Source organism: Leptidea sinapis, chromosome 22, assembly GCF_905404315.1.
Source record: "Leptidea sinapis chromosome 22, ilLepSina1.1, whole genome shotgun sequence".
NCBI lineage: Eukaryota > Metazoa > Arthropoda > Insecta > Lepidoptera > Pieridae > Leptidea > Leptidea sinapis.
In genome coordinates, this window is record NC_066286.1 from 3,874,507 (window position 1) to 3,935,454 (window position 60,948).

A 60,948-nucleotide genomic window follows, 5' to 3' on the forward strand; every position below is an offset into this window, starting at 1 on the left:
TTAAGAACTCAGTACAAACGGAATTAAAATGCGTGGTATAAGCAACACGGATGGTTTGTAACTGATACTCCCTCCTTATACTTATCTTTTCTATAAAAGTCAAAATTAGGAAACACATGATCGCGTTGCAAATGTGGTGGGTTTTTGTATCTCGCTTGAGTGTACAGAGTAAGGCTTCCAGGACTCCTTCTTGGGCATATTGTAAGACATGGCAGGGTATTACCCTCTTTGATTTTTATTATATTTATTACTAAACATGTTTGATGCTGTGATCCTATCTAGGCAGCATACAGACATCCAATATTTCACGCGTCCATATTTTGATAAAAGAGAACCCGAAAGAAAATTCATTTTTTTTGTTAAATTGAAAGTATTATGATGTAAGTAGTATTATTATGTAAAGTTATGCCAATAAAATACTCAAACGTCAAATATATCAAACCGCTAGTTGCAGAAAGCATCTTTAATGTTAATGTTTCATTAAGTATAACATCGTCACTGTTTTTTTCATTTTGACAGTCAAAGATAGCATGTGATGTAACGAAACATTACCCTTAAGGATGCTCTTTGCAACTAGCGGTTTGTTCCTTAATATTTATTACTCTCGACCTAGCTTCATTCTTCATACTGATAGTAAAACGTATATGATTGGACATTAGAAGAATTTTAATTAAATCCACTGTGATCAGTGGCGAGTTACCTACGACAATATGTTGCTATTATTATGATATTATGTTGTAATTATTACCTGATTAATAAGAGTGCAATGCCCCGCGAAAATTATGAATATATTTGAATAGGGCTACTGGCAACCCAAGCGCTGGCAGCTATTTCAATCACCAGATCACCAGCCAGCGTAGTGATAGTTTTATTAAATGTAATCATAGTATTGTAAATATTATTAGATTTGTTTTTTTGAATAAATTTATAAGTACATAATATATTTGTATTAAGCGTTGTAAAGTAAGCATTCACTCTATACATTCGTAAATTAAATCTTCTTTTACTGGCAACCCAAGCGCTGGCAGCTATTTCAATCACCAGATCACCAGCCAGCGTAGTGATAGTTTTATTAAATGTAATCATAGTATTGTAAATATTATTAGATTTGTTTTTTTGAATAAATTTATAAGTACATAATATATTTGTATTAACCGTGGTAAAGTAAGCATTCACTCTATACATTCGTAAATTAAATCTTCTTTCACCAATCTTTCCTCCGTGACAAAATCATCAATCAACATTAATGTTAATTAACATCATTTACTCAAAGAAAACAAATCTTATAACTATATTTACAATAAAATTACGTTAATAATAAGGCTACTGGAAACCCAAGCGCTGGCAGCTATTTCGGTCAACGGATCAGCCTTGCTATCCAACGCGGTAATGCTGCCAGTATTCTTGGTACGCTTCCACGTAATGATAGTTTTAATTTTATGTAGTCGTAGTATTGTAAATATAGTTATAAGATTTGTAAATATTAAAAAATAAATATATTACGTTAAATTAAAACTATCACAAAGGAGTCTTCCCCTGGGTATATTTTTACTAATAATATTGGCAGCATTTCTCCGTTGGATAGCTAGGCTGATCCGTTGACCGAAATAGCTGCCAGCGCTTTTGTTTCCAGTAGCCTATTGAGTTGTGCAGCTACTTTGTATATTCTCTGCATCTCCGGGCCCCACGGGCCAAGTGTCTTGATACTAAACGGCACAAAGATGTAAGACTTATTGAGACTAAAGTTCTTGCGACGTTTGCTGTCTTCAGCAGTCGAAGCAGCAGCCCCAATACCAACTGACGTAACTTAGACATGAGAAGGAGCCAGAGTGTCGACGTGAGTTGCGTCGCACACCAGCACCATTCCCCGTGCTCAACATATAATTTATGGATATTATTATGATTTCGTAAGTAAATCTTGCGGAAAATTATTTTAAAGACACTACATAATATTATAGCCTTGAACTTGTAGTCAAGGATATTTGCTACGAAAATGAAACCAATCCGTATTGCCACTAATAATCAATCCATTAATAATATATTTTACGCTGAACTGTGGTTAAGGCAATGACCATTTTTGTCTGCAAAACCACAAAATTATAAATAAAGCTCTTAAATATGTGCTGAACGAAGTCTTAGTGAATGCATTAGAGCATGCATTACTGCGCATTATAACTGGTTTTATGTGCACTGCAGGTTTTAATAGGTCACGACACTATATCGGGTTTCATTATAGATCTGGACAATAAACTCTAATGACATGGTTTAGTACTTACTTAAAATTATAAGAAACTTTATTAAAACCACCGAATTGAAACAGTTGTATATTTAAATCAGGTACCTTTCTGTGATTGTATGTGCAAACAGGTACTTATGAACATTGTTTTTGTTATTTGGTTGAGTTCTCGTGACAGGCTTCGTCATACTCACTTAAATGCCAATACTTGCGACAACGACGTGAGACGGGTCGTTCCCTCCCTAAAATATGGTTGAGGGAGGCGATGAGTAGTCCATGCGTTATGCTTGTGGCACTGCTTGTAGTGGCGGGATGATACTGGTACGAGAAACACTGCTTCATGTTTTTTTTTTAATTTTAGTTATTATATTTTTATAATCGTATATATTTTTAATACGCGTAAAAGACATTGAGTAGGTACTCTACGTTTGAGTATTTTTATGACAGCACATTATACATAAATTATAATTAGTTAATGTTCATTTAAAAGTGTGGCATTGAGTTTCTTGTCACTTCCTCTCGTTAAAACTCAACAAGTGGTGGTAAATGATAAAAAGTATTACTTTTAACATTCTTAAGTGTCATTTCCTTGATCTACATGAAAAGTAATTTTGATTTGATTTGATGTTTTCTTATGACGTTTTTATCAGATATTAATTTGATGTAGAAAGCATTTTTCCATCAGGTTTTTCTCTGGACTATATTTGTGCCACCTTCATAATATTCTTAAGCCAGTGGTCCGCACAAGCAAAATATAATTCTATCAATATTTGACATAACCTCGAGCTGAAAGGAGGAACAGAGGACAGAAAAGGAGACAGCTTGGATCCTAGCTAACTAAGTACTAACAGGCCTATAGCTTTTTATTACCTCCCTTCCAAAATCATGGAAGCCTTATGCGACCGATAGTTCGTCATGGTTAGTCGGCGGGCGATCTCCTGGTATATCTAATACGAAGATAGATGGTGGCTATCGAAAGGCAGGTAGAAGGTCTGGCAATTGGTCTGGATATACTCAAGGCCTTTGATTATGTAAGTCACAAGGAACTCCGCTTGAGACCTCCATTACTTGGGCTTACCGAGAGTTTATAAAAGTGGACCACCAGCTTCCGAGCTGGATTCAGAATACAGGTTGATTTTGACGGATATTGCTTGAACCCAAAGCCTGTGAACTCTAGTGTTCGCCAAGGACATGTGCAAGTGTACGCCAAGAGCACCTAGAGTATTTCTTCTGCATATCAGTGGTATGTCGGATGGACCCAATAATAATTATTCTGCTGACGATAGTACCTACTGGAGATACTCTTTACACTAGCCATGTAGAGACAGGAATATCAATTATTCCAAGTTCAATGAAGCCACCGGAAGACTAATGTTTACAAATACCCATTTTTTGTAAACTTACTCTTTGATGACATTCCCCTTATAGCTTTGCCTAAAACTTCTCAAAGGCAAAGCCAAATTGCCTTAGGGCAATCTGCTTGAAATGATACTTGCCGTCCAATTCTACCTTCGCACCACACGCCACACGCCAATAAATAATATCCCCACTATCTTAATGTATGGCGTTCTTCCAGAGTCCTCCTGGAAATTTCGCTTTCGCGTTCGGTTGCACATAGAAAAGCTTACTTCAGTCACAATATCTCAGACTTAGGATAGACATGGTCAACAATGCCGCAAAAGACTAATAATTAACGTCACCGTTAAATTAATCTCACATTCAAATTTGTTTCAAAAGTTGTAGATTGTAGTATTGTAGCCATTTGTAAAAAATTCTCACTTCTATCTTAGTTTCATGATAAGTCAAAAGATGTATATTAGTACTAAAGTTACAGAATACAAGTTCCATCAGTAAACGGTTTTCCAGCCTCGATACTTGAATTTCCGCTTGCAGTAGCCGTGGTTCTATGCAAATACTAATTTGTCTTAAGAAGGGCCGCTGAGTTTCTTGTGTAGTTTCAGTTTCTTTCTAAGGTCTGAGGCATATATTTTCGAAATGAGAGCAGATTTTGATTTAAGCGATACAATAACCTGGGGTTCGATAAAAAATGTAAGAATTTGAGATTGGTCGCGTGGACTGCGCGGATGGTCACCTATGCGATGGACCGACCAGATCAAGCCTGCTGTGGGCGACTACGTGCATGAGTGCACTCGAATGACTTCTAACTAACTAAGACTAAGAGATGGCACACAATTGTGAGGTGCATTACATTATTGAAACTTCTCGACATCCAAGACCGCTCTGCCAAGAGCGACCGAAAATAAATAAATTAGTAATTTATTATAGTTTTCCTGTTTCTAGTCAGTTGCGCAAATTTGCTTTCTTTTTTTAAATGTAAAAAAAAATATTCAACATTTGCCCAAACAGTTAAATAAAAGAATTCACTTAAAACTTTTATAAAACAAAACAAAACAATGGGATGTCGCCGACAGCTCAATTATAAACCCATCTAGTTTGTTACTTGAGACACTTGAATTCAGAAAGATAATAAAGTTGTGGGTAAAAATAAAAATACCGTGACACCCTTTAATGTATTTTTCTAGTCTTATCTATTATTAGACAAATGCTGAACTGGCTGAAGTTGTTTTGCCCAAAGAGAATGTAAATACTACGTAATAAGAGACGGGACTGCCTAATTATAAATTTAAATTTAGTTTAGTATGAAACGTGCAGCGATTTGGCATAAGTTTGAAATAGTAGTAATTACAGTATGGCGATTGTTTGAAAGCGAACAGTTGCTTATAACGTAGTGGATTTCGGCTATCTCCGTTCTTTACAAGATTATATCCGTCATCTGTCAATATATCCACGTTTCATACAATCGAGTGAATCACTTTTTTCTCAGTGTTTAGCTACGCTGGGTTTGCCATATAAATTAAGTACCCCGCGCCCGCTCATTGTATGAATTGTTATATGTAATGGCACGTCATTGACTGAATTATTCATATTGTGAATATTGGTATTTCTAAGCCAAGAAATATAGGCTTTTTTAGTTAAGACACATATCCATATTGCATAATTTTATAAAGTCACAATCACAATTACAATCAGTCAAAATTTCTTAAGAATTACAATTAACATATTAATGTGAATTTAAAAAAAAAACATTCGATAACTACTATTTGTGGTAGTTACTATGATGGACATTACCTAATATTTAAGAATAGTATTGTTCAAGTACTCACACAAAGTAGCAATAATTTTGTTGCTAAGAGGAGCGAATACGAGACCAAAAGGATGCTTCCAAAGCATCCGTAACCTAATATTTGCAAAGAAATCATTGATGCAGACGTCTGCAAACATGCTGGATGCACTACAGGACTACTAGGCTACTAGGCTACTAGGCAATCTCATTAGGGCACCCTAATGGTGCCATAAGCTTTTGGCGTGAAGTTTGACGATAGTTGACATGTGTAAAAATTTTGACAGTATGTTTTGATATATAGCTTGATAAGTAATCACCAATAAACATATTGTACTAAACTCTTCTTCGAAACTTACTGCAGCTTACGGTATAAGTATTATTCCGATCGGTTCTGTAATTTTCGCAGTATAACCTAAGGAAAGGCTGTAGCTTTACATATTTAATCTGTTGTGAAACCATAATTTATTTTAAAAATTTGTTTTTTTAAATTGATTTAGAGCTGATCAAACAGTGCACCCGACTCTCCTAGTATGCTTTGTTTGCGCTCTTTAATTAATATTAACTTACATTACATGAAAAATAGTTGATATATTGTGATTACTTTTTTATGAAAACAAGGGACGAGACGAGCAGGACGTTCAGCTGATGGTAATTGATACGCCCTACCCATTATCCCCGCCTGCTTAGGATTCTTGAAAAACTAAAAAAAATCTGAGTGGCACTACAATTGCGCTCGTCACCTTGAGACATAGGATGTTAAGTCTCATTTGCCCAGTAATTTTACTAGCTATTGCGCCCTTCCGACCGAAACACAGTAATGTTTACACATAACTGCTTCACTGTAGAAAAAGGCGCCACTGGTAAAAACTTTAAAACTAACCCAAATTTTGTGGGTTTTTTAGTGTAAGTTCCGCTTAGATTTGTCTTCAATCAACATGATTATTATAATTATGGATTTTCGCCATTTTTTTTAAACTAACCATCGAGCAACTAGTAATTCTTTACCTCCTTACTTACTCCGTCTTACCTTACCGTATTGCAATTATGAACAATACTACTGTGAGCAAAAAATGCAGTATGTCATGGATGTGAAAGCTTGTTTTAAAATAATTGAATTTGTATCTTTTATTTAATGAACAAAAACAGAAGGATTAAACGTTGTTCTTAAATATAACACTTATAGACATCAAAGTTATGTTTAATTTACGATCACTTCATAAAATTTGATCTTTCATTAGAATAAGTGGCAAGAAAGGTAATAATAATAATAATATAATACAAAACAATAATAGTACAATCTCTCCAATGTGATGCCAAAAAAATATCGAAAAAACGGAAACGTTTTAACTTATGCTAATAAGTTAACAATATCTACTAAATAGTTGCGTATTTGGAGCGTTATCTGCGACCGTTCTTCTCAAGTCTGAGGCATGAATTTTCGAATCCATCGTAGTTTTTGTCGTTCAATCAGTGATTTTAAATCCTATTTTGAATAAGAATATTAAAATTTAATTTTTTGGAGACTTAATATAGTCATTTGAAAATTAATTTACACTCGATTCTGACGTCAATTTCACCTTCGCACGACACGCCACAAGTTACGATATCATCCCCACCATCTGGATGTGTGGCGGTCCTCCACAGTGCGGTTTTCAAGGAGCTTTCTTCCTCGTACCACGAAGCTGTGGAATGAGCTTCCTTGTGCGGTGTTTCCGGTACGATACGACATGGGTACCTTCAAGAAAAGCGCGTACACCTTCCTTAAAGGCCGGCAACGCTCTTGTGATTCCTCTGGTGTTGCAGGAGAGTGTGGGCGGCGGTGATCACTTAACACCAGGTGACCCGTACGCTCGTCTGTACTCCTATTCCATAAAAAAAAAAAAAAAAAAGACGTGCTAGTGACATTTATGTACTTTTAATCATCGTATTATAACAGTAAATAATTAATAATTATTTGACGTTCAATAAGTAATTTTAAATCCTGTCTATCTATCTATTCATAAGTCTCTCTAAAATTCGAGAACGACTGGACCGATTTGGCTAATTTTGCTCTTATTTGTGGAAGTCCAGAGAAGGTTTAAAATGGTGAAAAAATATGAAAATACTCGAAATTAAATAAAAACAACGATTTCGATTTTTCTTTGATGTGTCCGCCGTCGTTCAGAAATCAAATTAAAATAATAGTTTAAAATAAATAACTTATTAAAAATAAACTTAATTTTAGGTAACTATAGTTACTTATTATTATCAGTTATGCCTTACAAAATAAACTAACAATTATCAACAGTCAATACAAAAGAAAACCTAATAAAAAATGGACCTGGGTGTCACCTAATGGAAATTATAAGAACGAAATTGATTTTATTATGACAAATAAAGCGAGATGTTTTTCTAATACACATGTTTTGAACAATTTTAATTTTAATACCGACCATAGAATGGTAAGAGCTTCACTAAAAAAAGTACCAGCCAAAAAGTCGAGAAGAAATTATAGAAACACCAAGCCAATACCTATAACAGAGGATTACAAAAAACTACAAAATAATCTGTCCATAGCTTTAAACCAGGAAGACAAAAACTATGAGGATATAGAATAACAATATAATTCATTAATAACTAACCTAATAAGGGAAACAGTAAAATGTAAACCAGAAGCAAAGACTCTATCAGATGAAAGTGAGAAATTGATAGAACAAAGAAAACAGTTGATTTCAAAAAAGGATAAGGCCACTAAAACTAAAATTGCAGAATTAAGTAAAAAAATAAGATCTCAAATACGCAAAGATATAACTCAGAAAAGAAATAAAACTATACAAGATCACATTACCAAAACTGGAGGAGTAAGAAAAGCACTAAAAAAACTGATGAACAAAAAGGATTGGATGATTAATCTCAAGAATAAAACAAATAGAATAACTAGGAATAGGGAAGAAATAATAAGAACTGCAGCCGAGTTCTATCGTGATCTGTACAAAAGTTCTAAAAATTATCGAAACTTACCGGAAAATGTAAAAGACAATGAATATGATGTTATTACAGACAAAGATCCTGTACCGGAGATCCTTCTTAGTGAAACTGTTTCAGCTATCAAATCACAGAAAAACGACAAAGCACCAGGACCTGACCAAATATCAAATGAGATGGTCAAAGCCACCTTACCTATAATAGCACCCAAGCTCACTGTACTATTTAATCAAATCCTGAAAACTGAAAGCATTCCGGCAGACTGGACTAAATCAACTATAGTATTAATTTATAAAAAAGGTGACAAAAACGATATTGGAAACTATAGACTAATAAGTTTGATGGCAAACATATATAAAATTTTCTCCAAGATATTACTATCAAGAATCTCTAAGGTATTAGACGAGAACCAACCCAAAGAGCAAGCAGGCTTCAGGACAAAATTCTCGACTGTAGACCATATACACACGGTAAAACAAATATTAGAAAAATTTAAAGAGTACAACTGTGTATATTATCTAGGTTTTGTCGACTACAACAAAGCTTTTGACTCGCTAGAACATGATGCAATTTGGAACTCTCTTAAAGTTCAAGGAGTTCATGGAAAAATAATAAATATTTTAAAGAATATATACTCCAAAAGCACAGCTCGAATAAAATTGGATAAGGCCAGCAGCGAGTTCCCAATAGAAAGAGGAGTCAGACAGGGAGATCCTATATCTCCCAAACTATTCTCAGCAGTATTAGAAATGATATTCAGAAATCTTGAATGGGAAAGTGAGGGACTTAATATAAATGGGGAAAAACTAAACCATCTACGATTTGCGGACGATATAGTACTATTTTCTGAGTCTTCAAAGAAACTAGAGCATATGCTACAACAATTGTCAGAGGAAAGTGTTAAAGTAGGCCTCACAATGAACGTAAACAAAACTAAAATAATGACAAACTCTAATAAAAAAGAAATTAAAGTAGATGGTAAAACAATTGAATATGTAGACGAATACGTTTACCTGGGGCATTTATTATCAATCAAAGACTGTATGACAAAAGAAATCGATAGAAGGGTCACGAACTCCTGGAAAAGATATTGGTCGCTCAGCGAAGTGATGAAGAAGAAGCATATTCTCATTAAGGACAAAAGAAAGGTTTTTAATGCTTGCATACTACCATGTTTAACTTATGGATCACAAACATGGGCCCTAACCGAGAAAAATCTCACAACTCTAAAAACTTGCCAAAATTCTATGGAAAGAAGCGTCCTAGGTGTTAGATTGAGAGACAGAATTAAGCTGCAGGACATAAAAGAAAAAATAAAATTTAAAAATGTAAGCAAAATTATTAAACAGCAAAAATGGCGATGGACAGGCCATATGATCAGAGACAATTCTGGAAAATGGACGAAAAAAGTGACGGAGTGGTACCCCAGAAACGGAAAAAGAAAAAGAGGCAGGCAATCCAAAAGATGGGAGGACGACATCCGAAACTTGGTCGGAAGCATGTGGACTCGTCTAGCCAGAGATAGAACGAATTGGAAAAATTTAGAGGAGGCCTATGTCGAGGGACACGCAGCAAGAAAAGTTTTTAATAATTAAGTTATGCAATATATTTAAATGTAATGTAGTTGCTGCAATAAAGGCTATTTTTATTTTTTTTTTATTTTTTTATTTTTTTTATTATAGTTACTTACCTACAGTTGTTAACTATGTATCAGATTATTTTATGTAAATTGATAAATCTTAAGTCTTCTCCCAAATTAAATTTCTGAACCTAACCGCACCATCAAAACAAAACAAAAAGTTTAACAGAAAGCCTTGAACTGATTAACAGACTGTATCATAACTGTGTGTGTCTATCAATATCAAATTGAAACCTTATAAATAGCCAGTATTTCAGGAAAACCCTGTTTTGTAAGTAAGAAACATCGTGTGTAATTAAAATAATAAAATTTCATTCGTACCGAGCATTTTATTTATTTGTTTTTATAAAAAGGATTCCTTTTGTTTGTGAAGTCTGCCGGGTCAGCTAGTTTTGAATAAAAATATTTGAATTTACACCCGAGACTTAATTTACACCCGATTCTGGCGTACTTGTGAGATTTAAGTACTTTTAATCATCGTAGGCATTATCACAGTATATAGCCATGCATAGACACATTATAATTGAAATTAGTATTTTAAATTACAACTCACGATTTCAATAGCAAGCATGGAGCAGTTAACGATCATTTTATATCTTGAAACGAAGGATATAATTTTCATTTCAATCTGCTGCTTTCCGCTTCCAGACGCTCAAGGTTTATAATTAATACGCGGTTTTACGACTATGCACTATTTAAACCATGAATAATTTGTTCATTAAAAGCTTTATTCTTTATTGACGGAGCACTGTATTAACTCTTTTTGAAGTGAAAACTTCTCTAGCGGCGGTGTGCTCTTTTCTTTGGATGGGTATAAAAAATTTAACTCGTGTCAGGACACGTGACCAGATCGAAAATTCGTAAGACAGTCGTTGGAATTATGGATGTAAGTTGATTTTTCTGAGAGATAAACTCTCTGAAGTGTTAATTTTTTTATGTAATATAAATTGTCATTTTTGATGTACGATAGCGGAATAAATGAATATTTAACCACATAAATGCTAGTACTTTTATATAAATAAAACAATTTGTGCGGAATCATTCTGTAACTATAGTATAATATTTAACCTTCACAACGTTAATATTCATGTGTTCACTGCTGCCGGCACTCCCGGAGTGCAATCCGTAATTAGTTACCACGATTAGTAATATAAGTGCATACTTTATTGGGTCTTTGAAAAAGGAAAAGAAATAATTAAACATCAAAGAAACCTAACGCGGGTTTTTCTTGTAGTCAAGTACCTACCTATATTGAAAAATAATTTGAATATTCTTCTTTTATTGTATTTTGATTTAAGCTGAAAAGTTGAAAAATTGTCCAGCTTATGCTGTAAATAACAGTTCAAAAACCTACCACCATGCCGCTGGTTTGGGCACAGAGTATGGTACGAAGTATGTTTAATGTAGCAACTGTATCCGAATTGAAGTATGCCGAGTTAAAAAATGTAATATTTTTGTGTATAGTAGTTACTTATTGAAAATCTCAACAACTTAGGTTGCACAAAATAATGTACTAAATATAACCTTAAAGAATTATTATAGAGAAACGATCACCTAGAATGATTAGTATATATAGTATATACCTAGTATAATAGTATAATTATGAGATTTACTTCATTTTGACGGACACCTTTTCATATACACAGATGATTCTCCTTACCTCTACTCTCCATATAAAAAAGACGACAACTAAATCTAGGTTGGATATGGTAAGCTCATATAACTATTAGGTAGTTTAGTTAGTTTTTTTTTATATGAGAGTTAAAACGCAATACTTACCATACACATAATATTTTAATGCTTAAATCATTAAACTAAACATTTTAATAACAATTTAAGAAAAGAATTTGTTAATATAATTTAACTTGATGCTCTTAGGTATATTGTGCACTTTTTAATTTCAAAATTAATAATTTCAAAATAATCATTACAAATGTAAACATTAACATTTGATTTTTCCCGCGTTGGCTGTATGGATATACTTTTGCCATTCCTTGAGGAAAAAATGAAACCATTCACCAGAGGTCAGTATATATACAATAAATTTCCCGCCCCTTTCAAGCGGAAACTCGAAAACTAGTGATATTTGTTTGTTTAATTTTTGTTGTATTTAAAATTATCTTGTTGTAAAAAAAATATTGTATGCGATACGTTGTATAAGTAGATCTAAGTTAAAATTAAATTATTACTATGGTAATCATAGAATACTAACGCTTCTAATGATATTATTGTGTAACCAAAAAAGGAAGTAACATTGATGTTATAATTACATTTAAGTTTAAGAAGTTAAATTTCTTTTAGCGCGTTAGGAAAAATTTATCAATGAGATTTTTTATGATGCGCGCGCACTCCGTCACGCAAATTCGACGCCCTAACGTTAGGTGGTCAAGTAGAACATTTGTATCATAATTCAGCTACTAAGCCTCTTGTAACTCTGCTAATATGTCTACACATTGAAAGTATGTATGCATGTAGGTAACGGAAATAACAATTATGAAAGTCAAATAAAACTTTTGTTATTGAATTTAGCGCTGTTGAGCGAATGAGAAGAAATAGCAAGAAACTCATTGCTACTCTTTTAAATCAACATTTTCATTATCATCGGTTTACAAATCATTTCAATTTAAATATAATATGTAAAGTGATGCAACAATAGGTTGCGGTGAACACATATAATCAGATGACCTGTATGTAAGCTCGTTTGTCTTCCTGTTCCATAAAAAATAGAAATATATTTAATAACCGTAGAGAGTGACAGTAACATAACATATTGCATAGCACTTGGTAAGTGTCATGAAGCTACCAAATTTACCAGTGGGAGGCTCCTTTGCACAGAAAGCCGGCTAGATTATGGGTACCACAACGGTGCCTATTTCTGCCGTGTAGCAGTAAAGTGTAAGCATTACTGTGTTTCGGTCTGAAGGGCGCCTTAGCTAGTGAAATTACTGGGCAAATGAGGCTTTACATCTTATGTCTCAAGGTGACGAGCGCAATTGTAGTGCCGCTCAGAATTTTTGGGTTTTTTGAGAATCCTGAGCGGCACTGCATTGTATTGGGCATGGCGTATCAATTACCATCAGCTGAACGTCCTGCTGGTCTTGTCCCTTATTATCATAAAAAGGCGATCTTTTAAATCCTATAACAACATAGCCTACTTAATATAATATTATACACTTTTAGGTGGCCTGTGCGGACCAGACAAGAACCATACATCATTATATTCTTTTCTATAATCTACTATGCAATACTTAGTTGTCAAAGAAGCTTTAATATATTTCTTGAATTTGTGCTCAGTTACTCCTAGTATACTGTCGGGTATATTACTGTTAAATTGAATATCAAGTCCTAAGAAGGAGCCCTTAACTCTAGCTAACCTATTAAATAGCACATACAGTTTATCCTTTCTTTTTGAATTAAATGTATCCAAGTAATAAGTTGTTGGATGCAATTACTATTTGTTACAGTAATCACGGCGTGAACATGATGGTTCACGAAGCATCCTTAGACGAACAATGAATTCAAGCTCTAAAGGTTGATGCATCCAATATGCGATAATTTATATTAATACGTTTAATTATATATTATTTTTCATGAAGTTATTTATATTATTAAAATGCGACTCCTATATTGGATGCAGCACCCTACAAACTAATTTGTTATGTATATTACAGCCATTGTAAAATACTCTAATATATTTGATTGAAAAGAGTGGCCGTTGAGTTTCTTGTGTGTTCTTCTCACGAGCTCTACTTTTTACGAACATATTATGGTAAATTCAGTAATTTAAGAGAAATATTTGTAGTGACGATTCAAAAGCTTTTAAATTAAGACTATTTGAATAAGGTTTATTTAAATTTAAATTTTTCTTGAATTCGCTAATATAAGTTGTTCTAAGTTTGAAAATATCTAACGCGGCAAGATAAACTAATTCTTAACGTAACTTCAAATACATTCTTGTAAGATTTTATATGATTACTAGCTGACCCTACAGACGTTGTTCTGTACATAATTAATAAAATACTGTTTTTTCGTAAAATATGAACCCTGTCGTTTTAAAATGAAATCGTTTCACAGCAGAACTGTCAAACAGTGCGTCAATAAATTCTCTCATAGGAAAAATGTCGATACAAAACAAATATTGAAAATAAAAATAATTATGGGTCCCAAATCAAAATATAAACTATCCTATCTCTCAAGTTGGACCAAACTGCACTCCATGAAGTAATCCCCATTATAATCTGTTCTTTAGTTTAGGAGTCCATCGCGGACAAACAACGTGTCACGTAATTTATATATATTAAGATTAAACTTTGAAATCAACTTAAAAATCAAACGTCACATTATAATTAAAATAATTACATTCCTTTGTTTCAGAAACATCGACCATGAACTTCATGCAAGACCTAACCTAGTTTAAAATACAATGTTCTCAGCATACAAAGTTCAGCACTGAAACGATGAAATAAATCTACTGATATGAATTATATCTCATCGGCACCGTTCCAAGATGTCAAATGTAGCATCGTCAACGGAAACAGCTGTTCAAACGAAATAATATCGGGATTTGAATGCTCAAGAAATGCAAGCATCCTTTACACTTGTAACCTCAACTTGGATATCCAAAATGAAACATCATACACTTGTTCTAAATGTCTTAATTATACCCTGGATTATAATGGCAACTATACTTCGTGTGATTTTAGCTTCAAACTGAATTTAGTGCATGCGGTGTTTGAAAATGCGCTGAAAAGTATTTGGTTAAAACTGCCAGAGGATAGCGTTTGTGAATGGGACTTGTACTGTTTTCAAGATTTCCCGAGGACGTTTCTGGTTGACGTTTTTAATGAAACAGGCGGTGTTAGTGTTAATGATAGTTTTCAATGTAAATGGAATAGTGGCTATGGGACAAGTAATATAACTGGTGCTAGGAACAACTATGATTGGAGTTTCTTGTTTGTGATATTGTTTATAGTAGCGGGCGGAGTGGGAAATATTTTAGTGTGCTTGGCAGTGTGTTTGGACAAGAGACTACAGAATGTCACTAATTACTTTCTGTTGTCTCTGGCGATCGCGGATCTGTTGGTAAGCTTGTTCGTGATGCCGATGGGGGCTATCCCTGGATTTTTAGGTAAGATTTTTTACTATATACATGCCTTTTAATTTAATAAAAATTATAGGTGTTTCAGTTAAAAAAAAATGCTTTCACTAAATGCATATGCAGGGTATTTATTCGGTTTTTTTATTATTTTAATCTGTCATTTTTATCTAACTAATCTACAGATAAATTTACAATTGATAACCTATAAGTGAAGCCACAACCTGAGAGTTGAACAAAGCAAACAGAATTTTATAACGGGGCGGTACTCGAACGGTAAGCTCAGTTGGTTAGTCGGCACGGAACGCCGGAGGTCGTGGGTTCGAATCCCGCATCGTTCATAAAATTTTATTTGTGTATTAATCCTAGAAGTGAGGGTTTTATCACTTTAAAAACATAACATATTGTCTAACTAATCTCTTATATTATAATATTTTGAATTATCTTGGTCAACAAAACGTACAAAGTTAATTTTAAGAAATTTAATTTTACAAGTATGTTGCATGTATATTTATATGTAGGATATACTCAATGACGTTATATATACATATAGAAGGACATATCGTTCGTAGTCTGATACGAGAAGGGCAAAAGTGCTTAAAGACAATGTAAGCACACTTTTCTTCTTAATCGTGTCTGTCACTGTCACTGTCCAAATCGAGCTCTAAATTCAACATACTTAACCTGAACTGATTAAATGTTTTATCTACACCCATGCTTTAAATCCTCTATTAAAGATTCTGAAACAGTTAGCTTATTACCAACATTAAAACACCCAATGTCGTAATAACCATTACATCATCCAAACGAGTGTTGTAATGTTGTACTGAATTTCATAACAACACTCCTTGGTTTTTTTCGATCCCTTCATGCACAAAGAGTTTCAACAAACAGCCACATTATTATGGCTCGATGCGTGGTATCTGTATGAATTTCAAAAAAAGAACATTTTCGTTTACGCGCGTTCCAGACTACCGGAACATGGCGCGTCGTAAAAAAAACGTAGGTTATTCGAAACCCCGCCATTTTTCTTGAAAAAATGAGCGATTCAAGTTTTGATAGCACACGGCCGGGTATTTTAAACGCTGCAAAATAACGATAATCAAGTGAATTTTAATAATTGCACTATACAAAATGTAAATTACTACTAAAGTTAATAATTCTTTCATTAATACTTAGTTTATCGTATATAATCAGTAAGGGATGATATTAGGTTACTACTAGAGCTGGCTGTTTTAATGTTAGCAGTAAGGTAACTGTTTCAGAATTTTTAAGAGGATTCATATTCTGGGTGTAGATAAAGTCTTGTATGCAACTGTTGATAATTAGGTATTAAAACACTCATGTGATACTATTATCACTTATTACACAACAGTTGCATAAATAACTGTTACATTGCTGCTTAGTAACCAATAATATTTTAAACAGCTGGAATAAATGCAGCAATGTATGTATGTAGCCGTCGAATCTTATTATGGCGTAATCTGTGGCATGTTCCATATTTCGGCTTTGGTTTTATGCAACGTAATTTTTCTTTAAGTATAGAACGTCATTGGATATATCGAATAGTTCTTTTAGAACTGATGAATAATGTGTTATCGTAGGGTACTGGCCTCTGGGTGTAATGTGGTGCAATGTGTATGTTACGTGCGATGTACTCGCATGCTCAGCGAGCATCATGCATATGTGTTTCATCAGTATCGGCAGGTGAGCACACTTCAACTGAATACCTTTTATTCATAACTGCGAAAGATAAATTAACATTACTTAGGCATAAGCAAGCACAAGTGAACACGGCAAGCGGTTCCATGGTCCTATGCTGCTGTGGACACGGCAAGACAGTCGTCAAAAACTGCCAATATCTACATATCCCTAAACAAAAACACCAAAGAGAATTTTTACAGGGTGTATTATTAATTGCTCTTGATTCTAAGAGCCATAAAACAAAGCGCAATGTTTTTGAAAACAAAATATTTTAGTATTTATTTGGCTTTTGCTGGCGGCGGCCATTTTTGTTTAGCATACAACGGGGATATTAATTTGTGAATTGTAGAAAAATTCACAAAATAATCATCAAAATATTTTTTAAAGGAATCATAACATTATATTATAACGTGTCCACTATAGTAAAAGTAATACAAAGAATTTTGCAATATTTTAAATTTGCCGCGTTTAGCAAAATGGTCAATTTCTCGTACTGTAACTTTGAAAGAGCGGCTTCATTCCCAGCACGAATCTATCATAAATAACGTTTTTTATTTACAATAACCAAGCTTGTTTATCTAGCAACACAGAGAGACAAAGACTATTTTCAGCTGCCTAAATATCGGTGCCTAAGAAAGGCCAAGGTCACCGACATAGCCCAAATGATTGCGAAACTGAAGTGACAGATGGCCGGTGAGAAACGTCCTTGAATGGCAACCACGTACCAGAAGACGCAGTGTTGGTGGGACCCAACAGGATGGACCGACGATTTGGTCAAGATTGCCGGAATACAATGGACGAGGGCAGCGCAAGATCAATCGCCGCCGTGTAGATCTTAGGTGGAGGCCTTTGTCCAGCAGTGGACATCTTCCGGCCGATGATAATGATAATGAAGAAAGGCACTGTATAAACACTTTCCACGCCATTTATTCGCAGCACGGCACGGAATACGACATGTACCTGTTTATTGGTGCCTTCTCCCTCCACCTACGTCCCTTACAGCCGCCGTACCTATTTTTCAGACTCTTTTCAACATGTCCCCGCTAGTCGCCTGTACGCCTCCGTGCCGTAATGTAAAGTAAGATGATGTACCTTCTTTGGGTAAAATGAGTCTTAAACTTAGTTAAAACGTAATATCAAAGGTTCTACAACTAAAGATTCAACATAAACTAAGTGCTTTCGAATCATCACTAAAATATTTAAGTTATTTTAACTACTGGATGTACGATAATACATTAGGTAAAAGCTCGTGAGAAGAACATACAAGAAACTCAACTGTAACTCTTTTCAATCAAATAAAGTATTTTACAAAGGCTGTAACATACATAAAAAGTTTATAAGGCAATTAAAGTAATAAATAACAAACTGTATATATATATATATATATATATATATATATAAATTATCGTTAATTGGATGCATCATCCTTTAGAGCTTGAATTAATTGTCTGTGTAAGGATCGTGAACATGATGGTCGATATTACAGTCATTTTTAGTAATCGCATCCAACAAATACAATGATTTGTTTACCATAACAGGTCGACCTGGCACCACAAGCAGCACTCTTGAGTTGACGCATGAACCAACCATCGTTCCCTTCGTACATATTTAAGTGAAGAAGTGATTCGACACACGACGCAAGAATCAGGCATCTTCAGGGCCAATTGTCCTGAGTACATGAAATTAATCAGGTCTAGAGCAACAAGGAATGGCGCTGGCATCGTAGGTTGTTGAGATGAATAGACTAATGTGTAAAAGACTAGTGTGGGTTTGTTGATTACTGTTTGATAACGAGATTTATCTAAAGCTACTTTTACTATCTAACAGATACCACATAATGAGAAATAAACGGCTTTTTTACTAATATTATTACCTAAATTTATTTTGCAGTCATTTATACAGAAAATCACACTTCGAATATTTTTTAACCGACTTCAAAAAAGGAAGAGGTTTTCAATTCGTCGGTATGTTTTTTTTTATGTTTGTTACCTCAAAACTTTCGACTGGGTGAACCGATTTTGATAATTCCTTTTTTTATTTGAAAGCTGGTGCTTCCCGTGTGGTCCCATTGTAATTTGGTCCAGATCTGACAATATCATTCATGAGAAAACCATGAAAGTTTTAAATTTGCTATACATACGTTTAGCAAAATGGATGATGAAATTTACGAATTACTCAATATCAGGCCAACCGATTTCGATGATTCTTTTTTTAATGGAAAGGATATACTTCAAAGATAGTTTGGTGAGAGTTTGGCTAACCTGAAGAACCTAAGTTCTGATTACGGAATCCATGATAAAGTAACGGAACTCTTCAATTATCAGTCAACTCTCAATCTACACATTTTTATATAAATTGTTAGTGTACTTCAAATTCACTAAAAATCAAAAATATAAAAATATTTTAACAAAAAAACAACCGACTTCAAAAACACTATTCCAAATATAATATGTACTAAAAAGTATAAAAATAATTGCGTATTTTTATACAATCTAATTAATTAATCTAATTCTAGTTACGATTATTGTAATTTTTGGAGTCGGTGTCATCCAATATATCTTGGACACATCTCACCTATAACTATGTAGTTATATGTGAGATGTGCTTGAGTCGTGAGGAGGCGAGAGGCGAGAAGCGGCGGAAGGACACTGATTCCAAAAATAACAATAATCGTTACTAGAATTAGATTGTATAAAAATACGCAATTATTTTTATACTTTTTAGTGCATATTATATCTATTGTTTTTTGAATAGTGTTCTTGAAGTCGGTTGTTTTTTTGTTAATATATTTTTTTTATAAAGGAATTTGTTATTTTTAGGTTCGTTAATTAAATTTTAGACATTATTGGAGCGTTTTGCATTAGTGTAGTGTTATATTACTTATTATACTTAAGTTAGTTCACTTATAGAATTACTGACTAAATCAGGGATCTCTTTAAAGTTAAGCGGTAAAATACGGCCGTACCATCCCTTCTCGAAGCAATTTAGGCCATTTTCGACCCCTTATAACTTCGTTGTGGATAAAATAAGAAGCCTGATTGAAAATAGATAATGTTATAATAATAATATAATATAATAGCTCATAACCCTTTTAATAAGTATTGAATCGTAATTAAAACAAATCTTACAACTATATTTACAATACTATGACAACATAAAAACTATAATTACGTGGAAGCGTACCAAGAATATGGCAGTATTTCCGCGTTGGATAGCTAGGCTGGTCCGTTGACCGAAATAGCTGTCAGCGCTTGGGTTTCCAGTAGCCTTGTTGAGGCGCGAAGATATTATTTTGAACATTCTCCGCGCCTCTGGGCCCCACGGTCCAATAATATGATAATTGTGAGATACATAATGATTAAAAAAATTAAAAACATACACTTTTTTTTTTTATAGAATAGGAGGACAAACGAGCGTACGGGTCACCTGGTGTTAAGTGATCACCGCCGCCCACATTCTCTTGCAACACCAGAGGAATCACAAGAGCGTTGCCGGCCTTTAAGGAAGGTGTACGCGCCTTTTTTGAAGGTATCCATGTCGTATCGTACCGGAAACACCGCACAAGGAAGCTCATTCCACAGCTTTGTAGTACTAGGGAGAAAGCTTCTTGAAAACCGCACTGTGGAGGACCGCCACACATCCAGATGGTGGGGATGATATCCTAACTTGTGGCGTGTCGTGCGAAGGTGTAATTCGGCGGCAGGAATCTCTTCGGAACACTCCCCGTGATAAATGCGGTAGAAGACACACAATGAAGCGACGTCTCTACGCAACGCCAAGTGATCCAGCCGTTCACAGAGCACTGAGTCCCCGACAATTCGAGCTGCTCTACGCTGCACGCGGTCAAATGGATCGAGCAGATACTGGGGTGCACCAGACCAGAGATGACAGCAATACTCCATGTGTGGCCGGACCTGCGCTTTGTAGAGCGCTAGAATGTGGGCCGGCTTGAAGTATTTCCGTGCTCTATTGATGACGCCCAGCTTCTTCGAAGCCAATTTGGCTTTGCCCTCCAGGTGGCCACGGAATTGGCAATCGCTCGAGATTTTGAGACCCAGTATTCCGATACTAGGCGCGGCTTTAAGAGAAGTGTTCTCGAAGAGCGGTGATACGACAAATGGTGTTTTTTTAGTGGTAAACGCGCAAACTTGAGTCTTCTGGGGGTTAAATTGGACAAGGTTCAATTTACCCCATTCCGCGACCTTCTCGAGAGAGGACTCGATAGAAGACACAAGTTTCTCCCGGCACTGGTCGACGATTTCCCGAGAGAGACCTGCATGGCCCGTGTATACGGCATCACCAGTGCTGTCATCTGCATAGCAATGCATGTTGGAGGTGTCCAACATATCATTGATATGCAGAAGAAACAGCGTAGAAGATAGCACACAGCCTTGGGGCACTCCAGCATTCACGGGCTTTGGGTTCGAGCAATATCCGTCGACAACGAGCTGTATGCTACGCCCAGTGAGGAAGCTGGAGGTCCACTTGCACAAGCTCTCGGGAAGCCCAAATGATGGAAGTTTTGAGAGGAGCGCCTTGTGCCATACACGATCAAAGGCCTTCGCTATATCCAGGCTAACTGCCAGGCCTTCCCCCTTGCTTTCAATAGCCGCCGCCCATCTCCCCTCTCCTCATGTGTTAGGTATACCAGAAGATCACCTGCCGACCGTCCATGGCGAAAGCCGTACTGTCGGTCGTTGATCAACTGGTGATCAAGTTATACTAAAAGCTGGCGGCTAATTATACTCTCCATGATTTTGAAGAGCAGGGAGGTGATAGCAATAGGCCTGTAGTTCGCCGGATCCGAACTGTCTCCTTTTTTTGGATCGGATGGACAAGGGCTGAATTCCATGAGTCAGCGACTACGCCTTTGGAATAAGAGTGCCGAAATAAACGCGTAAGCACCGGCGTCAACTCAGGGGCACACGTTCTAAGCACGATTGGAGAAATGCCATCCGGCCCGCTCGACTTCCTGACGTCCAACGAAAACAGAGCTCGCCTAACAGTTTTCTGTCTGAATTGTACTTCAGGCATAGAGCTTTGACACCGCGGGATGGTTGGCGGTGTTTTTCCGTTGTCGTCAAGAGTCGAGTTGGAGGCGAAAAGAGCGCACAGGAGCTCGGCTTTCTCTTTTGCCGTATGGGCCAGGGTGTCATTCCTCATGTGCAACGGCGGCATGGACGGCTGGTTGAAGTTACCAAGAGCAGCTTTCGACAACGACCAGAACTTGCGTGTTCCGGTCGGGTAACTGGAAAGCTGCTCGCCGATTTTGACGACGTGCTTAGACTTCGTACGGGCGATTTGCCGCTTAAAAAATCTGGAGGTACGGTTATATTTCCTCTAAGGATAAGAACTTTGCAGTTCGGATCCTTTGTGCCCAGCGCCGCAACCCAAGTTCGATACGCCTGTTTTTTGCAGTCAGATGCTGCTTTAACTGACGCATCGAACCAGGGCTGTGATCTGCCACCGATCGGTACTACAGAGCTTGGTATAAAAATATCCATGCCCTGCAGTATCACATCGGCTACTGCAAATGTTCAGGCACTAGGATCATCCGAAGGGAAACAAACCTTGCCCCAAGGGTAGGATGCAAAAAAGGAACGCATCCTATCCCAATCTGCTGACTTGTAGTGCCAAACGCGGCGGGTCGCTGGTGGTCTGCGACGTTGGCGTCGGATAGGCACTACACTCCTGACCAGGCAATGGTCGGACGTTCCGGGAGGGGCGTCGACAAAGACCTGGTAACCATCGGGATGTGTAGTCAGCAGAAGATCTAATAAGGATGGCATGTGGCTATCCACATCCGGGAGCCGCGTTGGCGACTCAACCAATTGGGACAGACCATACGCCAATGCAAAATTATGCACAGATCGCCCTGCGTAGTCTGTGGTATGTGATCCAAGCCATTCGGCATTGTGCCCGTTGAAATCACCCAAGACTACGATTTCAGCGGAGGGGATCTGTGCAAGCACGACGTCAATTGCCGTTTGAACGCAGCCCATGAGATGATCGGTTTCTGCGTTACCACTATGGGACCTGTAGACACACGCATAGATACGGACGCGGTCGTCTAAATCTACGCGGAGCCAGAGAGTAGACAGGTCCCTACCCTCAAAATTGCCGAGACGGCGACAGCAGATATCCTCACTAACGTACACACATACCCCGGCATGAGGCAAAAAGTTGTGCTCAATTTTGTACCCGGGGTACGTTAAATATGACGTATCGCTAGGTCGAGATATCTGCGTCTCCGTAAGGAAACACAAGGCTGGCTGCGCCTTCTCAAGGTGGTGATGGACGGCGTTTAAATTGGAGTGAATTCCCCTGATATTGCAAAAGTCCACGTTGAGCGTGGAGCGGGGTGCCGTGGTGTTACTGCCTCGTTTGTCCTCGGTTATGCGCGGTTCTGTGCCCACCCCAGAATACGAAGGGCGGCCCGAGCGAGAGTGCTCGGGGAGGGATTCTCCGGCTCTGGTAGAGCCGGTACCCTCCTGGGGTAATATCTTTTTACGGACCGCTCTCATATTTTGTGGAGGGGGGGGGATGGCCTCCGGTCCTCGACACTAACCTATGCGAAACATAGCGGCACTAGGCCGCTACTTCACGCCGGTATTCTGTGCGAGTGTGGTAATTAGCCCGGACAAGTCTGGCCCGATTGTGCTGACGTCATAAGACGGCAGCGTGACTCTCCCACTTCTAAAAAGCCCTTAGTCGCCTCTTACGACACCCATGGGCCTGGGACTCCCCTATTCTTTTTACGCCCCGGGGAAAGTACAGGGCGATGGCCAAGTTGATCTATTTATTTATAACATAAAATATTTTCAACATTGATATTGTTACTACAAGATGTTGTTAGTTTAGCTAATTATGTAATAACTTTAGACAGAAGGACCCTTAATTTGGGACTAAATAAATTGATAGATTCGGTATTACATGGATCTCACCACTTTTTATGGTAGAAGAACTGAGTTGCACGACTTGTTTTTTTTTACAAGTTATGTTTTTGATGGCATTCCTTATACACTGTAGTCTTATATATATATCATAATCAAATTCAAATATTTTTATTCAAAATAGGATTCAAAATCACTTATTGAACGTCAAAAACTACCACCCATTCAAAATACCTCCCTCAGACCTGAGAACAATGGGCGCAAGAAACTCAGCGGGCCTTTTTTTATAAAAATATTTATAATCTTTTCAGAAAGCTTGTGGAAAGCATCAAAGCCAATTGAATTTATTTTTACCGGCATTTTTTCACGCAAACCGAAAATTTATCTAAAAGTAAAATCAGCCTTATTCATGTAATGCTAGAGAAAATAGAAAATATATATTTTCATAACAGAGAAGATTGGGTCTTTATCTTTACGATGGTGCCAATCCGCATGTCCCGATCACGAGCGAGTATAATAAAGATGTTTTTATAGTTATTGCATGCCCGAGTGTATTAACATAGATATTATTATTTAAAAAAATCCTTACTTTACGTTTGCAACTTAAAAATATACTTTATATATACTAGCATAGAGACAAACAAAGCGTGAAAGGGATAAAAACATCTCTAACGGCGTAAATCTCTTGTTATTTATATTAAGTTATTATATCACTACATATTATAAAACAAAGTCCACTGCCGCGTCTGTCTATCTGTCCGCAATCAACTAAAAAACTACTGCACTGATTTTCATGCTGTTTTCGTCGATAGATAGTGTGGTTCACAAAGAAGGTTTTAGTTTAAAATTTGTTAAAATTATAATATATATTGTTTTGTTTATATTAACGATATTTGAGGTGTCGGAAAAAAATAAACTATCTGGGAGCTTTAAACGAAAACGCTGTCTAAGGCCTTTGAGACATAACAAAATAATGTATGGAGGAATTGTATATCTTAAATAGGACTACAGAAAAGTCTGTAAAAGCGTATGTCTATCTGTTAAGGATAAGATATTACTATATCTATTTTAATATTTAATAAAAATAGCAATTATAAAGTTGTAATGTAAAAGCTGTTTACACAAATACGATATTTATCTTTATTAGTTTATTACTACATATTAAAAAAACATTCATAAATACATTTTTGTTTCATTTTTAACTTATTAACTTTTATTACACATTTCCGATACGAAGTGTCCGAAGAACTTAAGAATGCGACTCTGTACTAACACCAAAAGGCTTTGTTTTATGCCAAGTTCTTGGAGACGTTGGTGCGAACCTCGGTCCATAATACTCAAGCTCTACATCTCCAGAGCATCAATTTTCTTTTTCTCGACTTGTTGCAATGTCCACGTCTCTGCAGAATACAAAAAATATGGGAAGAACAAGTATTTGGACCCGGATTTTCGAAGCTATTTAAATTTTTTTAAATTTTTCCATTGCAGTTCTTGCTATCGCTATACGGCGCTTTACTTCATCTACGCGTCCTCCATTGTTTGAGATCAAAGCATCAAGATATACATAAGATTGCACGATCCAATCTACGTGAGGTCGGACGAGTTATTGTTGGTCTGATCAAAAATCATCGTCTTGTTATTACTGCGGTTAATCTTTAATCCAAACTCAAGACTCACGCGCTCCATTTTGAGAAGTAGCTCATCCATATGATTAGCACTGGTCGCAAATAATATAGTATCACCGACGTAGCTTGGGTTGGAAGTTTTTTGACAGAACATCATCCGTCCGCACCGATGCAGTTCCATCTTCATTAAGGGTTGACTCGGACAGTGCTAATTGACAAACAACTAAGGAGAAAAGTGTGCTTACATAGTCTTTAAGCACACTTTTGCCTTTCTGCCAGACTGCGAATGATATGCCCTTATATGTGTACAGAATGTTATTGGACATAACCTTTCCTTTTACGATAATTACTTTCATGAACATCGTCGTAACAAACGTAACACTTAATCCAGCAAGTTAGGGTTCGTAGTAATAATGATATAATCTTTTTAACTGCTACGGCGACAGTATATTCAGGAAACTGAAGCTATAATGGCTATTACTGAGCTCTGTTAGCTTTAATCGCTGTTTCATAATACATCGTGGAGGTAGAATGGCAACATTAAATGAACGCACGGGTAGTTACTTAAACATAAAAATAATATAATACAATAATATTGACAAACTTATACACTTGCCCCAGACTAGGCATAGACATCGGTGTATTTAATACAATATACTTACTTAAACATACATAAATACATATAAACATCCATGACTCGGAAACAAACATCCATATTCATCATATAAATGATTGCACCTACCGGGTTTCGAATCCGGGACCTCTAGCTAGCAATAGTCAGGGTCACTAACCATTCGGCTATATAGGTCGTCGTATACATATACATGAATTAATATATAATTCTACCTGTTAGTAATCTAGGTATTGCGTGCTAGCGTAGTACTGACACCTACTTGCTCTACGCTGCGGCAGGCCTGGTTGACTCCCCGTGTAGGTATCAGCAACGTTTGGCTATACAGTAGGAACTCACGAGAGCTCACGAATGAGCAGTGTGGTAGGCGTGAATTTTGTTAGTCACCTATATCAACGATATTTTTAAAATGGAGAAACATAAAAAACTAAATTAGGTAATTCCGATCCAAATTAAAAAAAGTTAAGCTTCCTAAACACGCTAAAAGGTAATCTTTTAAAATGGTTATTATTATTGTGAAATTACCATTCATGATAGTTACTGTATGAGCGCAGGCGTAGGAAAACATATGATATTAAAAATGAAAATATGTTATGGCGAAACAATAGACAGACATACCTGAGGTTCGAGGAATAGATGGTCTTCAGATGGGGGCCTCCGCTAAACCCCTAGGAACTCCTGGTGCTAAAGTGGGTGTTACTGTCCTCTCGGCGCTTGTAGAATGAAAATGTGATTAGCATACCGAGTAATTTGATGCGATTTAATTAGGTCGTTGACCACAGACAAAAGTTAAGTATTATTTTAATATAATGCGTATTGCGTGCGAACTGTTCGGTGCTAGGTGACAATTCCAATACAGACGTGTGGTTGTATTAAAATAGAAAATGTACAAGAATACTCGTACCTTGGGCTTGTGATTGATAATAGACTCAATTGGGGACATCATAAAAACCATGTTTGTGCTAAATTGAGATCGGTGCTTTGTAAACTTGCATATTTAAAATATAAGTTACCTTATAGTGCCCTAAGATTATTATATATGGCTCTGGCGGATTCCGTTATAAACTACGGACAAAGCAGTTACGGAAGGACGTACAAGTCATATTTAGAGGATATATACAAATTACAAAAAAGAATTCTTAAAACTATCGTTCCAAATTATTTTTATAAACACAAAGAAAATACGGATCTTGCACTAAACTTAAACATTGCAAGGTTATAAATGTCTTTGATAAAGTGAAATTACGTATATTGTCAGATATAAATGAATCTAAATTCCTTCGAGAAATTCAAAGACTGCCTCATCTAAGACAATTTACAGTAACAAACATGTCATTTAAATTACCTAAATCTACAAATATATATGGCACCAGAGCAAACAACTACGTCATTCCTCTATACTTAAACGAGACTCCCTTAGAGATACAAAAATTATATATAAATAAAAATAAATATAAGTCATCGTTAAAAAAGTACTTTTTACAAAATCCTTCATTAATATAATTGTATCTGCGGTAAGCTAAGTAGACAACTAATTTGTAATTACTAACATTTAGTTGATAATTATTTTTTGTTTTGCATTTTATTGATTTCTATACTACTTTGTTTAAAATTGTAATCTAACATCTTGTAATAACTGTATTAATTGAAAGTAATTGTTGTTTTCTTTTTAAATATTATGTAATATAATTCTAAGCGGCTTCACACACAGATAAGCTTCCTAAAGTTTAAGTGTGTATTATTATATTGCAAGCTATAACTATATTGTATTTTAAATAAATATTCTAAAAAAAAAAAATATTTTGTGACGGGGCTAGAGCCCATTATCCAATCAGATACTAATGCGTCTGTTGTTCATGATAGTTATCTCTCTATTATCTCTACGAGAACTATCTGCACCATAGTTTGCCATAACAAAAAAATACATCAAAGAGAATAAACAATTCCGGCGCAACCAGGTACCTACCTACCTAATATGATAAGTAGATTTAATGGTTTTGTTTCGTTTTGTTGCGCTTAGATCAAGATCCGATCGCAGTAAAGTTGTTAGTTATTGTTATTATAATGCCTCAGAGGACGTGTGCAAGTCTTGCTTTCAAATAGTTCCTACTTTTTATGGATAAAGTGAACTTTTTTACCTATGTCGTGGGCTTCAACGCATATATTATCATAAACTGCAATTTCTGCCATGAAGTAGTAATGTTTATTATTGTGTTTCGGTCTGAAAGGCGCCGTAGCTAGTGAAATTACTGGGCAAATGAGACTTAACATCTTATTGTTCAAGGTGACGAGCGCAATTGTAGTGCTGCTCAGAATTTTTGGGTTTTTCAAGAATCCTGAGCGGAACTGCATTGTAATGGGTAGGGTGTACCAATTACCATCAGCTGAACGTCCTGCTCGTCTCGTCCCATATTTCATAAAAAAAAAAATGACGTGCGTACAAAGTACACATTGACATGTGAAACTTCTTTGGAAAATTAATTTTTAAATCTCGTTTGTATCAATGACCCTAATCTCTTCCCTAAACCAAATGTTTTTTGTCAATATTAGAAATTATTATTCTACTTACTCGCGGTCACGCGCTAAAACTGCACGATACATCGCTAGTAGGGATCATGTTCATCTTGTTCGCATCCGCGCGCTAAACCTGCACGATATAAAGCTAGTGGGGAAGATGTTCTACGTTTTCGCGGCCGTGCGCTGAACCTGTACAATATAACTCTAGTAGGGAGGTTGTTCTACTTACTAGCGGTGCCATGTGCTTCATCCTACGTTCACCCTTTCACACTCTATCTCAATCGGTCTCAATCTCCCTCTCCCTCTCCCTCTTCTTGGATAAAAACGTCCCACATTTTCGTGACACTTCATTGACACATATAGATACTAAATATCAAAAATGATCTCAAAATCGGTCTCTACACCCACGAGAACCTCGGATACGATATCCATATTGTTGAAATCATAATTTTGTGTGGCGGCCATCTTGGATTTCAAAAACGATCCCAAATTCGTTCTCTGCACCCTCAAGAACCTCGGATTCGATATCCATATTGTTGAAATCATAATTTTGCGTGGCGGCCATCTTGGACCTATTTTTTCGTTTCATCGAGTTTGAAATCACAACGATTCTAAGGAAGTTTCACTTCAAAATGTAAGTTTGGCAGCGAAATATATTAATTTAAAATTACAATAATATATATTACTTATTTATATTGTAGACCAACAATTAAGCTATTTTTATAAGATGAGATACTAGCTGGTTAATTACAGTTTCTTTCCTTTTACTTCTCAGTTCACTAGGTACCTATGTCAAAGTGGATTTATATTTACGTCTACTACGGGTAGGTATGTATTATTTTGTCATTATAAATATCTGTTTAGGTACCAACAATACAAATTTCATGTTAATGTAGACACTAGGATTTGCTAGGCCAGGTTTTACTTTGGTATGTTGGTAATTAATGTGTGAGTATTAAATAAATAATAACCCTAACGTCGTCAGTAGGGGGAAAAGTCACGCGATGAAGATAGAGACAGAGGCAACTTGTAGGTTTATATTTTTATTTACTTAAGTACACCACATCATATACAATACAATTTTCTAAGTCTTATGTTACAATTTACATGTTCTAAAGTATAGAACAATTATGGTGATCAATGAAATTACAAAAAATACTCTCTTATTAATTTAAAAAAATAACATATAATATTGCTACACTAAGTATACAAAATGAGACATAAAAGTACAAATAATAAACTTAACCTATTAATTGAAATAAACTAGAAAAAAAAAGGAAAACTATTTATTTGACTATGTAGATTGAGTACCAGATCAGTGCTTAACAATACTTTCTTTAAATCTGACCAGCCCACTACCGAATATATCGAGCTCTGAATTGGTGTCGTAACTTATTGTAATTGTGTTTATTAAATGTAGGTTATTAGCGCTGCCCGATCTGAATTGCACCTTATTGTATCGCTTCAAGTGTCCCTATTCCTTTAATTGATTTTGCGGTGTAAGCCTTCTGTACTTGTACTATTATATTTTTTTTGTCTGCGGCATAGCCATTCAGAACTCGTAGCTGCGTTTCCCCTACGTTATACCCGCTACATTCGTAGCGATATATCGTAGTGATCTCACACCACCGAATGTGCGTCACTCGTCAGTTCTCCGCAGAAGATTTTTTTTTAGTGGAAAAGGGGATCACCACCGCCCGCATTCTCTTGCAACACCAGAGGAATCATAGGAGCTTTGCCGGCCTTTAAGGAAGGTGTAAGCGCTTTTTTTGAAGGTGTCGTATCATCCTAAAACTCTGCACAAGGAAGCTCATTTCAAATGAGCTTCTACGTACTAACGTGGAAGAAAGCTCCCCGAAAACCGCACTGTGGAGGAGCACCGCTCCAGATGGTGTGGATGATATCCTTACTTGTGGCGTGTCGTGCTTAAGTGGAATTCGGCGGCAGGAATTAGGAAGAAGATTACGCCAGAAACTTGTCATTTACGGTGTAAGACGATAACGATCCAAGTGGGCCTCGCCACAAACTGATGAGCATCAACACGTGACGATAAAACTGTGCAATCGACAACGATTTATCTAATGGAAATTGCAACTGCCTGCACGAACATTAGATCTGCAACAATTTATCATACGCACGATAGATCTGTGTAAATGAGTTGGAATAGATTGATTGCTACAATACATCGCTTGGCTTCGCCGTAGATAGAAGATGGACCCTAGATTTGCTGTCAGCGTATGTAAATGAGATAGCAACTCTGTGGCATGTGCAACATTTTCATGTTTTCGTTCTGAACGATTTGTACAACGTAATAGAAAATAACGTCCCATGTCTTGATAATAACTTAACGTACACTAAATCACTTAATTATGTATTAACAATCAAAATTTATTCAATTACAATTTATATTCAATAGTATTCCTCAACGGCAGCCGTTGTTTGTTGGGTGCCGATGAACTTGATCCGAACAAAAATTCGCATACGCGAAACGCTTACTCTATGTAATTTATGTGTCTCTGTCACATTATTATTGTTATTTTAGGGACGCATCTATTGTTCCTCTTCTATCTACGGGATTCACTATGATGACTCACTGCCAAGCTGCCAAATGAATAAAATTTTTAAACTGTAGATAATTGGGCTTACAACTCATTTTTTTTAAATATAATTTATAATTCTATTACTGTACTTTTGAATATCATTTACCAGATAATTATAAAAAGCGATATATCTATCTACAAATAAATTACTTGTTTCTTTCAATCTTCTCAGTTCTCGGTACTTCGACAAACTGTTAACCTCTATTTTCAGCAAGCACACAAACTAAAACAAAGTGACATACGTATCGCGAGTGTTAGACGTAGCTTGAAATTCACACTAAAGTAATAAGCCTGGCCTGTTTTCATGCGTTGCCTAGAAGCAAGAGGCTCTATCTACACGCATAAATTACCTAAGGCTTAGTCTATATACAGCTAATAGTTTTAAATTTGAAACCTTATATATTAAATATATTTCTGAAAACAATTTTTGCTCCTTTTTAGCGTCCAAGCGGATGATGTCGCGGGCATCACCTTGTTCATAAATATAATATCTTAATTTGTATCAATTTAAAAATTGTATGAAGCAGTGTGTTAATTATTTTCAGATATTTGGGTATTAGAAACCCTTTAAAAAGCCGCCATCATTCCACAAAGAGAGTAGTTGTGATCAAGATCGCTCTGGTGTGGCTTCTCAGTATGGTAGTCTCTAGTTCTATTACTGTATTGGGTAAGAATTATAAATTATTTGTTACTTTTAGAATGCTTTGATTATTTCATTGATTACATAAATAAAAATTGAAAATTTGAGAGTTTAACAAAGCAAACAAAGTTTAACAACGATACGTCATTCGAACGGTTGGCTGAGTTGGAAGAGCGCTCGCAGGGAACGCGAGAGGTCGCGGGTTCGAATCCCGACCCGTTAAAAAAATTGTTTTCAAATTTTTTTTGTGCAATTAATTCCTGAAGTGAGGGTTATCACTTTAAAAAACATAACAAATTACTTCATCAACGGTCTCCTATGGAAATTAATATTTTTTAAGCATGAAACGGAGTAATTTCCAATTCAATACTATATACTATATACAATGTAATTGTTATTAGCTTTCTAGTTTTATTTAAATAATAAATTATAATATAATAAATCTGATAAAAACTTCAATACAACTGTTGTTGCGTTAAATGTTCCGCACAAAAGCCTTTATAGCTGCATAAAACGTTACAGCATCGTAAGGATTTCCTGCATCTCAAATATATGTTATAATTCCAACACGCAACATAGTTACTGTGGTTACCCTAGGGTAACCACAGTAATAATTTCAGCGATTAAGGATGTTTTATTAACTAGTTTGGTTCTACGTTAAGGAGTTTTGCTTGATACTGTAGAGCAAAGCATTTATTGCCTTTTTCTTCCGTGAAGCAAGCGTGATCCCGTAGCTAGTTAAATGACAAGGCTAATAGGGCCGCTGGCAATGCGATGATGCTGAGAATTTTGAGTTCAATCAATAATTCGAGTGGCACTGCATTGTAATTAGAGATAGATATATTATTATATAGAATTTCTATCACTGTTCGAAATGTTTTCAAATCACCATCTGAGATAACAATTCTGTGTATTTCACTCGGAAATGTATGAGTATCTTTTGATTATAGTCTTGGTCATCGACGATGCTTACCATTAAAGACTTACCTTCAACTCATTCTTAGCTTTCAACTGATAATGGAACTGTTTTATTTATTAATAATTGATGTAATCAGCAGATCAATAATAAATTAAAAATATTTGTATTATAGCTTTGTCAAACTAAAAACCACCAGTTTTACCAGCGGCAGGCTCCTTTGCACCGGATGCCGGCTAGATCATGGGCACCATAACGGCGCCTATAACTGCCGTGTTTCGGTATGAAGTGCGCCGTTGCTAGTGAAATTACTGGGCAAATGGGACTTGACATCTTATGTCTCAAGGTGAGGAGCACAGTTGTAGTACCACTCAGTATATTTGGGTTTTTCAATAATCCTGAGCGGCACTGCATTGAAATGGGCAGGCCGTATCAATTACCATCAGCTGAACGTCCTGCTCCTCCGTCCCTTATTTTCATAAAAAAGATAAAGGTATAGAATGTGAAGTCATTGACCCAATTAATCCTTTGACATAATAAATGCAACCGTGTGTTGTTGTTGTAATTGTTTAGAAACTTAATACTCGTAATGAGTAACATAAGAAAAATCACTTAAAAGAATATTCTTTTAATTAGATGAGGTCTAAGAGACGACATAGAGCCTTTGCTTCGTGTATTCTTAATTTTTATTTGTTTGTTTAGTCTCCGGGTAAACTCTAGGGAAATAGTTTTATTAGGATTTTGCGATAAAAGCTACATTCTGTAAAAGATCAAAAATCAAGATTGATCCAATTCAAACATGACGTAGACAGTGATGGTCCTCGTACTGCCTCGTCACTCGTCGGATTCGGCCCGAAGGACCATGTGCAACATAAGACTGTATTTTTGTGGTTTTGAAGAGTCGCCGTCCGGATGTTCACATGATACCAAATTTTCTTAGTAGAGTATTCAAGCATTCTCAAGAATGAACTGGATAAAGTAATAATTTCAAGGAAATGTTGTCAATATCAAGTTCAACATAGAATAATAATGTTTTTTCCATCTGAAAGTATTTACAATAATACTATTGGAGGAAGAGGACAATTAATGAGTTCAACCTACTAGCGTACAGATGAAGCAAAGCCTACAAGACGTTGGCATGAAAGTTGGAATGAAAAATGAAGAAGCATGTTGGGTCCTCACGGACACAACCGAATTGGGCCGGCACGCCCGGAGAAATATCACTCCCCAACTCGAAACCGGCGTGAAATAGCGGCTATGCTGCTGTGTTTCGTCCGGTGACCGGTGTCCGGTCCATCATCTGGCTGCGTGTAGACTGCGATGACCATCCGCGAATCTACGCATGCCTGTATAGGTCCCATAGCGGTAACTCAGAGACTGACCGGCTCCTCGAACACATCCAAATGGCTACAGATTCCGTGTTGGAGCAGATCCCCACTGCAGATCTGAATCTTGGCGATTTTAACGCCCACCACGCCGAATGGCTAGGCTCACGCATCACCGATCATGCAGGGAGATCTGTTCACGACTTCACCTTAGCATACGGTCTGACGCAACTGGTTATTGCGCCAACGCGAATCCAAGATGTGCAAGATCATACACCTTCACTGTTGGACCTTCTGTTGACCTCACATCCGGATGGCCTAGTTTCCGTTGACCCTCCTCTGGGATCGTTGGACCACTGCCTGATCCGGAGCACCGTGCCGATCACGCGCCTAACACGGTCCCGCTTCTTAGGCTGCCGCCGCGTGTGGCACTATAGGTCACCAGAGTGGGACGAGATGCGGTGCTTATTTGCATCCTATCCTGTGGAGGCAGATCTGTTTTTCGCTGGGAGATCCAGATGCCGCTGCTGACGCTGTTGCTGATGTGGTACTGCAAGGTATGGAACTCTTCATTCCATCCTCCTCCGTGCCTATCGGTGGCAGGTTCCAACCATGCTTTGACCGCTCCTGCAAAATGGCCTCTCGCCGAAAGTAGGAGTGCTATGTGAATTCCAGCGAACTTAAAAAACACTTCAATCATGCCTCCAGGTCCTTCAAAAGAGTTATTGCTGACGCGAAGTTGAAGCACATTGGTAGAATTGGCGAGAGACTTGCACGCCTTCCCTCGGGAACTCGTGCGTTCTGGTCGCTCGCCAAGGCTGTCCAAGGAAACTTCTGCCAGCCAGCCATTCCGCCACTGCACAGGGATGATGACTCGCTGGCCTATGACGCGAAAGAGAAAGATGATCTCCTGGGCTCCCTCTTCGCGTCCAACTCGACTCTGGATGACCAAGGTGCACCACCACCGCATATTCCGCGGTGCGATTCATATATGCCGGAGGTAACAATCCGGCATGGTGCCGTGCTTAAGGCGCTTCTTACCTTGGACATTCACAAATCGAGCGGGCCCGATAGCATTCCCCCGATAGTGCTGCGGACATGTGCTCTGTGGAACTGGACTCTCTCATGTGGGAACTGTCGCCGGTCCTTACCCGTCTTTTCCGGCTCTCCTACTCATCAGGCGTAGTCCCGATATTATGGAAGGCGGCTTTAGTGCACCCGATCCCTAAGAAAGGTGTACGCTCAGATCCGTCCAACTAGCGCCCCATTGCCATTACCTCCATTTTCTCCAAAGTAATGGAGTCGATCATCAACCGCCAGCTCTTGGGATACCTAGAGGGGCACCAGCTGATCAGCGACTGCCAGTACGGTTTCCGTCAGGGTCGCTGAGCTGGTGATCTTCTTGCGTACCTCACCCATAAATGGGCGCAAGCGGTTGAGTCGGAGGGAGAGGCGTTGGCGGTGAGTTTGGACATAGCGAAGGCATTTGATCGGGTGTGGCATAAAGCGCTTATAGCGAAACTGCCATCCTATGGGCTTCCCGAGAAGTTGTGCAAATGAGTCACTATCTTTTTGGCTGATCGGAGCATCAAGGTTGATATCAACGGTGCATGATCCGTCTTAAAACCCATAAACGCTGGTGTCCCGCAAGGCTGTGTGCTATCCCCTAATGTTTCTTCTGCATATCAATGATATGCTGCAAATCAGCAATATTCATTGCTATGTGGACGACAGCACAGGGTATGCTTCCTACACCGGCCGTGCCAACATGTCCCGGGATAGCGTCGACGAGAACCGGAACAAACTTTTATCTGAAATCCAGACTATGCTTTGCAAAATCTCGGAATGGGGCCGACAAAATTTAGTCCAATTCAACCCCAAGAAGACACAAGTTTGTGCGTTCACCACTCAAAAGTCTCCCTTTGTCGTATCCCCTCGATTCGAGATCACTCCTCTAAGTGCCACAGCCTGTATTGGAATACTTGGCGTCGATATATCGAGCGACGTTCAGTTCCGTGGTCACTTGGAAGAGAAGGCCAAACTGGCCTCTAAAAAGCTTGATGTACTAAGTAAGGCGAGACAGTACTTCACTAAAAGCCACCGCCTGCAACTTTATAAGGCGCAAATTCGGCCTCACATGGAGTACTGTTCTCACCTCTGGGCGGGTGCTCCCCAGTACCAGCTTCTTCCATTTGACCGCATACAACGAAGAGCGGCTCGAATCATCGACGATCAAGTCATCTCCGATCGGCTTGATTCTCTAGCATTGCGTAGAGATGTGGGTTCTCTCTGCATCTTCTACTGCATTTATCACGGGTAGTGCTCAGAGGAGCTGTTCGGGTTGATTCCAGCGGCCGAATTCTACCATCGGACATTACGTGCAAAGTACCATCCGCATCACGTAGACGTCTGGCATTCCACAACCGCGCGTTTTGTTCGAAATTTCTTGCCTCGCACAGCTACTTTGTGGAATCAACTACCGGCAACGGTCTTCCCGAACAGATACGACTTAGGGACCTTCAAGAAAAAAGCATACTCCCACCTTAAAGGCCGGCAACGCATTTCTTGACACACCTGTTGTTCCGGATGTCCATGGGCGATTGCCTCACCTCTCCCCATCCCGTGAGCCTCTTGCCCGTTTGCCCCCTCTCATATAAAAAAAGAAAGAGTAGAACATTTGTACCGGAGATACAGCAAAATAGAAAAGGTATGGCTGTTCTTGCTGTAACCGATTTTGTTTGATAAGTTGTAAACAGTCAGCTACGCTTGGCATTAGCTCATTAGTATTTTGAATACCAAAACACAAGTTAACGCACACACTGACGAATCAAAATGACAGCTCGTCGATACGTTAATTCTAACCGCCTTATTCACAATAAAATGCTTATCGAAGGTATAAACCTATATTAGTAGGAACGTGTTTTAAGCCTATCGAACGTTCAATAAAATTCCTTAATCATAATTTATTTATTGAAAAGTAATCGTTTGATAAACCTCAGATAACTAATACGTCTCTATAGTACGCAATGTTGCCATTTCATACAAAAATACATGCTTTTAACTGATTTCATGAGGAATTGTCTATAGAAACAAATATATTTTCAATGTCAATAGATTGTCAGTTGTCAAAAGGCGATGTAGAAATATGTTCAAACTTCAAAAATCAAAGTTTTAAGCAATGAGGCTAGTCTGTTTTGATGTGTCTACTGCAAGTCTACTGTGTCTGTAGGTTGGTATGTAATCTAGTAACAGCTATGAACTGACTGACATCGAAAAAGAAACGTAAAATACAAAACAGCTCATCGATGTCGGCCATGTTTTCTGCTATAGAGGTCTTAAAGTAGGGTTATAGAATGGTCCTAGCTACTATAAATCACGTCAGCTTTATCGAAGAGATAATGAACGTTTTAGCTCTAATATGATTTTGAATACCATTTTTAACAAGCGTCTATTAGCGATGTTCAAAACCTCCGATAAGTCATTATGAATAATGTAGTTTTAGTTATTAGCATTAGCATTTTGTAATTTTCTCAGGTCTCATAAACAAAGGGAACATCATGCCAACCCCCGAGCTGTGTGTTATAAACAACAGATTGTTTTGGATATTCGGCTCTTTGGTGGCCTTTTATATTCCGATGTTAACGATGGTGGTGTCATTCGCTTTAACTGTTCAACTGCTGAAGCGACAAGCTATATTGGCTGCAACGCCTGTACCGGGAGGTACTCAGAGAAGGTAAGGATATCTATACTACTTTTATAGAATATAAGTTTGGAGGTTTTTCACTTAATCAAAGACATAGACATGTTTTTATTTCACACAAGAAATAACAAAATATTGCATTACATTTGCATACTAAAACTTCTAAAAATTTTTGGAAAATAAATAGAGGCATTATATTCGTGTTAAACATGTAAATGTGCCTCTATATTTTATAATACTTTTCAGACAAAATATCAATATAATTCCATGGAAACAAACATTAGAATCTGGTAATAAAAATCGGTCATAAAATCGAGGGTTAAATCATAATATCACATGGTTCATAAAATCACTTATATAATTTTTGTTTTCTCTTTGTACTATAAAAGCTTATAGCGAAACTAATAGATTTATGGTAAATAATGGCGTCAAATTTACTATCGCATTCAAATACGCGAAAACAATAAAGTTTGAATATGATGAAGACAAATTTGCAATTTTGCAAAAACAGGACTTCAAATAGGATAGAAACAGCAAACTGATGATATTGAGGTATGATGATGTCCTCCCAGACGTATCCGTCGACGGCGACACCCTTAGCTCGTCTTCGCCTGGGCTCTTGCATGAGTGCGAGCATGACTCTAGTGCGGAAATGTATGCTGAGAATACTGTGGACAGCAAGGCGCTCCAATCAGTCAATACTTTTGGAGCTTGTTTTATTTTGAATTAGGACACGACTGGCCACAATTTGCGGTCAATATTTCTTAAGCTATTTCCGTTATATAATGAGGAAGAACACAAAATTTTGGAAACGTTAATCGTTCTTGGATATACTGAAGGTAATAAAACTCGTGGCCGAAGCCCCACGTTGACTTTCCTAAAGGCGAAGAACCTCCCGAAATTTTTATAACATGGTGAGAAATGCCCATCGAATTTCTTCTATAGGAATCGATGGCGGGTGTGCATTCATGCCTTGGATACACCAATCATGATTATCAGTCATGATAGATAAGATGAGGAAGTTGAAGAATTTGTTGTTTTTTATAAATAAGTCTGATTTAAGTTGATTTGATTGTTTTTTAAAATGACACATTTAAATACAATACTTTTTTTAACGTAATTAAAAGGCATGAATTTGTTGCTTAATTTTGTGTTTATGATTAAACACAAAATTTAGCAACAATTTACACCACAAATTACCAACATTAATGAGATAAATTAACGTGTAATAAAAGCTTCACGTAAGCAACTATTGCATCGTTGCAGAATGTTGTTATCAATTGACGCAACAAAAAACACTCATACACATACCATCAAGATTGAATGAATGGTTTCAAAACACATAAAAATATCTACTTTATGATTTTTTTCATTTCTATTATAAAAATAATCCAAATGTAAGTCGCATAAATCAGCAACATTGACTAAATATTGATAAAGATCAACTTTGATACTTGGATCTTCAATAAACTTCATTGTTATTGATTTTGTAATACTCAAGAATCAAGGAGTCTAAACAAATCAATCCTTAACACCTCATATTTGCAAGAATAATGTAAACTTTGGAGCATCACTCTGGGCTTAACCCATTCCAAAATCAAATCCTAATCTAAGCCTTCAATAAAAAAGCTGCGCATGAAGCAGTAGCGTTACATAGGGAAAATTTACGGATACTAACCTGGATTTTAAAAGGCACTGCAGAGTAAATAAACACCTCTCAATCCCACATACACTTCCTCTCTGAATGTGGTACTCCAACTTCCTGTTTGCTCACGTTGCCATATGGCAACGGCATGAGGCCACCTTGTAGTACGCTGTAATGAAGTTAGCGCACAAGACATTTAGTACCCAAACTTATCATCTTTTTGGAAGACCAGTGCCTCAACCACTTGGGATATACGTTGGTTCGATACAAAACAGTGAGCTATAAGACACTATTTAAGTGATTATCACAATGGATCGCATTGGTTGTAGTGAAACAAAGCCAGTCTGAAATTAAAATGTATTAAAGCCGCTTTACCTACCATAACCCTAATATTGATTTCGAAAAAGCGTTTAAACAAAAGAAAAATTTCATCAATTCAGAACAATACATTCCAAGTCATTATCTTGAACTTGAAACCCAGCAATTTTATTAATGATCTAACCTTCATTAATTTATACTCATAATCTATATCAATCAATCAATCGAAATCACTTTATTCATGTAGGTCACAGAAATGACACTTATGAATGAAAAAAAATCTTATTGAATCTACAGCTACTTCGTATAGGGTTGAGCTAATGAGGAGAAGTAGCAAGAAACTCAAGCCACTCTTTTAAATCAAGACTTACATTTTCATCGTTTTACAAATCATTTCTATTACAATATAATATATAAAGTGATGCAACAAAACATACTCAAACGTCAAATAGTATCTGTCAATGCCTTACACGAACGAGTAAGTCAAAAAAATAATGATTAATCTATATATATAGAATTTAATAACGAAGATTCACGCAATTACAATATGTATTAAAATAATTGTGTCCGTATCGGTCGGTCCATTGGCAATTTGGCAATGAACCTAATCTTCTCGTGATATAACTGTTATTGAAACCATAATGAATCTTCCATTTAGGGGTTCATTCAAAACTCAACTGTTTATTGTAGATTTAATTAACTTAGCCGTATTCTTTTTTTCAGTTCGTATTTTTTCCAAATAAATAAACTATCAGATTTCAATTGTTATAGTAAAGTCATATAAACTCGCCCGTATAATTACTGATTGAATAAGATGGATGCGGTAAATAGGAGTCGAATAGCGAATGGTTATGAGAGAGATAGAGTAAATTGGGTGATAAGTCCGTGGCTTTTAAGAATTATCCTCTTCTAAAAAGGCAATGAAGCCAACATACATTATATCATATCTCTAGTTTCGATTAAGCATTAATATGTAATATAATCTGATATATTATTTCTAACAATGATTGTTCTCAACCCAAAAAAAAAGCGGAGGTAATATGGGTATATTCTTTACGTTTTTATCTCATAACTTAGTGATTTTAGTTTGGCACCAACTCACGATAAATTAATTTACTCAATCAAGATCTAATGGGCCTGGTTTATCAAAGTGTTTAAGGTAAGGTCCTCGTCTTTACGTGTACAGTTCATGTATGTTTGCGACAGCTTGACGTTTGGCTAGCTTTAAACATTATGATGTGAAACACGTGTCCGTTAGAGATTTGGGAACACGAAAGATGGTAATTTATAATATGTTAGAATATTCAACGGTCAATACAAGATTTTGCATATTAATTCATAAAACTCTTAATTCTTTTTACTTTTCTGCTTTACAATAGGACTAATAATTTCGTAGATTAATAATATTTTCGCTAAAGGAAATGCGGCGCATTCGACAATAGTTCAACATCGACAGTACGACGTCTGAATACCAGAAGCTCACCAGACCTCTCACCGGGGTCGACCAGACATATGACATGGCGTGTAACATCAGTCACCAGGTAATGAGACTTTATCTCATTAGGGGCTATATTTCACCGGGACACTGCGTGACTGGTTGAGCCGCCATGGCGTCCGTAAGCTACCGAACTGGACACCAGAGTCATGACGCGTTCGGGCTGGTCGCGCCACTTAATTTGTTGCGCAACCAAACGGACACCAGATGAGTAAATGCGTATAGAGCTGTATATATTAGGTTGGTAGCGGCGGCTGGTTGGGTCACCGTGGTGTCCCAGTAAATAATAGCCCTAAACTTTTTGAAGACATTCATATATTATGTCATTTTGACGTGAATAACTGATTTTTCTTTCTTTCTTTCATTAGTATTTATCACGTATTTAATAAAGGTCACAACACAACAAGATCGGCATGAGCGTGTCCCACCCACAACTAAGCTACATGAATGGATGTGGCAACGGCATGAATTCTGGTTCTATGAAGAGCCACGACGTCGGAACTCAGACACCAGACAACATATCTGCAGAGACAAGAAGAGCCAAGATGAACCCTCTAAAGATTAGTCTTGCAGCGCCAAATGCATTAACTTTGAGGTGAGTGTTCGAGATAGATTGCGCAGAACCAATATCCGCATTATATATATTTACATTTATAAACGATAGCTTATAACTTTTATAAAAAACATTTTTACGACCACTTGAATAGAATATATATTCAATTATTTCACTATAATCACGACTATATACAAGTAATACTAAATGATTTATAACAATAGGGTAGTCGGCTGACCAGCAGCCAGCACGTCCGATACTTTGGACTGCCCCAAACAAGAACTGGCCAATAGCTGAGGCTTGACAACAATTCGTAGCTGTTACCCTACTACCAATCGTAATAATACGAAACTACCAACTTCTAATAAAGTGACATCACTAAGATTTTGCATGTGTTTATATAATATTACAATTACTAAAAATATACTTATTAATAACTAAAACAATATAATATTAACAGGTAACAAATTATTCTATTAATATTAATTATCATAATTGAATGTTTGTACTAATTGGAATGTCCATATAACTATAAACCATAACACTTATGATTTATTATAAAGTGTTAGCGTGAAGTTTCATTTAATAATAGTTAACGTAACGTGATTCTCATAAAAGCTATCGTTTAACAGTGAGTCACTTGTTCTCTTAGAACTGAGATTAATTTTAAGCTTACGACTACTGCAAATTTCACAGTCGGCCACTCCTGATATCTTTTTTATTATTATGTTTCAAGATCCGATGGCAATCCAATATTTTTACGTTGAACAGAATGATGTAAAAATAATGACATAAACAATATAAGAACACGAGCTCAACAATAAGTAGAATTGATGTTTAATAAAAAATAAATAAAATTAATTTAAGTTTAAGTAAAACTAAAAAACATGTTTTAAAAGCAGCGAGTTTTTTTATTAAATATGGAGGTTCTTTAGCGAAGCAAATACGTTGGTTTAATATAATTAAACAAAAATCTCTCGGTTTTTTAGCTTTTAGTTATTTATACATACTATTTGTTTTATAGTTTCGTAGTTTCCGACTTGCCTATCACCGCCTTTTTCAAAAATCACCCTGTAAACCAATGACAAAGGCTCATGATGCCAATTAGATTTTTCATCATGTTTTCGTGGGACGGTCGCGCACTAAATTGTCGGACTATTTTTTTTTGTCGAAAAGTGCCGAGCGCAATTACGAACCCACTCAAAATTTCGATTCTGGAATACCAGAATCCACAACGGGTTGTAATGAGCAAGGCGTATCATTCACCACAACTTAAAACAGTTCCCATTCAGAGAGTCTCCAGGGATTTTTTAAGGTTTTCATTTTAGAAAATAAAAGTTTGTAAATTTAAAAAACGATTTACATTTCAGAGTTGTGTAAATTGCCAAGTTTATATTTTTAAGTTACACATAGTATTTTCTTTGATAAAAGCAAGTCTTTTATATTTTAATTGTAGATACTTTATGTATACGTATATATATAGAGCCTTGCTGCTAGACAACGGATAAAAACAGGCCAGGCTTTAAATTTTAAAAAGTTAAACTTTAATATTTTCAAGTTATTACATTTTTTTTAAATTAAACAGGTTTCTAAAGAATCGCAAGAAAGGAAGATCTTTATCTGCAAACGCGGTTGCTAACGAACAGAAAGCCACCAAGGTTCTAGGACTTGTCTTCTTCACCTTCGTGCTGTGCTGGGCGCCATTTTTTCTACTCAATATATTGTTTGCTTCATGCCCGGCCTGTATTGTACCAGGTATACATTACTTATTATTAAATAAAAAAATAAGAACAGTCTTAGGGCCGATTTCACCAACGCTATATAAATCTTATTCCTGAAATAAGTTGGTAGTAACTCGCGAGTAAAAGCATTTAACGTTTCATCAATATTTAATCTAGGTATAAAACCTCTATACTAGAATAACTGTATCTGTGACGAACGTTGTACGCACAGAGTACATCATAATGTACAGAGGCACGGGATCACTGTTAACTCAAATGTCAAGTTAACGTATTATCCGAACAATTAAAAGAAAGTAGAACGTGGCACTGTACGACAAACTTCCTTATTTTACTTGGGTGCATTACGCATTTATTCAATCCATTCCTTCAACGTCATAGAGTAGCTATGCGAGTGTAAGATATCTATTTCTATAAATTATTCTATATTATCTATTAATTGAAGTTAACCATCCAGAAAATCGACAGTGTAAAGGTTTAAGGGGATAGCTAGTATGGTGTAAATTCAGAGTTGGTGAAATTGAGCCTTAGAGAAATTTCCTTTTGTAGTTGTACTGGATCTGTCATCGTAACTATTATTTCAGATCTTATCCTATCATCAAAACTATTAACTCAGATCTTATCCTCAACATAACTTTTAACTCAGATCTTATCCTCATCGTAACTTTAAACTAAGATCATATCCTCATCTTAAATTTTAACTCATATCTTATCCTAATCTTAACTTTATACTCAGATCTTGTCCTCAACATAACTATTAACTCAGATCTTATCCTCATCGTAACTATTAACTCAGATCTTATCCTCATCGTAACTATTAACTCAGATCTTATCCTCATCGTAACTATTAACTCAGATATTACCCTCATCGTAACTATTAACTCAGATCTTATCCTCATCGTAACTATTAACTCAGATCTTATCCTCATCGTAACTATTAACTCAGATCTTATCCTCATCGTAACTATTAACTCAGATCTTATCCTCATCGTAACTATTAACTCAGATCTTATCCTCATCGTAACTATTAACTCAGATCTTATCCTCATTGTAACTATTATTTCAGATCTTATCCTCATTGTAACTATTATTTCAGATCTTATCCTCATCGTAACTATTAACTCAGATCTTATCCTCATCGTAACCATTAACTCAGATCTTATCCTCATCGTAACTATTAACTCAGATCTTATCCTCATCGTAACTATTATTTCAGATCTTATCCTCATCGTAACCATTCACTCAGATCTTATCCTCATCGTAACTATTAACTCAGATCTTATCCTCATCGTAACTATTAACTCAGATCTTATCCTCATCGTAACTATTAACTCAGATCTTATCCTCATCGTAACTATTATTTCAGATCTTATCCTCATCGTAACTATTAACTCAGATCTTATCCTCATCGTAACTATTAACTCAGATCTTATCCTCATCGTAACTATTAACTCAGATCTTATCCTCATCGTAACTATTAACTCAGATCTTATCCTCATCGTAACTATTAACTCAGATCTTATCCTCATCGTAACCATTAACTCAGATCTTATCCTCATCGTAACCATTAACTCAGGTCTTATCCTCAACGTAACTTTTAACTCAGACCTCATACTCATCTTAAATTTTAACTCTGATCTTATCCTCATCGTAACTATTAACTCAGATCTTATCCTCATCGTAACTATTAACTCAGATCTTATCCTCATTGTAACTATTATTTCAGATCTTATCCTCATTGTAACTATTATTTCAGATCTTATCCTCATCGTAACTATTAACTCAGATCTTATCCTCATCGTAACCATTAACTCAGATCTTATCCTCATCGTAACTATTAACTCAGATCTTATCCTCATCGTAACTATTATTTCAGATCTTATCCTCATCGTAACCATTAACTCAGATCTTATCCTCATCGTAACTATTAACTCAGATCTTATCCTCATCGTAACTGTTAACTCAGATCTTATCCTCATCGTAACTATTAACTCAGATCTTATCCTCATCGTAACCATTAACTCAGATCTTATCCTCATCGTAACTATTAACTCAGATCTTATCCTCATTGTAACTATTATTTCAGATCTTATCCTCATCGTAACCATTAACTCAGATCTTATCCTCATCGTAACTATTAACTCAGATCTTATCCTCATCGTAACTATTAACTCAGATCTTATCCTCATCGTAACCATTAACTCAGATCTTATCCTCATCGTAACCATTAACTCAGATCTTATCCTCATCGTAACCATTAACTCAGATCTTATCCTCATCGTAACCATTAACTCAGGTCTTATCCTCAACGTAACTTTTAACTCAGACCTCATACTCATCTTAAATTTTAACTCTGATCTTATCCTCATCTTAACTTTTAACTCAGATCTTATCATCATCGCACCTATTAATTCAGATCTTATCCTCATCGTAACTATTAACTCAAATCTTATCCTCATTGACGCCATTAACTCTGATCTTATCCTCAACGTACCTTTTAACTCTGATCTTATCCTCATCGTAACTATTAACTCAGATCTTATCCTCATCAAAACTATTATTTTTGATCTTATCCTCATCGTAGCCATTAACTCTGATCTTATCCTCAACGTAACTTTTAACTCAGACCTCATCCTCATCTTAAATTTTAACTCAGATCTTATCCTCATCTTAACTTTTAACTCAGATCTTATCCTCATCTAAACTTTTCACTTTGATCCTATTCTTATATTATCTTTTAATTGTATATTGTTTTAGAGCACGTAGTCGACGTTTGTTTGTGGCTGGGATATATGTCATCCACCATCAACCCAATCATTTATACTATCTTCAATAGAACATTTCGGACGGCTTTCTTACGTCTGCTGAGATGTCGTTGTAGCCGGTGAGTTTATCAACAAATTTATCAATTATATCTATTCTAAATTAAAGTCACTAACAATTTGTTATATTTTAAAGTGATAAACGTCACTTCTGGGATTAATTACATAAACGAAATTTGAAAACAAAATTTATGAACGATGCGGGACTCGAACCCGCGACATTCACTATATATATATTTATATTCCAATATAAATTTTGTTTTAAAAAACTTCTAGTGTATTTTAATTCAGTTGACTTTGCTTGTCATATACATGCTTATAAATAATTTAATCTTAACCAGTTTTACTTTTAAACAACAAATGAAGCAAAATCTATTAAGCTATGTGGTAGCTGCTGAAAAGTTAGGCAGGCTAGCTAGTATATACCTATACTAATATTATAAATTTGTATATAACCCGTTTCAAAAAAAATTTTTCACCAGGGTAAAAGTATACACTTTTCTAATGCCACTGTTGAGGCATTATCTATAAATAAATTTAAATGTTTTATTAAAAAATGGCTCCGTCGTAAATCCTACTATTTCATCGCTGTATATCTAAGTGATCGGACAGCTTAACAATCCAATAATAATGACAGTAGAATATTGTATATTTTAATCAAAACAGCGCAAAAAAATAATGCTGGGAGAGTTTCCTGCGCCGCTTCTTCTCACACATAGTGCCATTTGTTTTTGAAGCGGCAGTAGTATTAGAATTAATGTCATCAAAAAGAATTCTAAAGGAATCAATTATGAGAAAATAAATGCCTTTTATGGCTTTTTAAATGAACCTAAATTAAAATTATGTAAATTAGGTAAATGATTGTAGTTAATATTGGTTAGTTACATTTCAATGTTGATGAAGCAAGGAATTATATATTTAACCTCATACATTATTTATACTAAATTTAGCGCGGAAATTTGCGACAAGTATCATATAGCATAATCATTATCATAAAGTTTTGTTTACTGATCACAATACATTTTCAAAATTGACCAATATCTATTAATTAGTTGACCGATAGAATTAGTGAAATGTTGGAGTAGTATTACTTTTATGTTTAATTCAATTAGGTACTATACTTAGATTAAGGGTTGGATCCGCTGCGCTCCAGCTAGATACCGCTCTACTCAGAACAATAGCTTTTTTATTACGGCAACTAATAGATGCTTGTGTGCGTGGCATCTTGACACGCAATGGGATCTTTCAAATTGCGTAACATACGCTTCGTGTTATTTTACATTGAAATTAATGAAATACAAAATATTTACTGATGATATGTGATCCCAGTGTCTTTCTTATTTCTTGTAGTATTCTTTTTACAAAGGTTTACTACGCAACCCAGTATTTTAGTTTCAATTATTAGCAAAGTTTAACAGAACATCTGGCAAGTCAACGTCACACATTGTTCGAGACTGAGAGACTATGAGTACTCCCAGTTGGGCGTAGTATTAGTTGCCGCACTTTGCGACTACGCCTGCGGAATCTAGTTGGTGCGCAGCAGAGAACAAACCATAATCTAAGGAACTATTATAATTATGAGCTTACGTAATTTTTGTTGAATTTTAGTGCTATCAAATTTGTTTAATATATGTTATGTTGAAATATATTTAAGGTTATTGATTTTTTATATATTATAAAGGTACATATAAAATATATTAACACTCTCTCCCTTCCCACTCTCACAGCAACCTTTTTTTAAGCGCTCACTTTTACAGATAAGCTATCCAATTTAGGTTGATAAGTTAAATTACCTCATGGTACTATAACTATACAATTTTAGACTTGATTTGACTTCAACTTAAACTCGATAGCATAAATTACACCCTGGTATGAAATAGCAAAACAGTTCATTTTAGGTCGTCAATTGAATCGTAATAACAGTTCATAGTAGGCCCTCTGCAGTTAAAGTTGCTCCGAACAAATATAATTTAAATTTGAGTGACTTGTCTGTTAAAAGTAGAGATAACTTTTGAGATGTCACTTTGGTTGGCAGTTGCCTTAAGTAATTTAACTTTACAATATAAATGGTTTAAGGTAGTCTTGAGAACTAGAGCCGAGTTAAAAAAGTGAGTTTCGTGGTAAGCCACGAATGTAGAAATATTTTATAGGAATTTCAGTAGATCTATAAATTTTATACTCTTTATTATACTTACGTTAGAATAGGTATCAGCATTCTGGTACATTTATCTTGAGCGGTTTGCGATACTAATACGCAGGATTATAAGCGCGATGGTTGATAATGTGTCAATTTCCTGGCATATCCTGACAATCGTCAGGATATGCCAGGAAATCAAATCTTTTCATCAAGAATGGCACTCGTAAGACTTTCATCCTATGCGCTTTCCAAGAACCCTTATAAATCTTTTATTTGTGTGTACAAGCGTACGGTTCACCTGATGCTAAGTGATCATCGCCGCCCACATTCTTTTGCAACACAAGAGGAGTGTTGCCGGCCTTTAAGGAAGGTATACGCATTTTTTTGAAGGTGCCCTTGTCGTATCGTCCCGGAAACACCGCACATGGAAGCTCATTCCACATTAATGATAAATTAAAAATAAAGGACCTTAAAATATTTTATTTAAAAGACCTTCAACGCTAACAATTTGAAACAGAGAACTTGATCCGTCTATCAACCATCACACATCGATACATTCACGAACTTTTCGCAAGGGGCTTTAGATCGATTGCACAGAATCCATTAATGCCACGCGATTTGTCCATTAACTTAAGCAAGCGAGCTTGTTGAAATTCAAATTCAAATATTTTACCCATAAGAAAAGATACTCGTATGCCTCGAATTTGAGAAGAACAAGTAATAAACTCAGCGGGCTTCTTTCATTTAATAAAATTATTGGATTATAATCAAATTCTTTGATTAACGCGAGTGTTACAAATTTAAATAAAACGGATTAAAACGCGTGTAATTGTAACTGTGTTTTTACATTAGATTTTTCTCTCTCTCTTGGGATGACTGGGGGACTGTCCCTCTGAAAACGAGATCTGGAAAGGTCTTAAAACGTTGGTTTAACTTAAATAATAATAATATATACTGACTTCAGTAAGGCTTTTGATCGAGTGTGTCATAGTGTCTTGATCGCCAAATTATCAGCTTATGGTATATCCAACATATTTTTGGAATGGTTAAGATCATATTTGTCTAGTCACTACTTTTTTGTAGTGGTGAATGGCTTCAATTCCTCTCCTCAATTTATTACATCTGGTGTACCGCAGGGCTCTCATTTAGAGCCCCTACTTTTCAATTTTTTTATTAACGATATCGTCAATTCCATAAAATCATCAAAACCTTATCTCTATGCCGATGACTTGAAAATATTAAAAGAAATTAATTCAATTGAAGACTGTACCAGACAATCAGATCTCGAGAGAATTACTTTATGGTGCCATTATAATGGTATGGTATTAACCTCAGGTAAGTGCCACTTTATTACTTTTTCACGGAAAATTATAGCATTAATGGGACTTCTATTCATAAGTTAAATCAAGTTAAAGATCTGGGCATTGTTTTTGATGCTAAGTTAACTTTCGTTCCTCATATAGAGTATGTTACCTCTCGGGCATCTAAAATATTAGGATTTTAATTAGAAACATACAAGTATTTCGTAACAACTCCTTAAATATTTCAATTTACATTTCAATTTACTCATTGGTACGGAGCATATTGGAATATGGAGACCTCACTATGCGACACACATGTTAAGAATAGAGCGAATTCAAAAAAGATTTATTTGGCATTTAATTTATTCGAACGGACTTTCAAGAAAAAGTCTGTCTACCTATGCTAATAGACTAGTTTTTTTCAAAATGGCTTCCTTAGAAGACAGGCGAACTCTAATCGATCTTATCTTTGTATTAAAACTTTTAAATGGCAAGATTGACTGTCCTTAGCTTCTGAATAAAATTAATTTGTCGTGTCCCTAGTAGATATCCCCGGAAGCAAGTTATTCCGCTAGTTCCACCGGTTCGAAGATGTATGTTTGGAGCGAACTCTCCTATTCCTAGGCTGTGCAAGATGGTAAACATATATAGCGATTACATCGATATTAATTTCACGACTTCTGTCCATACAGTTCGTAAATTATTTGTATGTAAGTTTAGTGAATATAATGTAGTCATTATAATTATGTTTCTTAGTTTTATAACATATATAATAATCTTAAATAATAATATTTTAAAACCAAATCATTTAACCATTATTACTTGTTAGCACATATTTTTTTTCCTCTTGAACTAATATTTACTTCGTGAAAATTATTATAGCATGTGGTAGATACCTGTAATTGTTTGTTACATTAAATACAATATATTTAGTCTGTATTATAAATATATAACGCATCAATGTAAACAAATGTTGGTATTTGTAGATAAATAAATAAATAAATAAATAATAAAATGTTACTTTTACACAAAATCTAATGTTACAATTACACGCGTGTTAATCCTTTAAAAGTATATTATTTAAATAAATACAATCAAATTCCCCACTCAAATCAAATCAAATCAAAATCAGTTTATTCACGTAGGTCACGGAAATGACACTTATGAATGTCAAAAAAAATAAAATATTTTTCTTATTGAATCTACCGCTACTTCGTAAAGGGTTGAGCTAATGAGAAGAAGTAGCAAGAAACTCATTGCCACTCTTTTATATCAAGATTTACAGATCATTTCAATTACAATATAATATGTAAAATGCAAATAGTCAATGCCTTACACGAGTAAGTCAAAAAAGTAAATGTAAATTAATACAAAATTTATTGAGGACAGTAGCTGCATCATCCACATACACCATAAATCAATAAAAAAAAGGTATTCTGTGAGCATTTTATAAGCGATTATAAATAAATAAACATATATATATCCATACATATATATATATACACAATAACTTTTAATAATCTGAAACCGAGTCTCCGGCAACAGGATCATCCCGCCACCACAAGCAGCGCCCGTTCACGAGCATGACGCATGAGCCTCCCTCAACCATATTTTAGGGAAGGGGACGACCCGTCCCATGTTGCCGCCACAAGCAGTGACATTTAAGCGAGCATGATGAAACCTGTTACGAGAACTCAGCAAACAACAATAAAATAATCCTAATACATCCATATTATCCTACATATCATGGAATACTCACCAAATACCTCTACTTACAATTTGACAATTCTGCTTAAACTTGTAATTAATATTATATTTTTACTAACAGTAATCAACAGCTCAATCCTTTAGGGTAATCAAATCAAAATCACCTTATTCAGGCAGGTCAAGGAAATGATTTTTTTTTTATATCCACCTCCTTTGAGGGTTGAGCTTTAATAAGAAGTGGCAAGAAACTCTTTGTGGCAATCACTCACAAATGATTTCAGTTACAATATATGTAAAGTGATGCAGCAATAATAGTCAAACTACAAATACTCAAAAAAAAATATAAATTAATACGTAAAAACAAGAGCTATTGAGTACATTCACGGCCGACTACTACTGTATCAACAATAATACCAGGCCATGGTACAGTAGATGCATCAATTCACACACAGCGTAAATAAATAAGGGTATTTAGCGACCATTTTATTAGTAATTATAAAAAATATAAAATTTTTAATTTTAAGATCATGAGGTAGAGTTTCCGGCTACAGGATCATCCTGCCACCGCAAGCAGCGCCCGTTCACGAGCATGACGCATGGGTCAGCCATCGCCTCCCTCGACCATATTTTAGGGAAGGGAACGACCCGTCCCACGTCGCCGCCACAAGCAGTGACATTTAAGCGAGCATTATGAAAACTGTCACAGGAACTCAACCAAATAACAAAAAACAAGAATATATTTTAGATGAACACATCTAAAATATATTCAACAACACTCACTTAACACCTCTACTTATAATTTGACCATTTTGCTTTTGCTTTTTCTAGTGCAAGCAGAAATTCACAGTTTAGAAGAAAAAAACACACATTTGGATCATTATTGATCTGAATGCTTCTTTCAGTAAATGACCCTGAGCCTTACAAAAATATGTTGGGTCGAAAATTTTGTGCGAGGTTAACATCTAGTAGATGCATCAATTCACACACAGCGTAAATAAATAAGGGTATTTAGCGACCATTTTATTAGTAATTATAAAAAATATAAAATTTTTAATTTTAAGATCATGAGGTAGAGTTTCCGGCTACAGGATCATCCTGCCACCGCAAGCAGCGCCCGTTCACGAGCATGACGCATGGGTCAGCCATCGCCTCCCTCGACCATATTTTAGGGAAGGGAACGACCCGTCCCACGTCGCCGCCACAAGCAGTGACATTTAAGCGAGCATTATGAAAACTGTCACAGGAACTCAACCAAATAACAAAAAACAAGAATATATTTTAGATGAACACATCTAAAATATATTCAACAACACTCACTTAACACCTCTACTTATAATTTGACCATTTTGCTTTTAGTATAAATTATCAATTTTTCAAAAATTATTCATAATTATAAATACTATTATATTTAATTAAGGGTAACTAAAGCTCAAATCTTTTAGAGCAATTAATACCCATGCTTTCTTATCATCTAAATAATCCTTTAAATTGTAATATGATTTTTCCATAAGTTTATGTTTAATATATTGGCTTTGAACTTTTTGAGGGACATTTCCATTATGTTCTCAGGAAGCTTATTATAAAATCTAACGCAATTACCGATGAATGACTTGACGAGTTTACTAAGCGTAGAAGTGAGCACTAAACGACTTATTAACTTAACCGAGCAGTAGGTATAACAAGCTTTTTTTTTTCTAGTGCAAGCAGAAATTCACAGTTTAGAAGAAAAAAACACACATTTGGATCATTATTGATCTGAATGCTTCTTTCAGTAAATGACCCTGAGCCTTACAAAAATATGTTGGGTCGAAAATTTTGTGCGAGGTTAACATCTATTTTTCCTAGCCTCCTTGATTTAAAACGCTTTTGTTGAGTTTTTCTTCCTGGTCGTACTTCCTATTCCTGTCAATCAAGCCAGCTCCCAAGTTAAGTTGACGGAGTTATACGTATTAAAATTGTATGACGATTGTAAATCAAAATGTAGAACGCACGGCACTCCATTAAAACTCTAGTGGCCTTCGGATTGCTATTACTTTATATGTTACTAACAAAGGTGGTACCTACCTTTGTATTCCATATAATGGATATGAAAAATAGATGTTGGCCGATTCTCAGACCTACCCGATGTACACATAATGTTTCATGCAGATCAGTTCAGCCGTATCGGAGGAGTTAGGTAACAAACACCGGGACACGAGAATTTGTTGTTTTTTTTTTATTAAATCTCTTTATAAATAAATAAAATCAAAAACTCTTGATTACATTGAACTGTTCCTTTCTACCCTGAAACGTTTAATTTTATATTTCGTGCCCAATAATTAAAATTTGATTAATATGTCTTTTATTTTCTGCAGGCGAGGTAAATGTACGCGCTACCAGACGGTCGGGTCGGCGCGAGGAGCGTCGCAGCTCTGCGCCAGATCAGCATTACCCCTCGCCATCTCACTGCGCCCGTCCGGCATGCTAGCGGCGACAGACACGCACGAAACTGCCGAAACCGAACTCATTGATACACCACTACGAGATTTCAACAATCGATATTAGATTTGAAATGTTTTCTCAGTACCTGTAAATTTAAGATCATTGAAAACCAAAAATATAAATGTTGTACAAAGCATTATTACTATTAAATTAACAAATTATCATAATATACAATGAGATGAAATTATATCAGTCATATAAACATTTTAAAAATTTTGTAATAAGTCTTAAAATACAATTTTACAGTAAAGTGATGTTAGCTCGTTCAAGAGTTATTATTCCACGCCATCTGCATCAAAAAATATTAAGCAAACAGATTAAAACATCCAGTTAGTGAAATACTACACTCCATCATTTTAAAATTTGTATACGCTGTTATTTGGACAGTTTTTCACTGAACAGTTTGTCATTGCGTGGCCTTGTATTCAAAGTGCGGTCAAAACACGACTGTATAATAACGGGGGAAATATAATTGTTTGAATTATTTAAAATAAAGTATTTATATTTACTATATATGTTTATCAATGTATGTAATATAAGTAACGCTGTCATGTTATTGAAGTTGTGATTCTAGTAGTATGTACAATCCCCTTAAGGTCACTGAAGTATCAATGTAGTAATATATTTTATTTGTAGTATATCGCATGAAATAGTAATGTGCAAGCATTATAGTGTGTCCGTTTGAAGGGCACCGTAGCTAGTGAATTTCGGACTAATAAAACTTAAGGTCGGACCGCAATAGAGCGGCGCGTCAATTCACGTTGCTCCACGGCACCTTCCGCTTACAACTGCAATTACTGGCAGCTTGTGCCATTTCTATACCAGAAGGCCTACCATCAAATGTTAATTAGCGATTCAATTCCGATGCAGTTCAGCTTAGGTACCTAAACTGAATCGTTCGTTGTCTGTGATCCGCGGCGTGAGTAAGAGATGACGATGTACAGTCGTTGGATAAGTCTGTCTCTCTTACTCGAATCGTAAGCGTTGCGTTTCGAAACCTATAATGATATTATATATATTTGAATTAAAAATTAAAGGTTTGCTTAGGTGTTTTCGTAAAAAAAAACAAAATGATTCACTTTCTGCTAAGAAAGTAGCAACGATCTAAAACAGTTTGCGATTCGATTTCCGACTTGATTTGACGGCAACCTAAATATAAAGGATAGCTCTAATGAATCATCGTGGTGTAAAGCAGTTCATTTTAGGTCGTCAGTTGAATCGCAATAACAATTCATGGTTGCAACGTTACAAGATGAGCAATAGTGACGAGGACAAATCCAAAGTCATTATTTCTTTGTTGTGTGTAGTAAAAGAACGAATTATGAAGAAATAGATTGCCAAGGTCACACTATGAAGGCGAATATCAATATTTGTATCCTCGCCTTCTTAAAGACTCTGCACGATTTCACACTTACTTCAGAATGTCGGATACAAAATTCTATAAACTCAACAATAAGAAATACGCACACTAAAGCAACGCACCGTTTGCTGTGTCGCACTACACTGCGGGTCGCGGTGCTCACATCTAGTGCAACATGCACCATACGAAATGATTGAAATAATATTTCGACGTTTAGTGCCGCGCTGTGCAGTGCTCTAATGCGTTCCGACCTTTAACATCTTATGTATCAAAGGGATTAGCGCAAATGCAATCTCGCTCCTGAAGAATCCTGAGTTGGACTGCATTGTGATGAGCAGGGTGTATCATTTACCATCTGGTGAACGAATGTCTTGTACATCTCGTCAAATTCTTATAAGAAAAGTATGTATAATTACTACTTATTACATTAAAGGTTGTAAAATCTAGAGCTTTTAATAGCATATGAATCTGTGTCAGCATTTTAAGGTGTATTTATAGAAATAAATTTATTTTTGAACTACGAAATTTTTTTTATTTCGACAGCCTTGTTAGAGAGTCATAAAACTTTGTAAACATAATTACTTTATCATTATATTTCAAATGGGTAAGGTAATTCCGAAAATGGTTTTATTCCGAAAGTCAAATAAATCTACCATTTGTAACAATATTTTCCTAGTGGTAATGTTAGTGTAGACGCCATCTTGATTATTCTCGCCGTATCAGTTGTTTTAAATCGCAATTGTCAGCGTTTTCTCAGACGAAACCCCAACGATTTTATTTCTGAACGCTGTTAAGTTATTTGAATAAGTGTTCGATTTTATTATAGACTACTTTTTACTCGCGACTTCTTCCGCGTGGAATAGTTAATTTGGGTAGCATTTTCAGGAATTACTACTTATCAAGTGTCAAAACACAAAGTTTCTGGTTTTATCTACGAAAATGACGAACTCCCATACAAACTTCCATCCCCTATTTCATCACCTCCATTTATTTTTTCGCAATTAAAGGTAGCCCTTGTCCTTTTTCAACCTCTAGTGTATCTCTGTATTAAAATTCATCAAAATCGGTTCAGTGGTTTAGGCGTGAAAGCGTAACAAACAAACTTAAATTCACATTTATAATATTAGCAGGGATTATTCTCTATTTGTGCGAGGAACACAAAGTTTCTTAACAATTATCTATGTTTTTATGATTTTTTCCCATATATTATTATAATCCATATAACAGATTATTCCACCGGTACCCTACTTAATATTTTCATTGTTGGCAGTGATTCTCAAACTGTAAAGAGATAAAAATTACATATCGATGTAAAGTACTAAGCCAAAATATTATTAATGTAAGTTAATTGGTCCTTGTTGAAGCACGTAATAATTGAGTGCCCCGGCATCTTTCCTATAGTGATTTCGAAAAGACTTTTTTGTCAGAGCAATGCACGCATTCTAACACAAAGTGACACGCTAAAGTAATAAAGCTGGCCTGTATTCATCGGTTGTCTAGCAGCAAGAGGCTCTGTCCAGACGTATAAGTTATCTAAGCTATAGACAGGCTATGCCTAGCTTAAGGAAAATAATTTGTGTATAAGTGTCACAATATTTAAAAAAAAACTATACAAGTTTCATACTACGGAATTAGTTTTCAATACAATACTGATTAATGGTACTGACTGTCTACCACTTCTACGCACAAGCGTGGTTAAACTACGGCGTTATACTATGGAGTAAGTGTGTAGCTTCTATACTGTTTGAACACAGGAACACATGAACTTATTATTTTACAGAAGAAATGTACTCGTCTACTTGCAAATATTAAACAAAGAGTAAGGTGCAAACATCAAAATCCAAACATTACCATAATATATAAAACGAATCATTACATATTTTAAAACAAAGTCCTCCGCCACGTATGGCAGTTCGCGATAATCTCAAAATCTACTGGACCAGTTTTTATGATGTTTTTTACCAAAGGATAGCATGGTTTTGGAGGAGTATTTAAGTATATTATTTGTTTAGTTTTTGTGTATATATTTCTATATTTTAACGATATTTGTTGGAGGTGTCGAAAACAAATAAGCAGTCTGGGAGCTTCCAACAGATATAACAAAATATGTATGGTGGAATTGTGTACCTTACATAGAAAATCTACGGAAAAAAATCTTGATGGCATATGTCTATCTCTTAAGGATAACACACTATATCAATTTTAATACTTTAAAAATTGGCAATTGTAAAGAGGTAATGTAAAAACTTAATACAATTATAAGCTAGTAATATATAAGTTTGTAGGAAAACACCCAAATTCTTCACCAAAACTGTAGACGCACCCGGCGTAACATATGGCCCTATAAAAAAGAATGATTTTTAAACAAAATCTAAAATAAAATTACCCATGGTCAATTAAAACTTAAAATAATTTACCAGATTACTTATAAGCCGAACTGAATATTAATAAATTCATAAGCTCGTTAAAAGTCAAAGTGAAGTAAAATTTATTCAATCAGGCTTAAAGGAAGCGCTTTTGAATCGTCATTAAAAGTATTTAGGTGTATTAATATGTAATTTTACAGCCATTGTAAAATACTCTATATCTATATACTAGAAATATATAAGTTTGTAAGAAAACAACCAAATTTTTTCCCAATGTATAGAGACGCACCCTGGCGCAACATACCTCGCTATATAAACAATATTTCGTAAAATTGATCCAAAATTATATTACACAGTTACTTACTCAATGTCAATTAAGATATATAATAAGTTACCAATACTTAAAAGCCGAACCAAATATTCATAAAATATAGCTTTAGCACCATTGTTAGATTGGCATGATAAAACTGGACTATCCCAGCGCTGGCGTGCAAGCGGCATCGGCTCCTACTGTATCAATGTAAATCTGGATAGATAGCCCTAGGTAACATGATACATGCTATGTAAATCTTAGCATCTTAGACGGAGGATTGGTCACCGGTGCGCTCCAACTAGATACCGCACTACCTAAGAACAATAGATTTTTTATTACGGTAACTATTAGATGCTTGTGTGCGTGGAATCTTAACACTCAACGGCATCTTTCAAATTTTGTTACATACGCTTCGTGTTATTTTACATTGAAATTAATAAAATACAGAATACTCACTTTATTTTAAAGTCTAACAAAACATGTGGCACATCAACGTCACACATTGTTCGAGACTAGCTCGAGTACACCCACTTGGGCGTCTAAACTTAGCATGTTTGTTGAAATCTTTAAAACTGTAGGTCAATTCAAGTTTTTTTTATTATTTAATCAGTTAGTGAGATAAGATAAGAATTCATATTCAAGCAAAGGGAAAGAAGAGTTTATCAACTGCCTAAAGTTTCAAACAATGAAGTCTTCAAACGTCGACAGTAAAAGTGTTTTTAACAAATCAAGTCAAGGACACGACGTAACATTCAATTTATTTCTCTTTATCTTATTCTCTTTGTTGCGGTACTTTATCAAAATGATCACACAAAATAAATTCTACATTGTGAGAACTTCTGTAAAATTCTTTTCATCTCATCAGTATAATATATAGGTTAAATGACTCTTGAGTACTGATTTTTTCCTTTAAAAATTCATTGATGTAAATCAATATTTTATAAACGATGCTTTATGCTTTAATCAATAACTCCAAGCGATCCAGAAATTTCACATTTAATGAGTTATGCTTTGGTAATAATCAATTCTCAGAAAATCCATTCAAAAATTCTAATATGACCGAACATTACTTAAATTAATATGTACGGTCAATAGGTGCTTCTTTAAAAACTCTTTAAGATTGAATATAAATAATATGAATCACAGGAGCGTTGCCGGCCTTTAAGGAAGGTGTACGTGCTTTTTTTGAAGGTAAAACTTCTTAAAACCGCACTGTGGAGGATCACCACACATCCAGGTGGTAGGGATGAAATCCGAATTTGTGGCGTTGCGAAGGTGGAATTCGGCGGCAGGAATCAGGTGAGACAGCTATTCGGAACCCCCGTGATAAATCCTTTATTTAAGGCTGCAATAAATGTAAAACAACTGAAATGTAAACAATGTTCATGTATTTTGAAACACCTTTTGATGTAGGGAATTTTGAAATATGGGAGAGCCCTTGATGTCGATACCGGGAACAAACATAAACTTAATAGACCTACTACTCTGCTTAGTCGACTTCGTAAGTCTTTTGTGGGGCAATATAATATATTATTCTTCTACAAAGTGATCCCAGAAAATGTTCAATATGCATGTATTACGAAATTCAAAAGAATTGATTAAAGACGTTTATGTGTTAAAGCTTACTATAACATAAATGACTTTCTTAAAGATACCACAGACCATTAGGCTCATTAAATCATAAATAGAATTATAATAAAATTTTCTGAGAAAAATTATGTATCACAGTTTCTTGCACCTTGATTGATGATGACTCAGGTCATTATAGGTATTCATATTTCATTCAAATTTTCATTAAAAATGATAGGAAATCAGTTATTGAACTATTACAATAAGAGACTCACTCAGCCCTTCTCAGGTCATTACGGGTATTCATATTTCATTCAAATTTTCATTAAAAAGGATAGGAAATCATTTATTGAACTATTACAATAGGTCTGAGTGAGTCTTATTTCATTCAAATTTTCATTAAAAAGGATAGGAAATCAGTTATTGAACTATTACAATAGGTCTGAGTGAGTCTTATTGTAATAGTTCAATAACTGATTTCCTATCCTTTTTAATGAAAATTTGAATGAAACATGAATACCTATAATATAGATATGGACCTATATTTGGTAAGGCGTCTTTCCTTATTAGTATAATATAAGTATTTGTCTGAGAAACACAAATGTAAACTTTACTTGAGTTGAGAGTTATTCATTTAAATTGTTACTTTTATCTAATACGTATGAATGTAAACGTATAATATAAAAATAAGAAAATTATTTATTTATTTATACTTATACCTACTAGCTAACCCAGAAAATTTTTAATTGCCGATATTAAAATCGCGATACAAAAGTAACTGTTGATCGTAGATGGGTGTAAATTTGCATTTTTAATGCTGACTCATAATCAAACAAATTTAAAAAAAAAAGTCAAAAAAATAAAAAATAAATTTGGCGTGGACCACCCTTAACATTTAGGGGGATGAATAATAGATGTTATCCGATTCTCAGACCTATCCAATATGCACTCAAAATTTCATGAGAATCGGTCAAGCCGTTTCGGAGGAGTTCAATGTTTAACACCATGACACGAGAATTTTATATATTAGATATCAAGACCATTTTCATGTCGGCCTCGCACCTTACAAAGAATTTTAATTAAAGAGTAAAGCATATTATATTTCAATTTGTTTTTTTTCTTTCAACTATTATCCTGTTTACTATGTTATTTGTTTAAAAAAAGTTTCACTTGAATCGTGGTTTCATGAGATTTTTTTTTTATGGAATAGGAGGACAAACGAGCGTACGGGTCACCTGGTGTTAAGTGATCACCGCCGCCGACATTCTCTTGCAACACCAGAGGAATCACAAGAGCAAAAACTAATAACTCTTCTTAAGTAACATAGTATTTTAAAGGAAAGGAACAACGTACAATGAATGTTTTCCTTCTTGTATTGGTACGAATGGACCGATTAGATGGCCGGCCAGATCCCCGGACCTGTAAAAATTGACGATTTGCGTAAGACAACAGATATCACATTTTAAGCATGTAATTAATTAATTTACAAATAATACCCACTTAATTGACTAC

General features: G+C 35.7%; 1 protein-coding gene and 1 pseudogene across 1 annotated transcript; one reads left to right on the forward strand and one right to left on the reverse strand.

Moving 5' to 3' along the window:
• Nucleotides 1-2,578, reverse strand: part of LOC126970766 (ubiquinol-cytochrome c reductase iron-sulfur subunit-like) — a 6,085-nt pseudogene extending 3,507 nt beyond the window's left edge.
• Nucleotides 2,579-37,411: 34,833 nt separating this feature from the next.
• On the forward strand, nt 37,412-55,101 carry LOC126970945 (D(2)-like dopamine receptor). Its single transcript, XM_050817088.1, has 6 exons — nt 37,412-37,663; nt 41,012-41,134; nt 41,480-41,683; nt 43,227-43,396; nt 46,138-46,264; nt 53,702-55,101. The coding sequence occupies exons 1-6, from the start codon at nt 37,488-37,490 to the stop codon at nt 53,889-53,891; spliced, it is 990 nt and encodes a 329-aa protein (XP_050673045.1). The 5' UTR covers nt 37,412-37,487; the 3' UTR covers nt 53,892-55,101.
• Nucleotides 55,102-60,948: the final 5,847 nt, after the last annotated feature.

What these genes read in the sequence shown, in the direction of transcription:
- LOC126970945 (XM_050817088.1), top strand. Translation starts at nt 37,488, where the DNA reads ATGCCAACCCCCGAGCTGTGTGTTATAAACAACAGATTGTTTTGGATA. An exon ending in CGTGTAACATCAGTCACCAG is followed by an intron (nt 41,135 to 41,479) that starts GTAATGAGACTT and finishes TATTTAATAAAG; the next exon opens with GTCACAACACAACAAGATCG. An exon ending in CCAAATGCATTAACTTTGAG is followed by an intron (nt 41,684 to 43,226) that starts GTGAGTGTTCGA and finishes TAAATTAAACAG; the next exon opens with GTTTCTAAAGAATCGCAAGA.